The sequence below is a fragment of the Bos grunniens genome, chromosome 28 (assembly GCF_055505025.1).
Source record: "Bos grunniens cultivar Pamir isolate PY7600 chromosome 28, Bosgru_T2T1.0, whole genome shotgun sequence".
NCBI lineage: Eukaryota > Metazoa > Chordata > Mammalia > Artiodactyla > Bovidae > Bos > Bos grunniens.
The window spans coordinates 45,983,818-46,055,906 of NC_141192.1; the positions used below are offsets into that span (position 1 = coordinate 45,983,818).

The 72,089-nt window shown below is 37.5% G+C and overlaps 5 pseudogenes across 1 annotated transcript; 1 reads left to right on the forward strand and 4 right to left on the reverse strand.

Moving 5' to 3' along the window:
- Positions 1-2,869: 2,869 nt before the first annotated feature.
- Positions 2,870-3,810, reverse strand: LOC147343312 (olfactory receptor 5D18-like; annotated as a pseudogene).
- A 21,068-nt stretch (positions 3,811-24,878) lies between these two features.
- On the reverse strand, positions 24,879-25,818 carry LOC147343313 (olfactory receptor 1165-like; annotated as a pseudogene).
- A 13,098-nt stretch (positions 25,819-38,916) lies between these two features.
- LOC147343314 (olfactory receptor 5D3-like) lies at positions 38,917-39,890 on the reverse strand (annotated as a pseudogene).
- A 13,826-nt stretch (positions 39,891-53,716) lies between these two features.
- On the reverse strand, positions 53,717-55,538 carry LOC147343315 (endogenous retrovirus group K member 10 Gag polyprotein-like; annotated as a pseudogene). The gene has a single exon (XR_015156878.1). The product of XR_015156878.1 is annotated as an endogenous retrovirus group K member 10 Gag polyprotein-like (transcript).
- A 14,920-nt stretch (positions 55,539-70,458) lies between these two features.
- Positions 70,459-71,487, forward strand: LOC147343316 (olfactory receptor 4P4-like; annotated as a pseudogene).
- Positions 71,488-72,089: the final 602 nt, after the last annotated feature.

Below are 72,089 nucleotides of genomic sequence, written 5' to 3' on the forward strand. Positions count from 1 at the left end.
GTGAGCTATATATTGCTCATTATCCAATATCCTAGCCTGTGCTTGTTCACATGACAGCTATTCTAAGAGTTTGTGTAAATTCCAAGAGATTATAACATAGCTACAGGGCATTTCTTGTAACTGACACAATATGTCGCTTCAATGACCTTATATTACTCAAGTTATTCTCAAAAGTAGACTATATTAAAAAAAAATGGAGGAATTGATTTGATCATTTGATGAGAAGATAAAAGAAGAGCTGGACATGCCTTTTTAAGTGGAGAATTGGGCTCCTGCTTGCAATAAACCACATTAGGTAAAAAGTCCTTTTGAAAGAATCTCCAAAAATTTAGCCTTCACCAAAACTGGAAGAGAATTTAACTTTGTTTAATGTATTACTTGGAAAACTTTGATGAAAAATAGTTTTGAAAAACTGAATGAAAGGGTGGTGTGTCATTACTATTCCAGCACAATTTCTGACAGAATTTCTAATCCCATTTACTGTTAATAGTCCCAAATATTCTCAATATTTTCATCTAAAAAAGTGAATATTTAGGAATTTATTTAGGAACATTGAATAGAGATGGAGAAGGAAATGCAACCCATACCATTATTCTTGCCTGGAAAATCCCAAGGACAGAGCATGAGGTCGCAAAAAATTGGACATGACTGAGTAACTAACGCACACATTGAGTAGAGAAGAAAAGTGTTTAAGCTATTCAAGCAAGCCTGAGCTATTGATGTTAGAGAGATCTTATTTCTAATTTACCTTGTTAAACAGACCTTACTAATACTAATATCCAGGCTTCCCAGGTGGCTCAGTAGTGAAGAATCTGCCTGCCAATGCAGGAGACACAATTTTTTTTTTTTCTTTTTCATTTTTTTAAATTTTATTTTATTTTTAAACTTTACATAATTGTATTAGTTTTGCCAAATATCAAAATGAATCCATTACAGGAGACACAATTTTGATCCTTGGGTCTGGAAGATCTCCTAGAGAATGTAATGACTACCCACTCCAGTACTCTTGCCTTGGTAATCCTAAGGACATATGATCCTGGTGGGCTACAGTCCATGGGGTCACAAAGAGTTGGACATGACTTAGCCACTAAATTACAACAACCACAGCAAACTAATGACTACCTAGTTTGCATTTTATTTTGAATATGGTTACACAGGCAATTAGTTTTCAACTCTTTGGGAAACTGGAAGCACTTTTTTTTTTTTTTTAAGATACAAGTTTATTTGAGAAGGATACAGACATTAAGTTTGGTAAAAGAAAAAAAAATTGATAATACTTTTGATGTCTTCATAGGTAGAAAAACAGAATGAAATGTCAATTGGGCAGGCACTTTTCATGCTTCCTTTTTGCATGAAAGATGTTCTGAGAGCTCATCCTGCATTTTTAAGCCTCTGGTGGAGTCTATCATAGTTGCTCATGCTGCCACACTAGAGCTCTTTTGAAAATACATTCAGAATATAATCCGTGTCTTATCAACTTTGTGCCAAGTAACCCATATACACAATACAACACAACTATTCCAACATGGAGACAAATATATGTGTAACTTATGCACTAGTCACTCAGTTAAAAAAAAAAAAGTTTTATCATTAACACATTACTACATTCTGATTTCCTTGTTTGCTATGCTTTAGTCTCCTGGATAAAACTCCTACATTGAAATACATTTTCTAAAAGTCTGTCTCTTAAGTTATCCAAACCAGGTCAACATAATACCTATTTTGTGAAGGACTTGAACTTTTCTTTTTTTCCTCTCAAACCCATTTCCAACTTGCACAGTTATCACTTTCTTAACTACCCTACCCTTAACACCAGATTTTCAGCCTTTGAGGATGAACACCATGACTTATTTTAACTGCTATTTGTATTTTGTAAGAGAAATGCATGTGCTAATTGAAAGCCTAGTTATTTTAGGTGTAAAAGAGACAAAATTCAATTTATTAAGTTACACAAGGTATACCACATATCTATATTGTATTTTAATCTATTTAATACATTTATCTTGTCTGAATTTTTAGACAAAAACTTAGAAAATGGTGAGATTGATAATTTTTTTCTTGGTAAGTAAGAGAGAATTAAGTTTAGCTTCTTTGAGCCAAAATGCATGTTCTTTCTATTTTAAATAATTCTCTCTTTTTTAACTTTTGTGTGTGTGTGTGTGTGTGTGTGTGTTGGGATATAACACATTAACAAAACAGGCAGGAAAATTTATTTCCTAGAAGCCCCCTTTGGAGCAGGCAATGGCACCCCACTCCAGTACTCTTGTCTGGAAAATCCCATGGATGGAGGAACCTGCTAGGCTGCAGTCTATGGGGTCGCTAAGAGTCCCACATGACTGAACGACTTCACTTTCACTTTTCATGCATTGGAGAAGGAAATGGCAACCCACTCCAGTGTTCTTGCTTGGAGAATCCTAGGGACGGGGTGGGGGGGGGGACCTGGTGGGCTGCCGTCTATGGGGTCACGCAGAGTCGGACATGACTGAAGTGACTTAGCAGTGGCAGCAGCATAGCCTATTAACAAACAAGGGTCTGATAGTTTCAGGTGAATGGAGAAGGGACTCAGGCATACATATACATATATCCATTCTTTCACAAACTACCATCCCATCCAGGCTGCCACATAACATTGAGCAGAGTTCTGTGTGCTATACAGCAGATCCTTGTTGACTGTCCATTTAAATACAAGAGTGTACACGTTCATCCCAAACTCCCAAACTAACCCTTTCCCCCAAACTTCTTGCCTTTCCTGGCAACCATAAATTTTGCAGCATTAACTCTTTATTAATTTAAACTTATCTTTAAAAGCCAACCTTTGTACCTACACTTTGTTTACATATCAAGAAAAAAACTATTATTATTATAATGCTCAATAAGAAAACAGTTTAGAGCCCACTATCTTGGAGACTGTTTTGTTGACATCCTTATTTCTCAGACTGTAGATCAGGGGATTCAACATGGGATGACCACCGTGTAAAACACAGACGCCACTTTGACTGTGTGCCTGGAGGTTGTGGAGTTGGGCACACAGTAGAGGAAGACGATGGTGCTGGTGAGGATGCTGATGGCGGTCAGGCAGGAGGCACAAGTGGAGAAGGCTTTGCGGCGACCACAGGCTGAATGCATCTTGAAGATGGTGACAACAATAAAAACATAAGACAGGAGAATGATGAAGGATGTGCTGACCTCATTAAAGGTGGCAAAAATAAAAAGCAGCAACTGGTTGAGATAAGTATCAGAGCAAGAGACGGAAAGCAGGGAGGAGAACTCACAGAAGAAGTGATTGATTGTGTTGAAACCACAAAATGGTAATTTGCTAACAGAAAATGTGAATGCCAAGGAGTAGGTTGTTCCCCAGGCAAAAGATCCAACCACTAACATAGCACAGAGTCTTGGGGACATGGCGACCATGTAGAGCAGAGGGTTGCAGATGGCCACAAAGAGGTCATAGGCCATCACAGCTAATAAAAAGGACTCAGTTACCACAAAGGTACAAAAGAAAAAGACTTGTATTACACAGACTACAAATGAAATGGTTCTGTCTTCTACCATGAGGTTCACCATGGTCTTGCGAGCAATTATGGAGGAATAACAAAAATCCACAAAGGAGGGGTGGCTGAGGAAAAAGTACATGGGAGTGTGCAGTTTGGGGTTAATTTTGATGGTTACAATCATCCCAAGATTCCCTACCACAGTGACACTGTAGATGGTGAAGAATATCAAGAAGAGGGGAACTTGCAACTCTGGGTAATCAGAGAAGCCTAGGACAGTGAACGTAGCCCCACTTTTATTTCTCTCTGATAGAAACATGGTTTCTGTTTGTCGGAATCTGAATCAGCTCTGGAAACAAAATTATTAGAGAGAATGAGGATGTAAGACCCTCGGTTAACGCCTCCTTTCCAAAGCTGGAAGAAGAAGCCAAGTGTCTCTTTTAGAACCTCTCTGTGTTTCTTATGCACTATTGCTAAATGTCTAAAATGTTCAAAAGATAACCATTTAAACTTTTCTTTAAAGAGCACAGTACCATTATTGAACCTTTTAGTTCTGAATTATAATTTTAATATTTAGAGATAATATGAAATCAAAAGACTTGGGAGTTATTTTCAGTGAAATCCTTCTATAGCACTTTTAGGTCCACTTGAACATTATAAATTAATAAAAGAGTAACCTAGCCTAGTACCATAACTGATTATTTCAGTCCTAAAACTAGTAGCAAAAGTGAGAAAATTCTAAATAAATTACACTTTACATCACATATTCACAATGTGACACTGAGAATGACCCCTTTAAGTTTCCATCTGTGCCTTTACTGTTAATTCCACATGATACTTATCATTTACTTTTGTTTCTGACTCAGTAAATCTATTGTCAAAATAAACCTTAGTTACTTTTTTTCAGAGTGTTCTCAATACAGGGAGCCCTAATTATCAATCCCACCTCATTTCTTGTGGAGTAATAACACTGAACAGATAATAAGGATAACACAGTCTATGTCTTTATCAGAAACATGACAAAGCAGAAGACAGAGATCCTTGACTTTCCCTGTAACATGCAAATGAGGATCAATCTACACATATGTGACTGAACTCTTGATCCAGACTCCCACAAATTTTCCATTTGTCTAAAAGAGAATCTATGTTCAACATCTTAGTACTAAGATACTTCATTTATTCATAATCATGTTCCAACTTGTGACAAAGTAGTGATCTTAAATCTGTGGGAAATTGTCCAAAGAAAGTGTACATATCAGAGAGATATACTAGAAGGCAGCATCAGGTGAGATGAGAAAGGAAGTTGACAAAAATTTAACTAACACTACTAAAGATTCTAACATAGAAATGTCCATAAATAAAGACATTTATTCTGTCCCTATATTACCTGTAAAAGAGAAAGACCAAACATTTAAGGTAGTACTGCAGTGTGATGATATTTCATGAGAAAATGCTAATAGAAAAGTATTGTATTTCTCTAACTGGTGACAAATGACTTCTCAGGGGAATAGTGGTAAAGAATCCACCTGCCAATGTAGGAGATGCAAGAGATGCAGGTTCAGTCCCTGGATTGGAAAGATTCTCTGATGGAGGAAATGACAACCCACACCAGTATTCTTGACTGGAAAGTTATATGGACACAGTCAGGTTGGCTATATAGTCCATGGAGTCGCAAAGAATAGGACACAACTGAGTGACTCAACACACATGCATGCACAATTGGTGACCAATATCTCTTAGACCCTACCATACCAGGACTTTTCTCTATCATTTCTGATAAAGTTGTCTCTAGTCCCATAACTCAAGAAATAGATTTTATATGGCTCGGCAGTAATGTCAAATCATAGGCAAAACTGAGATACTCAAGATCCCTTTATCTTCATATATTCATAAATTTGAGTATAAACTTTAAAAAGACAACCTCAAAAGACAATCTATCACAAAGCTAGACATCCTAAATATGGCTGATTTATCTAAGCCACTTGAAAAATAAAATTAAACTAATGTTTTATTTCATGCAATGGATTTTGTGACCCAAATGTTATTTTAAATTGCTGGTGAGTTTCTTTGCATTTAGGAAATATGACAGCTAATATCTTTCCTATATCTTTCTTCTCTATTTTGTTTAATTTTTGCTTTCAAGGCTACTTTACATACATAATTAAAAATAGTGCCTTTTGCTTTTCTTTCATAACATTTGCTTAATCTCTGCTTATTTTTTAAATTAAATATTTGTCTTTATTTCAGTTTGACTACTCCTTCAAAAGTTTGTAGAAGCCAGATAATGCACCTTCCACAGATTCTCAGAGCTCTTCTAACCCTCCATTCCAGGCACTTTTCTGTGTTCAGTCACTCCATTGCTTCAGACTCTTTTGTGAACCCATGGACTGTATGTAGCTCACCAGACTCCTTTGCCAGTGGAATTTTTTCCAGGCAAGAATACTGAAGTGGGTTACCATTTCCTACTCTAGGGGATGTTCCTAACCCAGGGGTCAAACCCGAGTCTGTTGCCTCTCTTGCACTGGCAGCAGATTCTTTACCACTGATCCACCAGGGAAGCTCTGTTGTTTTAAGGGCTTAGCTGAGCCAGTTCTCACACAAAGCTCTGTAGGCTGAGTCCACTTCCTCTTCCTTTACAGTTCAGATTGGTAATTTTCACAATGGCTCAGTATTACTCAAGGACTCTCTGTGTCTAAATGGTAAATTTTCCCTCACACTTTTTTTCTAATACCCTACCTAGAAAATAATATTAATTTTTGTTTAGAATCTTATTTTTGAATTTACTTTTGGTTGGAAGGGATATATACAGATATATCCCCTCCCTCTTGAGCCTCCCCCCTCCCTCCCATGCCTCCTCCTAGGTCATCACAGAGCATCAGGCTGAGCTCCTGAGTTACACAGCAGCTTCCCATGATACCTGCTGATGGGTGAAAGTAAGATCTCTCCTGGTTGGAAGTCTTATATCTAGAGACAACCTATGAGGCATAAACCCTAGAGATTGTCTGTTGACTCATTCTCTTAAAGCCTTGAAATAATTAAAATTAATCACAATTCTCTGATGTAATTCTTTCTTGTGTCCTATAAAACCTGGAGCAGTGTTGGGGAATTTCACATGAACATTTGTAGGTTAAAATCACTTCTCTCAGACCCTTCCTCACACTGATACTTTTTTACAATTATAAAAAGTATGCAATTATAGGTGAAATCATTATTAAATATTAATTGAATGACTACAATATGCCAGGCATAACCTTGTTCCTCCATATTTTTACTCTAACATATGGAAAAAGTATGAATGTCCACCATTTAGATTACCATGATTCATTGAGAGTTAAAGCAGAGATATTTACAAAGTTAAATATTAAGTTTGGACAATGAACTGATCCCTTTAAAATAACTGTTCTGTTCGATTGCACCACCACATCCATTCCATTAATTACTTCTGTTTATTTAATTATTGAAATAACACATATTCATTGTAGAAACCAAGGACTATAAAATTTAAATAAGGAAAATGAACACAGTAGAAATAATTTTTATCAACTCAACTCCATTTCAAATCTAACAATCAAGTTTAGTAAATATGACCAACATTACCTGAAGTAAAAGATAAAGGTGAGCATCTCCAGTGGGTCAGTGTGGGCATCATTTATCCCTGGAAGCAACAGTTAGAACTGGACATGGAACAACAGACTGGTTCCAAATAGGAAAAAGAGTACGTCAAGGCCGTATATTGTCACCCTGCTTATTCAATGTATATGCAGAGTACATCATGAGAAATGCTGGACTGGAAGAAACACAACCGGGAATAAAGATTGCCAGGAAAAGTATCAATAACCTCAGATATGCAGATGACACCACCCTTATAGCAGAAAGTGAAGGGGAACTCAAAAGCCTCTTGATGAAAGTGAAAGTGGAGAGTGAAAAAGTTGGCTTAAAGCTCAACATTCAGGAAACTAAGATCATGGCATCCGGTCCCACAATCATGGGAAATAGATGGGGAAACAGTGGAAACAGTGTCAGACTTTATTTTTCTGGGCTCCAAAATCACTGCAGATGGTGACTGCAGCCATGAAACTAAAAGACGCTTACTCCTTGGAAGGAAAGTTATGCCCAATCTAGATAGCATATTCAAAAGCAGAGACATTGCTTTGCCAACAAAGGTTCGTCTAGTCATGGCTATGGTTTTTCCTGTGGTCATGTATGGATGTGAGAGTTGGACTGTGAAGAAGGCTGAGCACTGAAGAATTGATGCTTTTGAACTGTGGTGTTGGAGACGACTCTTAAGAGTCCTTTGAACGCAAGGAGATCCAACCAGTCCATTCTGAAGGAGATCAGCCCTGGGATTCCTTTGGAAGGAATGATGCTAAAGCTGAAACTCCAGTACTTTGGCCACCTCATGGGAAGAATGACTCATTGGAAAAGACTCTGATGCTGGGAGGGATTGGGAGCAGGAGGAGAAGGAGACAACAGAGGATGAGATGGCTGGATGGCATCACTGACTCGATGGACATGAGTCTGAGTGAACTCCAGGAGTTGGTGATGGACAGGGAGGCCTGGCGTGCTGCGATTCATGGGGTCGCAGAGTCAGACAGGACTGAGCGACTGAACTGAACTGAACTGAAGGCATATGATACATAGAAAATGCCAACAGAGGATAAGAATGGGCTCATTTCCTCTCCCTCCTGACCCTTGGTAATTTTAAATGCTTTAGAGGCATGACTTGGTGTATCCTAGATGAAAGAGGCTCTGGACTAAAACTCAAAATGTCATTTGTACCAGGGAAACCTGCTCTGGAGAGGCAACTGTGCTCCTCTCGTGTCTACTTCAGAGGTTGGTCTCATGTGTCTGTTCTTCCGTGAACAGTTCTGGGACTTCACTGGTGGCTCAGCAGTAAAGAATCTGCCTGCAATGCAGGAGACGTGAAGACACATGTCCAATCTCTGGGCCAGGAAAATCCCCTGGAGGAGGAAATGGCAACCCACTTCAGTATTCTAGCCTGGGGAATCCCATGGACAAAGGGGCTTGGAGAGCTACAGTCCATGGGGTCTCAAAAGGGTTGCACAAAACTGAGCCACTAAACAACAACAACAGCAGCAACAACAACAACAACAAAAACAGTCCTGAGGATCCCTCACTGACACTCTCAGCTTCTGAGTGGCTGTCCGGATAATCTCCCTGAGGTCTTTCCCAGGTTCCCTGGAGGGAGTTAATGTGACAGAGGAGGAAGTGCCCAGGTGGGAGAAATCAAGCATTCTTCCCAATTTGGTCACACTCACATTCCTCTTACACTAATAGTTATTACAAGATATTTGGTTTTGCAGATTAAATTGCTATCAGTTCTCTTTGACATTATTACTTCAAAACCTTAAATACTTTCATTAAAGAGTGTTTGTAACATGACATTTCTTAAAACACCCTCTAAGAGAGAACAACTGCATGCCCGAGGTCAGGGGAGGTGGCCGAGAGGAGCAACCCCAAGTCCAAGGAGTGGCGGCTGTGCGGGCACAGGAGGGCTGAGAGGAGCTACTCCACGTTCAAGGTCAGAAGGGGTGGCCTTGAGGTGATACCCCTTGTCCAAGGTAAGGAGCAGTGGCTGCGCTTTGCTGGAGCAGCCATGAAGACATACCCCACGTCCAAGGTAAGAGAAACCCAAGTAAGATGGTAGGTGTTGTGAGAGGGCATCAGAGGGCAGACACCCTGAAACCAAAATCACAGAAAACTAGCCAATCTGATCACATGGACCATAGCCTTGTCTAACTCAATGAAACTAAGCCATGCAGTATGGTATCACCCAAGATGGATGGGTCATGGTGGAGAGGTCTGACAGAATGTGGTCCACTGGAAAAGGGAATGGCAAACCATTTCAGTATTCTTGCCTTGAGATCCCCATGAACAGTATGAAAAGGAAAAATGATAGGATACTGAAAGGGGAACTCCCCGGGTCAGTAGGTGCCAAATATGCTACTGGGGTATATTTGTGGAGAAATAACTCCGGAAAGAATGGAACCAAAACAAAAACAATACCCAGTTGTGGATGTGACTGGTGATAGAAGCAAGGTCTGATGCTGTAAAGAGCAATATTGCATAGGAACCTGGAATGTTAGGTCCATGAATCAAGGCAAATTGGAAGTGGTCAAACAGGAGATGGCAAGAATGAACGTCGACATTCTAGGAATCAGCAAACTAAAATGGACTGGAATGGGTGAATTTAACTCAGATGATCATTTGTATCTACTACTGTGGGCAGGAATACCTTAGAAGAAATGGAGTAGCCATCATGGTCAACAAAGGAGTCCGAAATCCAGTACTTGGAAGCAATCTCAAAAACAACAGAATGATTTCTGTTCATTTCCAAGCCAAACCATTGAATGTCATGGTAATCCAAGCCTATGCCCCAATCAGTAATGCTGAAGAAATTGAAGTTGAACGGTTCTATGAAGACATACAAGACCTTTTAGAACTAACACCCCCCTCCCCCACAAATGTCCATTTCATTATAGGACACTGGAATGCAAAAGTAGGAAGTCAAGAAACACCTGGAGTAACAGGCAAATTTGGCATTGGAGTATGGAATGAAGCAGGGCAAAGGCTAATAGAATTTTGCCAAAAGAACATGCTGGTCATAGCAAACACCCTCTTCCAACAACACAAGAGAAGACTCTTCACATGGACATCACCAGATGGTCAACATCGAAATAAGATTGATTATAATCTTTGCAGCCAAAGATGGAGAAGCTTTATACAGTCAGCAAAACAAGATGGGGAGCTGACTGTGGCTCAGATCATGGACCCCTTATTGCCAAATTCAGACTTAAATTGAAGAAAGTAGGGAAAACCACTAGGCCATTCAGGTATGACCTAAATCAAATCCCTTATGATTATACAATGGAAGTGCGAAATAGATTAAAGGGACTAGATCTGATAGATAGAGTGCCTGATGAACTATGGACAGAGGTTTGTGACAGGTTTGTACAGGAGACAAGGATCAAGATCATTCCCATGGAAAAGAAATACAAAAAAGCAAAATCGCTGTTTGAGGAGGCCTTACAAATAGCTGTCAAAAGAAGAGAAGCGAAAAGTAAAGGAGAAAAGGAAAGATATACTCTGCATTTGAATGCAGAGATCCAAAGAAGATCAAGTAGAGATAAGAAAGCCTTCCTCAGCGATCAATGCAAAGAAATAGAGGAAAACAACAGAATGGGAAAGACTAGAGATCACTTCAAGAAAATTAGAGATACCAAGGGAACATTTCACGCAAAGATAGTCTCGATAAAGGACAGAAGTGGTATGGACATAACAGAAGCAGAAAATACAAAGAAGAGGTGGCAAGATACACAGAAGAACTGTACAAAAAAAGAGCTTCAAGACCCAGATAATCATGATAGTGTGATCACTCACCTAGAGCCAGACATCTTGGAACCTGAAGTCAAGTGGGCCTTAGAAAGCATCACTACGAACAAAGCTAGTGGAGGTGATGGAATTCCAGTGGAGCTATTTCAAATCCTGAAAGATGATGTTGTGAAAGTGCTGCACTCAATATGCCAGCAAATTTAGAAAACTCAGCAGTGGCCACAGGACTGGAAAAGGTCGGTTGTCATTCCAATCCCAAAGAAAGGCAATGCGAAAGAATGCTCAAACTACCACACAATTGCACTCATCTCACACGCTAGTAAAGTAATGCTCAAAATTCTCCAAGCCAGGCTTAAGCAATACGTGAACCATGAATTTCCTGATGTTCAAGCTGGTTTTAGAAAAGGCAGAGGAACCAGACATCACATTGTCAACATCCGCTGGATCATGGAAAAAGCAAGAGAGTTTCAGAAAAAACATCTATTTCTGTTTATTGACTATGCCAAAGCCTTTTACTGTATGGATCACAATAAACTGTGGACAATTCTGAAAAGATGGGAATACCAGACCACCTCACCTGCCTCTTGAGAAATTTGTATGCAGGTCAGGAAACAACAGTTAGAACTGGACATGAAACAGCAGACTCATTCCAAATAGGAAATGGAGTACGTCAAGGCTGTATATTGTCACCCTGCTTATTTAACTTATATGCAGAGTACATCATGAGAAACGCTGGGCTGGAAGAAGCACAAGCTGGAATCAAGATTGCCGGGAGAAATATCAATAACCTCAGATATGCAGATGACACCACCCTTATGGCAGAGTGAAGAGGAACTAAAAAACCTCTTAATGAAAGTTAAAGAGGAGAGTGAAAAAGGTGGTTTAAAGGTAAACATTCAGAAAACGAAGATCATGGCATCTGGTCCCATATCTTCATGGGAAATAGATGGGGAAACAGTGGAAACAGTGTCAGACTTTATTTTTCTGGGCTCCAAAATCACTGCAGATGGTGATTGTAGCCATGAAATTAAAAGACGCTTACTCCTTGGAAGGAAAGTTATGACCAACGTAGATAGCATATTCAAAAGCAGAGACATTACTTTGCCAACAAAGATCCGTCTAGTCAAGGCTGTGGTTTTTTCTGTGGTCATGTATGGATGTGAGACTTGGACTGTGAAGAAAGCTGAGCACCACAGAATTGATACTTTTGAACTGTGCTGTTGGAGAAGACTCTTGAGAGTCCCTTGGACTGCAAGGAGATCCAACCAGTCCATTCTGAAGGAGATCAGCCCTAGGATTCCTTTGGAAGGAATGATGCTAAAGCTGAAACTCCAGTACTTTGGTCACCTCATGCAAGGAGTTGACTCATTGGAAAAGACCCGGATGCTGGGACGGATTGGGGGCAGGAGGAGAAGGGGACGACAGAGGATGAGATGGCTAGATGGCATCACTGACTCAATGGATGTGAGTGTGAGTGAACTCTGGGAGTTGGTAATGGACAGGGATGCCTGGCATGCTGCAATTCATGGGATCCCAAAGAGTCGCACACTACTGAGCAACTGAACGGAACTGAACTGAACTTCTTCTGAAGTATATTTCAGTAAAGTCATCAAGAGAATTAAATTTTTTCTCATTAAAAAATAGAAACACTCTCAAGGTTAAGCCATACTTACCTAAACTAAACTTAGGGATCATGCTGTATATTTACGTTTACCTCAGTGACTTTGTGGATTCACACCCCAGAGAATTTTGATTGAGCTGTTTTCCATGAGCTACAAACAAGACAATTTAAAGAAAATCCCATATTCCTCATTTAGTATATAATTTATTTTAAATCATTAAATCATATAGGAAGCTTGAGCATGTTTATCTTCTCATCTTAGAAAAATAACACTAGCAATCAACCTGTTTATACTTATATTTATCTTGGAAAATGTGAATTCCAATATTTAGAAATAGAAAATCACTATTACTGTCCCATAGACCAAGCATAGTGTAGTTCCTGTGTTATGTTTATTTCAGTCTTTTCTCTAAGTTTTCTTATTTGGACATCTACCTTTTTGTAAAAAACACATTCAATATCACACTGAATAGATATATGATATTATGGCATTTGCAGTTTTCATTGTATCCCAATGTTTCCCTGTTTTATTAAAACTTATTGAATATACATTTTTTGATAATGCAATTGATAGGTTTGCTGAATTATGTGGTATATTAATGGTCTATTTCATCATAATCAACTGCTGCAGATTTGGTGGCTTGAAAAACACTCATTTGTATCCCCGAAGTTAGACACAATACACCTAGTCCTTCTATTCAAGTTATCACAAGGCTGAAATCAAAGTGTCATCAAGTTTCTTACCTAGAAATTAGTTGTCTTCCAAGCTCATTCATGTTGTTGGAATAATTCACTTCCTTGAAGTTGTAGGAATAAGGTCTTATTTCCTTGACATCTGTTTTGGGGTTATTCACTTATTGACTATGTCAAAGCCTTTGACTGTGTGGATCACAATAAACTGTGGAAAATCCTGAAAGAGATGGGAATACCAGACCACCTGATCTGCCTTTTGAGAAGCCTATATGCAGGTCAGGAAATAACAGTTAGAACTGGACATGGAACAACAGACTTGTTCCAAATAGGAAAAGGAGTACGTCAAGGCTGTATATTGTCACCCTGCTTATTTAACTAATATGCAGAAAACATCATGAGAAACTCTGGCCTGGAAGAAGCGCAAGCTGGAATCAAGATTGCTAGAAGAAATATCAATAACCTCAGATATGCAGATGACATCACCCTTATGGCAGAAAGTTAAAAGGAATTAAAAAGCCTCTTGATGAAAGTGAAAGTGGAGAGTGAAAAAGGTGGCTTAAAGGTCAGCATTCAGAAAACGAAGATCATGGCATCTGGTCCCATCACTTCATGGGAAATAGATGGGGAAACAGTGGAAACAGTGTCAGATTTTATTTTTCTGGGCTCCAAAATCACTACAGATGGTGACTGCAGCCATGAAATTAAAAGACGCTTACTGCTTGAAAGGAAAGTTATGGCCAATCTAGATAGCATATTCAAAAGCAGAGACATTACTTTGCCAACAAAAGTCCGTCTAGTCAAGGCTATGGTTTTTCCTGTGGTCATGTATGGATGTGAGACTTGGACTGTGAAGAAATCTGAGCACAGAAGAATTGATGCTTTTGAACTGTGGTGTTGGAGAAGACTCTTGAGAGTCCCTTGGACTGCAAGGAGATCCAACCAGTGCATTCTAAAGGAGATCAGTCCTGGGTGTTTTTTGGAAGGAATAATGCTGAAGCTAAAACTCCAGTACTTTGGCCACCTCATGCGAAGTGTTGACTCACTGGAAAAGACTCTGATGCTGGGAGGGATTGGGGGTAGCAGGAAAAGGGGACTACAGAGGATGAGATGGCTGAATGACATCATCGACTCGATGGATGTGAGTGTGAGTGAACTCTGGGAGTTGGTGATGGACAGGGAGGCCTGGCATGCTGAAATTCATGGGGTTGCAAACAGTCGGACACGACTGAGTGACTGAACCAAACTGAACAGTCCCTAGAATCCACTCCTAGGTATCAGCTTTGTTTTCTCCACTCAAGTCACTCTCACACTTCAAATTTCTCTTTCAACACCCTCTTATAATTCATACATCTCTTTAAAGAGGAATTCAAGCATTTTAAACAAATCATCGGATTATATGAGACTCACCAATCAGGATAGTCTTCTTTTCTCATGATCAACTGATTTAAAACTAGTCATAATTTATAATTATGCCAGGAGCTCCCAGATTAATGTGTAATTGAATGGCTAGTTGAAGATATGTGTGTACCAGATGGTGGGGAATCTTAAGGACTAGTTTAGACTTCTACTTGTCACTCATGAGGTCAACATTTTTTGACTCTCTCTATTAATACCTCATTCTATTTAAAATAGCACATACTTGCTTGAATGTTTCACTTAAGAGAAGAAACTTGATGATCTGTGACTCCATCTTAAGAAGATAAAAAAGCAGACATAGTTTTTAATCTCACAATAAGTAGAAGGAGGAAAAGATGAGAATGGTGATTATAAAATAGAAAATGGACAGTGAAATAGAAATAAGGGATTGAGCAAAACTAAAATTCTGATGTTTAAAATCATACATAAAATCAATCATCTGTTAGATAAATTGATTAAAAATAACAGATCATAACACAATTGCTACTCAAGAAAAAAAATGGGACTTCATTACAGATGCTGTCAATGTAGAAAAAGTAATTAGGGAGTATTATGTATGATTTTCTTCCAAACATTTAACTACTTATTTGATGTAGAAAAATCATTTGAACCATACAAATAAACTTATCAAAAATGAAATACAAAATATTAATAGCTTCTATCTTCTTATGAAATTGAATTTTCAGTTAAAAGCCTTCCCACAAGAAGAACCCCAGACCCATAATATTAAATGGTAAATTCTGTCAAGCATTTAAGTAACAAATAGCACACACACACACACACACACACACACCCTGCATTCTGAGAGAATGGCATTGAAACATGTATAATATCATATGTCAAATGAATTGCCAGTCCAGATTTGATGCATGAGACAGGGTTCTCAGGGCTGGTGCACTGGGATGACCCAGAGGGATAGTATGAGGAGGGAGGTGGGAGGGGGGTTCAGGATGGGAAGACGTGTACACCCATGGTGGATTCATGTTGATGTATGGCAAAACCAATAAAATATTGTAAAGTAATTAGGCTCCAATTAAAATAAATAAATTTATATTAAAAAACCTGCATGGATATTTGAATGAACAGAGCAATAAGAGATATATGCAACACTTTTTCTTCATCCTATTAATATAGCTCATACTCAAACTGGAAGCATTGGGATTTGAATTCAGTCAATCTGGCCCCAGAGTTTGTGCTCTTAGTTAAAAAGTTATGTCATTTGATTGCAACTGGGCCATAAAGATTCTTAAAGGATAAGCTTATGATTATGGGTTTTATAGTCTCACAGCTAGGGAGGTTTTTGTTAAAGGAAGGACTTGATTAGAATTTTGCACCAGGAGGATGATTCAGACAGGAGGGGGAGGAGGGACTAGTGGAGCAAATGAGACTGGAAATGTTATTTAAACTTGATGCTGTTACTATCTCGCCTATACCTTGTGTGAAACATGTACTTAAAGTTATGTTTATTTGTATGTGACAGCTCTCTAATTCCCAAACATCCATGTACATAAAAATATTCCAAGAGTCTTGGGTTTCTCTGCCAAATATCCGTGAGTTCAACTGATTTCCCAGGTGATTCTGACAGAGATTCTAAGAATCTCTATGATCGAAACCAAAGATTTCTGGATTTGATTTTCAGCTACAAATATCTAGAACCCAGCATAGTGCAAGTACAATGATAGAATTCTTTGGCCTGCTTCCTGACCTTCGGGAGCTCAGGATTTGGTTGAAGAGGCAAAGACAACTCAATCAATAATGTACAAAACCTGAAAATGATTAATTAGTTTAGAATGTGTGAATCATAATTCTATAGTTTAAAAACTGATAGCTGAGATGCGAGTTAATGGCAAACATCAGTATATATACATACATACATATATATGTATGTATGTATGTATATATTGGTCCCCAGTAAAAAATGCATTTCTCAAGGAGGCAAAAATTGTAAATGAAGGTACGAAGTTTATTTTTAGAAATATAGCACAACAAATGGGAGAGCAGGCAGAAAAACTGTTTAGTTAAGCAAGGCAGAGATGCACACCAGGAAAGAAAGGGTGTGGGTATCTCCAAAAGTGAGGAGGAGCCACCACCAATATTTCTGATCATTTTCTGAGTTTTTGGACTTCTCTGGTGTTTCATAGGTTTCCCTGGTGGTTCAGAGGTACAGAATCCATCTGCCAGGCAGAGGATACATGTTCTATCCCTGGATCAGGAACATCCCCTGGAGAAGGAAATGGCAATCCACTTCAGTATTCTTGCCTAGAGAATCCCATGGATAGAAGAGCTTGGCAGGCTACCATCCATGGAGTTGTAAAAGAGATATAACTTAGTAACTAACCAACAACCATCAACATCAAAAGCAGACAAAGATGTTGGAAAAAAAGATCAAAATAACTAATGTACTTCATTACAGAAATACTGAATAAAATATAAGAAAATAAAATATCAGAAAATAAGATATCACAGTATATGATAGGAAAATAAACAATGACTTGAGAGGGGAGGGGAAAAACCAAAATAATTATCTGTATAGAAGCAAACAAGATACATAAGAAAATTCCTTCAATCTGATAAAGATCATCTACAAAAATACCTATAGCTATCATTATGTTTAATGGAAAAAAAGAAAACAGAAAAAAATCCTACATAAAGCAAAATAACTTGATTTTCTCCTAACCCTGTGTATAAAAACAACCAAAAAATAATGTCCCCAACCACTTTTTTTCAACATCTTATTTTAGATTTTTGCTGAAAAAGAAAAGAAAATTATAATTACTGGAAAGTAGAAAATAAAACTGTCTTTATTTGCAAGCTAGATTCTGTATATAGAAAGTTCTATGGAATCTGCAACGAAAATATGAGAAAATAATAACAAAATGCAGTAGAGTTGCATAAATGAGTATATATAAAAATATCAATTGCATCATTGTATTCTAAATGTAATTTGCAAGACTTATTCATGCACGCATGTATGTGTGTGTGTTAGTCTCTCAGTCGTGTCTTTTTGCGACCCCATGGGCTGTAGCCTGCCAGGCTCCTCTGTCCTTGGAATTCTCCAGGCAAGAATACTGGAGTGGGTTGCCATTCCCTTCTCCAGGGGATCTTCCAGATCCAGGGATCAAACCCAGGTCTCCTACATTGCAGGTGGATTCTTCACCAACTTAGCCACCAGAGAAGCCCACACTCTTATCAGGAAGAGGTTAATTTCTATTCAACACATGGATAACAGAAACATTTGTCACAGCCATCTAGGAAGTACGAACTTTTCAAATAAAACTCTAGGGGTGTGCCTTTGGATTTGTACATTCTTGGGGAGATGTATATATATATATATATATATATATATATATATAGTATTACAGCCAAAGTATTTTAAAATTAATCACAGTCATTTCAGTAGTTAATATGAGGATTACTTGTTTCTTGTAGCTAAATGTGAGTTGAGAAAAATCATCCATGCACAGTGGAATGAGTTTTGTATTTAACCAAATTATTTTTCTAGAACTGTGAATTGCAAGAATGATATATCTTCCCTTTTGCTTTAATATGTTGATTTGTGGTTATTAATTAATGACTGTTAAACCACTTTTCAGTTTCTGGAATAAAATCCAGTGTGTCAATATTCTGTCTTGAATATTCATTACGAACCTCATGAGAAAGACTTAGCTATAAATTTATTTCTTATAATAGCTTTGTTTGAATTGATTTTTTAAAACTCAGTGAATATAATGCATTATTAAGTATTCTCTCAATCTATTTTCTAGAAAAATTTGTGCAGTATTGACAGTATTTCTTAAATGTTTGGAGAAATTCACCAACATAATAAACAGGGCATAGGATTTCTTTGTTAGAAAGTTTTTGAAAACAAATTCCATTACTTTGGGCTTCCTCAGTGACTCAGTGGTAAAGAATCCACCTGCAATAAAGAAGACACAGGAAATGGGGGTTCAATCCTGGGTCAGGGATATCTCTTGGAGAAGGGCATGGCCACCCACTCCAGTATTCTGGCCAGGAAAATTCCATGGACACAGAAGCCTGGCAGGCTAAAGTCCATGGGGTCACAAAGAATCAGACATGACCAAGCACACACAGATAAGACTTTACTTAGATTTTCTATTTTTATTGTACAAGATTGAATGCTATATTTTTTCAAAGAAGGTGTTTATTTCAATAAGATTTGTAATTTAACGATTCTTCCCAATATATTCTTTTTTAAAAATTTTATTTTATTTTTAAACTTTACAATATTGTATTAGTTTTGCCAAACGTCGAAACGAATCTTCCACAGGTATACCCGTGCTCCCCATCCTGAACCCTCCTCCCTCCTCCCTCCCCATACCCTCCCTCTGGGTCGTCCCAGTGCACCAGCCCCAAGCATCCAGTATCGTTCATCGAACCAGGACTGGTGACTCATTTCATACATGATATTACACATGTTTCAATGCCATTCTCCCAAATCTCCCCACCCTCTCCCTCTCCCACAGAGTCCGTAAAACTGACCTATACATCAGTGTCTCTTTTGCTGTCTCGTACACAGGGTTATTGTTACCATCATTCTAAACTCCATATATATGTGTTAGTATACTGTATTGGTGTTTTTCTTTCTGGCTTACTTCACTCTGTATAATAGGTTCCAGTTTCATCCACCTCATTAGGACTGATTCAAATATATTCTTTTTAATGGCTGAGTAATACTCCATTGTGTATATGTACCACTGCTTTCTTATCCATTCATCTGCTGATGGGCATCTAGGTTGCTTCCATGTCCTGGCTATTATAAACAGTGCTGTGATGAATATTGGGGTACACGTGTCTCTTTCCCTTCTGGTTTCCTCAGTGTGTATGCCCAGCAGTGGGATTGCTGGATCATAAGGCAGTTCTATTTCCAGTATTTTAAGGAATCTCCACACTGTTCTCCATAGTGGCTGTACTAGTTTGCATTCCCACCAACAGTGTAAGAGGGTTCCCTTTTCTCCACACCCTCTCCAGCATTTATTGCTTGTAGACTTTGGGATCGCAGCCATTCTGACTGGTGTGAAATGGTACCTCATAGTGGTCTTGATTTGCATTTCTCTGATAATGAGTGATGTTGAGCATCTTTTCATGTGTTTGTTAGCTATCTGTATGTCTTCTTTGGAGAAATGTCTATTTAGTTCTTTGGCCCATTTTTTAATTGGGTCATTTATTTTTCTGGAGTTGAGCTGTAGGAGTTGCTTGTATATTTTTGAGATTAGTTGTTTGTCAGTTGCTTCATTTGCTATTATTTTCTCCCATTCTGAAGGCTGCCTTTTCATCTTGCTAATAGTTTCCTTTGTTGTGCAGAAGCTTTTAAGTTTAATTAGGTCCCATTTGTTTATTTTTTCTTTTATTTCCAATATTCTGGGAGTTGGGTCATAGAGGATCCTGCTGTGATGTATGTCAGAGTGTGTTTTGCCTATGTTCTCCTCTAGGAGTTTTATAGTTTCTGGTCTTATGTTGAGATCTTTATATTTTTTTTAATTTTATTTTATTTTTAAACTTTACATAATTGTATTAGTTTTGCCAAATATCAAAATGAATCTGCCACAGGTATACATGTGTTCCCCAGATCTTTAATCCATTTTGAGTTTATTTTTGTGTATGGTGTTAGAAAGTGTTCTAGTTTCATTCTTTTACAAGTGGTTGACCAGTTTTCCCAGCACCATTTGTTAAAGAGATTGTCTTTAATCCATTGTATATTTTTGCCTCCTTTGTCAAAGATAAGGTGTCCATATGTGCGTGGATTTATCTCTGGGCTTTCTATTTTGTTCCATTGACCAATATATTCTTATCTGCCATGCCTGTAGAATTTTACCTATGCCCATTTTCCCCCTAATTAGTAAATAAATAGATAAAATTTCCATTATTTTTAACTCAGTATGTCAAACTCAATATATAACATGCGTTTGTTGTTTCTCTTTTCCCTCAGAAACCGAATCAATCATAGTAATGATAATGAGAAATAAATCAAATGGCAAAGTCACATCAATAAAAACAATGGTGGGATTTCTCTGGTGGTCCAGGGGTTAAGATTCTTTGCTTCTGCTGCAGGGATCATGGGCTTTATCCCTGGTTAGGAAGCTAAGATCTCACATGCTATGCAGTACAGCCAAAAAATAAATAAATAAATAAATTAAAACAATGGTAAAATAAAACCAGCTAATATGATCTTATCATCATGAAGGAGTATCGATGAATGAAGCAGAGAAGGCATGGCTACAGCCAAGAATGCTTTAACGTGCAGAGCTAGAGAAGAAGTGACATAAATTTTACAGCCCCTAAGTGTCTCAGGGCTTAAAAGAAGGAACAGAATAAATACTGAAGTCTGTATGAAAATGAAATGGTAAAGGATAAACAATATCCACTTAAAGGGAAGAAAAGATTTCAGAAGTTGCTTTATTGAATATTGAGATTTATTTCAAAGTTATCATAAAGAATATGTGGTAAAGGCAGGTACTTCAAAGGAATATGAGAAAGACTTATTAAACTGAATGAGGTAGATTCATGATTAGGCCCAGTTATTCACAAGCATCTCTGTTAATCTCATTATAATGTTTTCATACTTCATTATTGATGAAGAACATATCTTTTCCTTTGGGTTACAAGTGCAAACCTGAGATAAGAATGATTACATGTCAGAAGAAGAGAAAATAAAGCAGTTCTTAACTTGGGCTTTATCACTGAATAATCATTATATCTCCCTAGAAAAACATTTAACTTTTTCTCAGTATTCAGTATCATCTTAAACACCTTTTATTGAACTGTATTATACTGGTATTAAAAAAGTGAGTGATGCCTAGAGACTAGCTATTATTTTCAGTATCTTACTTAAAATCAGGTAATACTTCTATAATGAAAACTCAAAAGTCCTCATTTTACCTGGAGTAAAATAACGTTTTGAGAAAAGCTAAAAGTTGTATTTTATAGATCTGAATCAAAGGAGTTAGTTATGAGAACCTGAGTGCAAATTTACGCTGACACTAAAAAGAGTTATCATCTCTGCAGCAGTGTTACAAATCACAGCATAAACTGCAGCATAAGGAATAAGTCTCTAACAATATATTCAATATATCTCTTTTCATCACTCTGACTTCCATAATGCATTATTTATATATTAACTGAGAAATAATTGTAGCTCATCCTGACTATCAAAAAAAAATGTAAAATGCAACATACAATTTATTTGAAACATAATCATCAGTTCATTTCAGTTCAGTTGCTCAGTCCTGTCCGATTCTTTGCCACCCCATGATTTGCAGCACACCAAGCCACCCTGTCTATCACCAAGTCCGGGAGTTCACTCAAACCCACGTCCATCGAGTTGGTGATGCCGTCCAGCCATTTCATCCTCTGTTGTCTCCTTTTCCTCCTGCCCCCAGTCCCTCCCAGCATCAGACTCTTTTCCAATAAGTCAACACTTCGCATGAGGTGGCCAAATTACTGGAGTTTCAGGTTTAGCATCAATCCTTCCAAAAAACACCCAGGACCGATCTCCTTTAGAATGGACTGGTTGGATCCCCTTGCAGTCCAAGGGACTCTCAAGAGTCTTCTCCAACAACACAGTTAAAAAGCATCAGTTTTTTTTTTACTTTATTTTTAAACTTTACAATATTGTATTAGTTTTGCCAAATATCGAAATGAATCCACCAGAGGTATACCTGTGTTCCCCATCCTGAACCCTCCTCCCTCCTCCCTCCCCATTCAGCGCTCAGCTTTCTTCACAGTCCAACTCTCACATCCATTCATGACTACTGGAAAAACCATAGCCTTGACTAGACTGATATTTTTTTGGCAAAGTAATGTCTCTGCTTTTGAATATGATGTCTAGGTTGGTCATAACTTTCCTTCCAAGGAGTAAAGGTCTTTTAATTTCATGGCTGCAATCACCATCTGCAGTGATTTTGGAGCCCCCAAAAATAAAGTCTGACACTGTTTCCACTGTTTCCCCATCTATTTGCCATGATGTGATGGGACCAGATGCCATGATCTTCATTTTCTGAATGTTGAGCTTTAAGCCAACTTTTTCACTCTCCTCTTTAACTTTCATCAAGAGGCTTTTTAGTTCCTCTTCACTTTCTGCCATAAGGGTGGTGTCATCTGCGTATCTGAGGTTATTCATATTTCTCATGGCAATCTGATTCCAGCTTGCACGTCTTCCAGCCCAGCATTTCTCCTGATGTATTCTGCATATAAGTTAAATAAGTAGGGTGACAATATACAGCCTTGACGTACTCCTTTTCTTATTTGGGACCAGTATATTGTTCCATGTCCAGTTCTAACTTTTGCTTCCTCACCTGCCTATACGTTTCTCAAGAGGCAGGTCAGGTGGTCTGGTAATCCCATCTCTTTCAGAGTTGTCCACAGTTTATTGTGATCCACACAGTGAAAGGCTTTGGCATAGTCAGTAAAGCAGAAAGAGATGTTTTTCTGGAACTCTCTTGCTTTTTCCATGATCCAGCAGATGTTGGCAATTTGATCTCTGGTTCTTCTGCCTTTTCCAAAACCAGCTTGAGCATCAGGAAGTTTATGGTTCATGTTTTGCTGAAGCCTGGCCTGGAGAATTTTGAGCATTACTTTACTAGCGTGTGATGAGTGCAATTTTGTGGTAGTTTGGGCATTCTTTGGCATTGTCTTTCTTTGGGATTGGAATGAAAACTGACCTTTTCCAGTCCTTTGGCCACTGCTGAGTTTTCCAAATTTGCTGGCATATTGAGTACAGCAGTTTCACAGCATCATCTTTCAGGATTTGAAATAGCTTAACTTGAATTCCATCACCTCCACTAGCTTTGTTCGTAGAGATGCTTCCTAAGGCCCACTTGACTTCACATTCCAAGATGTCTGGCTCTAGGTGAGTGATCACGCCATCATGATTATCTGGGTCATGAAAATATTTTTTTGTATAGTTCTTCTGTGTATTCTTGCCACCTGTTCTTAATATCTTCTGCTTCTGTTAGGTCCATACCATTTCTTTCTTTCTTTCTTTCTTTTTTTTGAATGTATATATTTTAATTGGAGGCTAATTACTTTAAAATATTGTATTGGTTTTGCCATACATAAACATAAATCCGCCACGGGTGTTGCGTGAAATATTCCCTTGGTATCTCTAATTTTCTTGAAGAGATCTCTAGTCTTTAGCATTCTGTTGTTTTCCTCTATTTCTTTGCATTGATCACTGAGGAAGGCTTTCTTTTCTCTTCTTGCTTTTCTTTGGAACTCTGCATTCAGATGCTTATATCTTTCCCTTTCTCCTTTTCTTTTCACTTCTTTTCATACCTATTTGTATGGCCTCCCCAAACAGTCATTTTGCTTTTTTGCATTTCTTTTCCACGGGGATGGTCTTGATCCCTGTCTCCTGTACAATGTCACGAACCTCTGTCCATAGTTCATCAGCCACTCTATCTGTCAGATCTAGTCCCTTAAATCTATTTCTCACTTCCACTGTATAATCATAAGGAATTTGATTTATGTCATACCTGAATAGTCTGGCAGTTTTCCCTACTTTCTTCAATTTAAGTCTGAATTTGGCAATAAGGATTTTAGTCAGCTCCCGGTCTTGTTTGTGCTGACTGTATAGAGGTTCTCCGTCTTTGGCTGCAAAGAATATAATCAATCTGATTTCAGTGTTGACCATCTGGTGATGTCCATATGTAGAGTCTTCTCTTGTGCTGTTGGAAGAGGGTATTTGCTATGAGCAGTGCATTCTATTGGCAAAACTCTATTAGCCTTTGCCCTGCTTCATTCTGTATTCCAAGGCCAAATTTGCCTGTTATGCCAGGTGTTTCTTGACTTCCTACATTTGCATTCCAGTCCCCTATAATGAAAAGGACATTTGAGGCTGAGGTGTTAGTTCTAAAAGGTATTGTAGGTCTTCATAGAACCGTTCAACTCCAGCTTCTTCAGAGTTACTGGTTGGGACATAGACTTGGATTACTGTGATATTGAATGTTTTGCCTTGGAAATGAACAGAGATAATTCTGTCATTTTTGAGACTGCATCCAAGTGCTTCATTCTGGACTCTTTTTGACCATGATGGCTACTCCATTTCTTCTAAGGGATTCCTGCCTGCAGTAGTAGATATAATGGTCATCTGAGTTAAATTCACCCATTCCAGTCCATTTTAGTTTGTTGATTCCTAGAATCATATATTTACTTAAAATACAGGTAAACTAGCATCACAAATATATGTGAAAATTATTAAGCATAATATGAACACAAGCATATTTATTTGGCTTATACACAGGTTGACTTTAATTCAAGTGGTTTTTCAGTCCCATTGGACTTTTGAATTATATTGAAGGAGAAAGCAGCTTCATAGTTATCAAACTCCTGACTGTCTTTTTCACATTCCTAAGGCTATAGATAAGGGGGTTAAGCATAGGAATCATGCCAGTAAAACACACAGTGGCTACTTTGACCAGAAGCCATGAGCTTTTGGAGTTGGGTACACAATAAAGGAACAGGACAGTCCCATGGAAAATGGTGACAGTGCTCAGGTGGGAGGCACAGGTGGAGAAGGCTTTTTGGAGTTCACCAGCTGAAGGCATCTTGATGATTGTGAGAATTATGAAAACATAGGAGGTGAGTATAATCAGGAGGCTGCACACACTTCATTGAGTGTAGAATGATGAAACATGTGAGTTGACTGAAATGGGTGTCAGAACAGGAAGGAGAGACAGTGCAGAATACTCACAGCCAAAGTGATATATGATGTTAGAACTGCAGGAGGACAACTCCAAAAGAGAACATGTTATTGTCAACACATTCCACCCCATGTGTAGATTCCAGAGACCAGGAGGCTGCAGAGCCTAGGAGACACAGCAACTGTGTAGAGGAGGGGGTTACAAACAGCCACAAACTGGTCATAGGCCATGACTGCTAGAATGGACATTTCTGGAATCACAAATGCACAGCCAAAGAAAACTGTGCTATGCATCCTTTGAAAGAGATAACTCTGTCTTCCACAACCAAGATGTCTAGGAGTTTGGGTGTAAATACACTGGAAGAACAAATATACCAAAAGGATAGATGACTAAGGAAAAAGTACACCGGTGTGTGGTATTTGGGATTGATCCTTATGACCACAGTTATGCCAAGGTTCCCCACCAGAGTGACTGTGTAAATGGTCAAGAACACCAGGAAAAAGGGTGCCTGGAGGCACAGGTGTTTTGAGAAGCCCAAGAGGATGAACATGGTCACAGGGCTCTGATTTCCTTAGTTCAGTACCATGGATCTTGATTTAAAAGATAAAAGTAAACAAGAATTAAAATTGATCAGTGAAACATGAGAAGGTGGAGTGAAAGAAACTAAAGATAGCCCAAACTAAGCTATTGAAGGCAATGTGATCAGTGTATACCCAGGAATGTTCTGAAGTGTCAGATTGGTCTTTACTTGACAAATTAAGTGAATTTGATTATGGTAAATTAGCTTTATCCATAAGAACTTCAGTTTCCTTACCTAGAAAACAAGAGAGAATAGTGTTTATCAATAGTAGTACTTTATATAAATGATTCCTAAATAAATATGATGCATTAAATATCCTCAAGATAGAATATAATTATATGAGAACACAGGCTACATAGAAGGAAATCAGAAAAAAAATAACTAAACAAATCATTGATTGGATTATGGCAGACATATGATAACAGTACAATTGCCCTGGGAAAGATTAAACAATTTTAATACATAAAGAAAAATATAATAGCAAATTTCACTGGGGTTAAACATATAACTGCACATGCACAATGGTCCTGGGATTAATAAAAGTAGAATTTAGCCTGTATATTGCTATTTTCAGTTCATATAGATTCCTCTGCCAAAAATCTTCTGGATCCCATATCCCTCAGATTAGAGTGAAAGGATGATCCTAGGTTAAATCAACTCATCAAATGCCAGATATCCTTGGTGTATTTTTATGATGTATTCCTTGCTAACACTAATATGCTGCATATACATTTTGTATCAAAATGGAAATTTTGTTTAAATGTTTCCAGTCCTTTAATCAGAAAGTTGATGATTCCTGCAAAATATAGTTAATAAAGATAGCAAGAGATATCGTTATTTTTGCAACAGTCAAGAAATTGCAGAATGAGAATGAACACATCTTGAGTAATAGGAAGACCTAGAAATTATACTACAGGATGGTGTTTTAATTTGCCTTATATCTAATCACCTAACCCTAGGGACTCAAACCCTGAAGAATTCTTACAGAGTTTATTGTCATGAGCTATAGACAGAATAATGGAGAAGGAAATGGCAACCCACTCCAGTACTCTTGCCTGGAGAATCCCATGGACAGAAGAGCCTGGCAGGCTACAATCCATGGGGTCGCAAAGAGTCAGACACAACTGAACATACACATTCACACACACACACACATGCACACACATGCATAGTTTCCTGTGTAGGAAATCTTGATATACACATATGCAGGGGCATTGGAAAACAAAGATTACACAAATTATTCAGTGATTGACAATTCTGGTGCAGCTAATTTTGGAAAATTTAGCCAAATGTGTAACCTACAACTCAGCAGCTAATTGAAGTTCCCATTTACAAGTGTAAGCTATTTTTAATATGTGAGGGTGAAGAAATAAAGAAAATATCTGCTTACTTGTTTGAGAATTTATTGTCAACCACATCAATACAGTTGGCCTGGTATTTTAACTGAAGATTTGTCAGGGATTGAATTGCCAAATATGCTGGTAAATCCAACCAAAGGAACATTTTAAAAGGGAATCACTTGTACACCCATGCTGATACATGTGAATGTATGGCAAAAAACCACTACTATATTGTAAAATAATTAGCCTCCAGTTAAAATAAATTAATTAATTTACAAAAAAAAAAAAACAAAAAAAAAAAAACAGAATCCCTTGAAATATAAGGTTTTTAGTTTTTTACTTTTTTGCTATTTTACAGATTTATTAGTATGCTTTTTATAAGTAAGTCAAATATAAATGATAAAGATAGCTGGAAGAAACACAAGCTGGAATCAAGATTGCCGGGAGAAATATCAATAACCTCAGATACGCAGATGACACCACCCTTATGGCAGAAAGTGAAGAGGAACTAAAAAGCCTCTTGATGAAAGTGAAAGTGGAGAGTGAAAAAGGTGGCTTAAAGCTCAACATTCAGAAAACAAAGATCATGGCATCTGGTCCCATCACTTCATGGGAAATAGATGGGGAAACAGTGGAAACAGTGTCAGACTTTATTTTTTCTGGGCTCCAAAATCACTACAGATGGTGACTGCAGCCATGAAATTAAAAGACGCTTACTCCTCAGAAGGAAAGTTATGGCCAATCTAGATAGCATATTCAAAAGCAGAGACATTACTTTGCCAACAAAGGTCCGTCTAGTCAAGGCCATGTTTTTTCCTGTGGTCATGTATGGATGTGAGAGTTGGACTGTGAAGAAGGCTGAGAGCCGAAGAACTGATGCTTTTGAACTGTGGTGTTGGAGAAGACTCTTGAGAGTCCCTTGGACTGCAAGGAGATCCAACCAGTCCATTCTGAAGGAGATCAGCCCTGAGATTTCTTTGGAGGGAATGATGCTGAAGCTGAAACTCCAGTACTTTGGCCACCTCATGTGAAGAGTTGACTCATTGGAAAGACTCTGATGCTGGGAGAGATTAGGGGCAGGAGGAGAAGGGGGCGACAGAGGATGAGATGGCTGGATGGCTTCACTGACTCGATGGACGTTGGTCTGGGTGAACTCCAGGAGTTGGTGATGGACAGGGAGGCCTGGTGTGCTGCGATTCATGGAGTCGTCGAGTCGGACATGACTGAGAGACTCAACTGAACTCAACTGAACTGAACTGAAAGACAGCTGAAGTCCATGTAGACCAAAGATAATTAGTGCAACAAGTTTATTAATTCTATAAAGTATTACTCTGTAATTTTAAATTCCTTTCTACCAAATTGTGTTCAGAATTTCATGCTAGTTTTAGTTAAAGCAAGCACTGTGTATATGATACGAATTTGTTTCTTTTTAAAAATATTTATTTATTTATTTTTGGCTCATGGCTCCAGAACACAGGCTCGGTAGTCATGGTGCACAGGCTTAGTTGCCGTGTGACATATGGGATCTTCCCAGACCAGGCATGGAAACAGTGTTTTTATCCTCCAATATGTAGTTTAGTTAAAGCTTGAAGACTTTAATTTCATAAGCTTTGACAGTGCTTCTAGATAGAGAAGCCCAGATTGTGCATGCTCCCACAGAAAGGTTGGGATTGCATTATGTAAACACATTTTAAAAAATATATGTCTTACTTATTTGTGATGTGGCATCTTTTTTGTTAAAAAACAGAAATTTCAAATTCAGGTTTAAAGATTTGTGAGTGAGGTAAGTGCCAAATACTCATTAAATAATAAATGACTAAATGATTTTACTTTCAGAATTTGTTATATTTTAAATAACTAAAACAAGTACAGTGAGAAAGAAAAAAGAAAAATTAGAAGAAAGACAAGTTAAATTAAGGAAAATATTCATCAGGAGATATGCTGAGGTTCAAGAGTCTAGGCTAGAGAGATATTAAAATAAATTGTTAGTGGAACCAGATAGATTGTTGAAAAACGTTTTTGAAAGGAAGAACTATTTCATTTGTCTGACACAAAATCAGACTGTATCCTAACAGACACCAACCAACAGGAAAATGGGGGGAAATATCAAAATAGACTGGAATGCCAACGATATTGCAGAATGCCACAGATCATGTGATAAAATTATTTTATAATGTTGAGGACTATTATAGTCTCTGACACACAGTTTTCCCACTGAGAAATTTAGGGAACTTTCTTTGTGGCTTAATAAAAAATAAGAGGCTTTTAGGACTACCATAACATATTTCAACTTCTTTCAAAGTAATTTTGTCAGAGTGTTGATGCCCCAAATTTGCCCCAAATTTTGTAGTTTCCTACAAAATTTGTAAGTTCCCAAGGACAATCAAAAGAACCCATACCTCATTTTCTCCCATTTCCTGTGGTCAGAAGAACTTTCATGACAGACACCCAATTTTCAAGACATTTGATTCAGTGAACACTATATATATTACAGTCATCCACAAAGGATAATTTATAAACCATAATATTACTACAGATCATTGATTATTGGATTCCAATTTTCTATTCATATGATGCTTGGCCTGTTTTTAAGGTTAGATATTGTCCAAGTACCCATCTTTGAAAGTCTTCCAAAAAATTACCACTGCTAGCTTGAATTTCTTTGGGAAAACATAAACCTCACTACAGGGTTATGAAAGGGAATTATTATTTTTTAATATTTAAGAATTGATTAAAAATAAAAAAGAAGATATTGCACAGTAATGATCACCCTGGAAGAGTACCATCTTTAAGACTGGAGGATGCCATGTTAGTAGAATATGGAAGAATGGAGACAGGTATCACAGATCAATAAGCTATTTTTTTTAATAAACTTGAATCATTTTATATTTTCAAACTTTTTACATTTTTTGATTCTGAATTTCCCTTATGTAAGGCCTTCCCTGGTGGCTCAGATGGTAAAGAATCTACCTATAATGCAGGAGACATAGGTTTGATCCCTGGATGGGGAAAGATCACCTGGAGAAAATAATGGCTATCCATTCCAGTGCACTAGCCTGGAGAATCCCATGGACAGAGGAACCCCGTGGACTACAGTCCATGTGTGCATGCTCAGTCACTTCATTATATCTAACTCTGCATACATGTGGACTGTAGCCCGCCAGGTTTCTTTGTCCATGGGGTTCTCCAGGCAAGAATACTGGAGTGGATTGCCATGACCTCCTCCAGGGGATCTTCCCCATTCAGGGATCGAACCCAGGTCTCCTGTGTCCTCTGCGTAGCAGGCAGATTCTTTACCACTAGGCCACCAGGGGAAACCTGGGCTACAGTCTATGGACTCACAAACAGTTGGACATGACTGAGCCACCACACTTTGACTTTAGTTATGTAAGGAAAATGTCTTGTAACATAATAATATAATAAAATATGTGCCAAGCATCAGTCAGTATATTGACTGATGCCTTCTTTACTTAGTCAACATATTAATATTGGCATGTATACATCATGGACCAGATCAGGTTTTGTAATTGTTGCTCCACAAAGAAGTGAACATTGAACTGTACAATTCTTAGCAGTACTACGTGTATCTTCAGCAATCATTTAGTCATAGTCTTTCAAGGAAGAAAATTTATACGTATACTTGTTACATCCAAAAGTTTTAAAGATCAGTAGTATCTAAATCAATCTGTAGAAACAGTGGTTCTTAAATGTTACTTAATATAACCATTAGTGAACCAAACTATATTATCTAACATATTAATGCATTTAGCTTTGTAGTTCAAATGTTTACTCTTAGATTGAAAGTGCAATCTGAGAATTTTTGGAAAAGAGTTTTCATTGCATTTGTATAAATGAACTGCCTATTCAAAAGTATTTATCAAGCAAAAATAATCTGTGATAAAAAGATTTTGCAACTATTCAATCCTTTTCTCTTTTGTTTTATATTCTACTTAAGATAAAAATCTAATGAGAACCAAATTACAAGTTACATAACTTCAAATTTTATATTTAAAACAGTATATTTTAATTACTATCTTAAAACATTACTGAATATGTCAGACATTACATGATGCATTTTCAAATTTTCTAAATCACTTTTCTGTTAGTAACAGATCTTTATTAAACTACACACAGCACACTATTTTTGTTTCTTTTTTTTTTTTTTTAATTTTTGTGATGCTGTGTTGGTTTCTGCCATCAGTTCAGTTCAGTTTAGTCGTGTCTGACTCTTGGTGACCCCATGAATCACAGCACACCAGGTCTCCCTGACCATCACCAACTCCCAGAGTTCACTCAAAACTCATGTGCATGGAGATGGTGATGCCATCCAGCCATTTCATCCTCTGTCGTCACCTTCTCTTCCTGCCTCCAATCCCTCCCAGCACCAGGGTCTTTTCCAATGAATCAATTCTTTGCATGAGATGGTCAAAGTATTGGAGTTTCAGCTTTAGTGTCAGTCCTTCCAATGAACACCCAGGACTGGTCTCCTTTAGGATGGACTGGTTGGATCTCCTTGCAGTCCAAGGAACTCTCAAGAGTCTTCTCCAACACCACAATTCAAAAGCATCACTTCTTCAGTGCTCAGCTTTTTTCACAGTCCAACTCTCACATCCATACATGATCACTGGAAAAACTATAGTCTTGACTAGATGGACCTTTGTTGGCAAATTAATGTCTCTGCTTTTTAATATGTTATATTGGTTAGTCATAACTTTCCTTCCAAGGAGTAAGTGTCTTTTAATTTCATGGCTGAAGTTACCATCTGCAGTGATTTTGGAGCCCCAAGAAATAAGGTCTGACACTGTTTCCACATCTATTTCCCATGAAGTGATGGGACCAGATGCCATGATCTTCGTTTTCTGAATGTTGAGCTTTAAGCCAACTTTTTCACTCTCCTCTTTCAGCAACAAAATAACTGCTATACCTGCTATGATGATAGCTGAAACTATCTTGGACAAAAAGCTTTTCTTTTTCCATCAGAGCACATTGTGGAATTTTGTTGACAAAAATAAGGACTATGAAGCTACTGGACAAAGTATATAAATTTCAAGATGCAATAAAACCATGTATTACTGCATTTTGAGTTTTTAGCTTTTTCAAAGAAAAGTGTCAGAGAAAACTTATTTCAAATGGGACATCAGAACATTTCTTGATTATTACTGTCATCACAAGACATATCCTGATTAATAAGATGAGAATATTAGTATAAACTTTGAATCACCATAATGGAACTAGATATTTCAATAATGAATCCAAGACAAGGTGTGATGCATAGTAGATATTTAGCCTTCTTATTTATTGGAATTATGAATAACAGCTGTGATTTTAAAAAACTTATACGTTGTGAAAAACAGGCAGAAACACAGACAGCTGTCAATTGGTGCACACATTTGGGAAGACAGTGTAGACATCCTTTCTTCTAGAGACCACATAATAGAAACACTACAGGATTTCATTTAAACACATAGTCTACAATGCATAATTATATTTTGTATGTCCTGTAGGTTTCCTTACCATGTTACAGCTTTCTCTGATCTCCACATTCTGAGCTTGTGGGAAAGATATCTTCCAAACACCATTCCCACACTAGATCATCTGTAACAATACTGTAAGCTCTCAGTACTCCTTCGTTTAATATATCCTGTACAAGATCATGAGAATAATTCTCCATGATTATTTTAACCTGACATTCAGTGACTTTAAGATTCCAAACAAATCATATTAGTGAATCCATGACAGTTCTATTATTCAGTTTGACTTTTTCAAAACTGCTTGGATCTATAAAAATGCTTATATCACTTAATGCATTCTTGTTTAGAAAAGTGAGTCTATCAAACATAGTACATACCCATTTCCTTATATTAATACTTTATTTCTCCACTTTATTCTCTCACTTTTAATGTTTTATTTTACCACCTACTATTATAGACAGTACTCCTTGTTTTGTCCCCTTTGTATAAATATAGACGTTCATGTTTATAACTCATAAGTATGAAATGCTGTATAATTTTATTTATAAATATGATTGTTACCGTCACTTTGTTTCTTAAAGATTACAGGAAAAACTGAAGATAGTGTCCACTTTTTTATTATTCTTCGAAAATTATTTGCCAAAATATTTATTTCATTTCTGGCTATATAGTGGAAACCCAATGAGAAAACCAGGATGAATATTACTTGAAAGAAAGTATCAGAATACAATACAACAACATTAATAGATTTGTGGGTACTTTGTTCTAAACATATGTGTGTCTCATGCAAAGATTGTTGTAACTCTGTATTTTCTTTTTAAAATAAAACAAGAGTCATGAGTCAACTCACCTAAATACAGACGCCCTTGAATGAATCATTTACAAAAGAGCTCCTTGCTAAGAATTAAACACCTGGAATGCTGCTGCTTAGTACTTAATAGAAACAGAGCTGAAAAGGGTAGTGCAGCCCACCAGTATATTTATCAGCTATTTCATATATTAGTATTGTCATATATATTTTACATATATCACTACTATTTTACATATATTACTTTTGAGAAAACTCCCAGATACCAAAGGTAAGATCAAACTAAATCCTGACACCAAACTGCATCACAAATATATGCCATCAAGACCTTAGGGATGTGGAGACAGACAATATAACTGAAGTGTTGCCTTGATTACTGCAATTCAAGTAATTAGATGTTAACACTGTCCCATGTGGTATCTTGATTCATATTATTTCCCTAAAGCCTTTGGGTATTTGAATTATTGGCTTGTTTAATCTTAAAACATAAACAAAATTGTATCTGTTTCTTGATTTTATATGGATGCAAAATATAAAAATATTCAAGAGAAAAATAATCTATTTGACAGTATTATAGAAATAGCTTTGATTAAACCTTGTTTAATTATTTTTCTATTTTCTTATGACAGTATACTCTTCATGTTTTCTTATGTTTTAAAAAATAGAGTTGCCTAAACAGTAAGCCATACCGTTTATTTTGTACATTACACCATTTATATTGTAAACTTCATATTATATTTACACTATTGATTTTATCAAGAGGAAACAACTTTCACTGGCTTTTCAAATGTAAATAAAGTGTTCTCAGATGTTTATATTTACTATCAAATCTTGAAAATCAAGTCAATGGACATGGATTTGAGCAAACTCTGGAAGATAGTGGAGGACAGTGAAGCCTGGTGTGCTACATTCCATGGGGTAGCAAAGAGTTGGACAGGACATAGCGACTGAAAAACAACAGCATACCAAATCCACATTTTTGTGTGTGTTAAATCCCTCTTAGATATGATGTATTATATTATTTTATGTATCAATGAACTGATTTGCTATTTGAACTAGTTTCCCATGTTTATTTATGATATATTATTCTGTACATTTATTATCTGGTGATACTGCCATCATACAATAAGCTATAAAACATTCCCTTCTTATTTTACAGAGAGGCAAAGTTTATGCAAGCTTGAGAATGATATCTTCTTAATGTGGAATCTTCCTTGAGGATAAGACTATAACATTTATAAAGACTTTTCTGGAGTTTAGATAATAACAGTAGGAAATAAACACCAAATGTAACTAGAAAATTACTCCTAGATGTTTCTTCTTTCAGGCTCTTCTTTCAAACACAGGGTTATTTTTATCTATTTTCTGTCAAGTATTATCTTTGTGCTTATAATAAAACTATTTTTCATCTACAAAACTGTCCTTGAACTTGAATGAACTATGTATCTAGGCAGCAAGATCCAGGGAAAATAGCATTGAAAAAGTGCTCCACAATCTGTTTCCCTATTAGCCCATCTAAGTTTTTCTTGATCTCTTTCAGGGAAAATATTTTTTTAAGATGATGAATAGTAGTGAAGACCAGTAGTGCAATAAAGAATGTAACCTACTGTCTATGGAGTATATGTATCATATGAGAGCTACCCAGCATCAACAAATTTGCTGAAATCTTATTTATTAACATACATGATATGAAAATTAGTATTACCTAATGAGGGTTATGGGCTTTACTAGAAGCTCAGGCAGTAAAGATTCTGCCTGCAATGCAGGAGAACAGGTTCCCCTGGAGAAGGGAATGGCTACCCATTCCAGTATTTTTGCCTGGAGAAGTCCCTGGACAGAGGAGCTTGTGGGCTATATCCATGGGGTTGCAAAGAGTCAGACAAGACTGAGCAAGTAACACAATGAGGTTTATATTGAACTTATAGCATGTTCTCCATTGGGAGACTATTCTGTACATTCTTTGTTTATCTTGTGAATAATTTCATTAAAAATATTGCCCCAACTTTTTAGAAATAAAGCAAAAAAAGCTGCACCTATGCAAACCACCAAGAAGAATTTAAAGTTAAAAGAGTATAATTCATTTGTGGAAATGAAGAGTTCATCATTAGGACTTTGTAGAACAGACTATAAAATCATTTATATTAACAGATTTCAATCTTAAAATCTTTACATTCAGAGTAAAATTTTACTGTCAAAATTTATGGAGAATTTCTGGATTAAATTTGTGTAAATAAATGTCCATTCAAAGAATTTTCCAAAATAACAAACATTCTATTCTACAGGATTCTGCAGCCATCCAGACTTTTTTTTTCCCCCCTTTATAATTTGTTCTGGTTTCTCTTAAAAGACAGAAACCTAGTTAAAGTTTCAAAATTATACTTTACCTAAAATCTATCATCTATTTTTTTCTAAGATTAGGATCTTTTTTTAAAATTTTATTTTATTTTTAAACTTTACAATATTGTATTAGTTTTGCCAAACATCGAAATGAATCTGCCACAGGTATACCCGTGCTCCCCATCCTGAACCCTCCTCCCTCCTCCCTCCCCATACCATCCCTCTGGGTCGACCCAGTGCACCAGCCCCAAGCATCCAGTATCGTGCATTGAACCTGGACTGGCGACTCATTTCATACATGATATTATACATGTTTCAATGCCATTCTCCCAAATCTCCCAATGTTCATTGCAGCACTGTTTATAATAGCCAGGACATGGAAGCAACCTAGATGCCCATCAGCAGATGAATGGATAAGAAAGCTGTGGTACATATACAAAATGGAGTATTACTCAGCCATTAAAAAGAATACATTTGAATCAGTTCTAATGAGGTGGATGAAACTGGAACCTATTATACAGACTGAAGTAAGCCAGAAAGAAAAACACCAATACAGTATACTAACGCATATATATGGAATTTAGAAAGATGGTAACAATAACCCTGTGTACAAGACAGCAATAGAGACACTGAGGTATAGATCAGTCTTATGGACTCTGTAGGATCTTTTTTTTAATTTATTTTATTTTTTAACTTTACAATATTGTATTGGTTTTGACATATATCAAAATGAATCCATCACAGGTATACATGTGTTCCCCATCCTGAACCTTCCTCCCTCCTCCCTTCCCATACCATCCCTCTGGGTCGACCTAGTGCTCTAGCCCCAAGCATCCAGTATCGTGCATCGAACCTGGACTGGCATCTCGTTTCATACATGATATTTTACATGTTTCAATGCCATTCTCCCAAATCTTCCCACCCTCTCCCTCTCCCATAGAGTCCATAAGACTGTTCTATACATCAGTGTCTCTTTTGCTGTCTCGTACACCGGGTTATTGTTACCATCTTTCTAAATTCCATATATATGCGTTAGTATACTGTATTGGTGTTTTTTCTTCTGGCTTACTTCACTCTGTATAATAGGCTCCAGTTTCATCCACCTCATTTGAATGTGTTCAAATGTATTCTTTTTAATGGCTGAGTAATACTCCATTGTGTATATGTACTATAGCTTTCTTATCCATTCATCTGCTGATGGACATGTAGGTTGCTTCCATGTCCTGGCTATTATAAACAGTGCTGCGGTGAACATTGGGATACATGTGTCTCTTTCCCTTCTGGTTTCCTCAGTGTGTATGCCCAGCAGTGGGATTGCTGGATCATAAGGCAGTTCTATTTCGAGTTTTTTAAGGAATCTCCACACTGTTCTCCATAGTGGCTGTACTAGTTTGCATTCCCACCAACAGTGTAAGAGGGTTCCCTTTTCTCCACACCCTCTCCAGCATTTATAATTTGTAGACTTTTGGATCACAGCCATTCTGACTGGTGTGAAATGGTACCTCATAGTGGTTTTGATTTGCATTTCTCTGATAATGAGTGATGTTGAGCATCTTTTCATGTGTTTGTTAGCCATCTGTATGTCTTCTTTGGAGAAATGTATATTTAGTTCTTTGGCCCATTTTTTGATTGGCTCATTTATTTTTCTGGAGTTGAGCTGTATGAGTTGCTTGTATATTTTTGAGATTAGTTGTTTGTCAGTTGCTTCATTTGCTATTATTTTCTCCCATTCTGAAGGCTGTCTTTTCACCTTGCTTATAGTTTCCTTTGTTGTGCAGAAGCTTTTAAGTTTAATTAGGTCCCATTTGTTTATTTTTGCTTTTATTTCCAATATTCTGGGAGGTGGGTCATAGAGGATCCTGCTGTGATGTATGTCGGAGAGTGTTTTGCCTATGTTCTCCTCTAGGAGTTTTATAGTTTCTGGTCTTACGTTGAGATCTTTAATCCATTTTGAGTTTATTTTTGTGTATGGTATTAGAAAGTGTTCTAGTTTTATTCTTTTAACAATTGGTGCTGGGAAAACTGGTCAACCATTTTAAAAAGATTAGGATCTTAAATACAAGGTTGTGTAACATATATCAAGCATAGTTCATTCTGTAAAATGCAGGTAAGTTTTGCAAAATTAAATCAGGTTAACCAAGGTGCTCTAGCTGATAATAGCAGGGCTTCCTTTCAGTCCATCAATAATGTTACTTACCAATGAAGTTCTCTGTTATTGTATCATTATATACCAACAGAATATTATACTCAATTTAAGATTGACATGAAAGACTGCTTTAGATTTTGCTGAAAGTATTTCTGAAGTGTGCAGTTCTTAATTTTATTTTTGATGTTTTATATACAAAAAGCAAATAAATTTTATATTAACAAGTACAATTTGACCACATCATATTCACAACTTTGCGGGGATAGAGATATGACTTGTTTGAACTTATAATGTCCTGATGTTTCTTGTGTGGGTATAAATAAATATGTCTTTTAAATTTAGTATATTAGTGTTGAACAATTCTCAGTTTACTATATTTCGGTTGATGCAACTCTCATACATTTTCTATAAATTTAGCTATAAATTAGCTTTACATTTTAGCTATACTTTTTCAGGCTGCTGCTGCTAAGTGTCAGACTCTGTGAGACCCCGTGGATGGCAGCCCACCAGGCTCCCCCATCCCTGGGATTCTCCAGGCAGGAACACTGGAGTGGGTTGCCATTTCTTTTCCAATGCATGAAAGTGAAAAGTGAAAATGAAGTCGCTCAGTTGTGTCCTACTCTTCGAGACTCCATGGGCTGCAGCCTACCAGGCTCCTCCATCCATGGGATTTTCCAGACGTTTTCAGGACAACTCTATAAATCCATTGTTCAATGACTGTGCTTTGGCAGACAAATGGTAAAGTGCACTTACTCAGAAATCTTTATATGACAAACCAACTAGAGACTAAAATGATCCAGGCTTTATTTTGTTGTTGTTGTTGTTGTTGTTGTTATTTTATAGGTAATTCTCTGAGGTTTACTAAAGTTGTTGAATGTTGTATTAACTAGGGCCTAACACACTTCAAAAGTGTGTACTGTTTTCTTTTCTGAAAAAAAAATTGAGAGTACTATAAATTCTGGAAAACTTGGACAACTATGCTTTGAAAGGGCACACTAAATTTTAGTCATTGAACATTAATTGAGATATTAAGTTGTTATTGATTAACTTCCTGACAGCTGCCTTCACATCTTTCTTCCTGAGGCTGTAGATCAATGGGTTCAGCATGGGGAAGACCACTGCTTAAAACACAGAGCCCACCTTGAGCATAAGCCATGAGCTTCTGGAGTTAGGAACACAGTAGAGGAAAAGGACGCTCCCATGTAAGACAGTAATGGCGGTCAGGTGGGAGGCAAAGGTGGAGAAGACTTTGTGGTGCCCCCAGTTGAAGGAACCTTCAGGAAAGTGATACAAATGCAAACATAGGAGGTGAGAATAATCATCAGGCTGCTTACTTCATTGAATGTGGCAGAGACTAAAATGATCTCCTGGCTGATGTAGGGGTCAGAGCAGGAAACAGCAACTATGGCAGCATGCTCACAGACAAAGTTATTTATGAACTTACTCCCACAAAGGGAAAAAGTCAAAAAAAGTAATGTGAATATTAGGGAACAGGCTATACCCCAAGGGTATGTAGCAATCACCAACACAAAACTAAACCTCTGGGACATGACAATTGTGTAGAGAAGAAGGTTGCAAATAGCCACAAATCGGTCATATGCCATCACTGCCAAGAAGAATGTCTCTGTCATCACAAATATGCAGGCAAAGAAGAATTGCATGAGGCATCCTGTGAAGGAGATTGTTCTGTCTTACACAACCAAGTTTTCTAGTAGCTTGGGTGTAACTACTGTCGAGTAACAGAAATCAACAAAGGATAAGTGGCTGAGAAAGAAGTACATGGGTGTGTGGAGCCTGGAACTGGACTTGATGATCAGGATCATGCCTAGGTTCCCCAGCACAGTGACTGAGTAGATGGTCAGGAAGACTAGGAACAGGGGCAGCTGGAGCTGAGGATATTTTGAGAAGCCCAAGAGAATGAAAGTGACCTCAGCACAATGGTTTGCTTGGTTCCTGTGGACAAAATATCAATGTTGATCCAGAAGAGTAAAAACTAAACTTTGAAATAGGTAAGAGAATAGAAAATGTGTTGAGAAGCTCACTGGGTCTCTGTTTACAGTATTTCTGTAAATGCTATACTTCTGCTTTATTTAAAATGCTAATGCTCATATGTCAATTATACAGCCAATAATAATTTTCATTGTGTATGATCTTCAGAAACAAAGAACCAAAACAGATTAGATCTTGCTTTATTTCAAATAATAAAATTCATTATTATCAGCTGCTTTCAAGAGACATTGTCTTTGCATGATTCTGAGCTTTGTGAAAACACCTGATATGACAATCCAATTACATGTATTGGAGAAAAATATGTCATTAGTTTCCACAGTTTCTTACCTGCCTCGCCTGCTGAGCTATGAGACAATTAACTTATATGCTAATTTGAATAATGGTAACATCTCTGCAAAACAGTTAATACAATATTTTCTTGGTTGTCCTATCTCCTTTCAATTCCTTTCTTATTCCTAGTTATTCCAAATCCTCAACCCATTCTGGAGCTATGCTATAAAACATACTAAACTTTTTCACTTATGTTGCATTAATTTTGAAAATATTTAAATGTATTCTTCATAGCCAATTGTATTATTCATCAGAAGATTCAAAACAAAATAAGTGCTATGCTTTCTGTCATAATAGTTGAAAAAATATTGAACAGAAAACTTTTTTTTTTTCCATTGTAGCAGATTTTGGAATTTGGGTGACAAAAATAAGGACTGTGAAAGTACTGGAGAAAACATATAGACTTCAGAATGGATCAAATATATACTCTGCCATTTTGAATTAAGTTTTTATTTATTCCAAAGAAAAATGGCTAGAAAACACCTATTTCAAATGCGACACCAGAATATTTCTTGATTATTACTGATTTCAGAAGGCATTTTTTCAATAATAAGATAAGAATATTAATATAAAGTTTAAATCACTAGAATGGCACTAGATACTTCAATAATGAATTTAAATTCTGTAAGACATGATAGAGCAGATATTTACCTTTTTATATATCAGAATTATGAATAATTGTATAATTTCAAACACCTGATATGTTTGTGAAAATCAGGCACAAATATGGACATCTATCAACTGGTGGAGACATTAGGGAAGACAATGCAGAAATCCCTTATTCTAGAAGCCACACAATAGAAACACTGTAGGATTTCATTAGAACACTTGGTTTAAGATGCGTGTTTCCTTATTTTCCTCTAGGTTTTGTCACCACACTATAGCTGTCTCTGATTCCCACATGATAAGCTTGTAGAAAAGATACCTTTCAAAGACCATGTCCACAACAGATCTTCTGTAACAATACTTTGTAAAGTCTCAGCACTGCAAAGATTGATTATGACTATATTATTCCAGCCACACTCCTTAAATTTAAAATACTCTACAGAGGGCAGACACACTGAAACCATAATCACAGAAAACTAGCCAATCTGATCACATAGACCACAGCTTTGTCTAACTCAGTGAAACTAAGCCATGCAGTGTGGGGCCACCCAAGACAGACGGGTCATGGTGGAGAGGTCTGACATAATGTGGTCCACTGGAAAAGGGAATGGCAAACCACTTCAGTATTCTTGCCTTGAGAATCCCATGAACAATATGAAAAGGCAAAATGATAGGATACTGAAAGAGGAACTCCCCAGGTCAGTAGGTGCCCAATATACTACAGGAGGTCAGTGGAGAAATAACTCCAGAAAAAATGAAGGTATGGAGCCAAAGCAAAAACAATACCCAGTTGTGGATGTGACTGGTGATAGAAGCAAGGTCCGATGCTGTAAAGAGCAATATTGCATAGAAACCTAGAATGTTAGGTCCATGAATCAAGGCAAATTGGAAGTGGTCAAACAGAGATGGCAAGAGTGAACGTCAACATGCTAGGAATCAGTGAACTAAAATGGACTGGAATGGGTGAATTTAACTCAGATGACCATTATATCTACTACTGTGGGCAGGAATCCCTTAGAAGAAATGGAGTAGCCATCATGGTCAACAAAAGAGTCCAAAATGCAGTACTTGGATGCAATCTCAAAAACGACAGAATGATGTTCTGTCAATGAAAATGTTCTGAAAATGTTCGTTTCCAAGTCAAACCATTCAATATCACGGTTATCCAAGTCTATGCCCCAACCATTAACGCTGAAGAAGCTGAAGTTGATCGGTTCTCTGAAGACCTATAAGACCTTTTAGAACAAATGCCTGGGCGGCATTAGTTCTATGACCTAAGTCTTATAGGTCTTCAGAGAACCAATCAACTTCAGCTTCTTCAGTGATACTGGTTGGGCATAGGCTGTCATCATGACCTTAGGAATATGAAAACTAGAGAACTTAACTGAAGTACTGCCTTGATGACTGCAATTCAACTAATTACATTTTAACTCTTTCCCAGGTGGTATATTGATTGTATATTATTTCCCTAAAGCCTTAGGGCATTTGTGTTAGCAACTTTACTCATTTAATCTTATAAAAATAAACAACATCATTTTTAAAATTTTTGTATGCATATAAAATACATAAATCCACAAGAGAAAATTATACAGCAATAGATTTGTCTTTTATTAATCCATATTTAATTTTTAAAATTTTCTTATGAAGGTATATATATATTTTTTCCTATGTTTCTAAACATATGCCTGCTAAGCTGCCATTGTATGGTTTATTTTGTACATTACATTATTTATATTATAAACTTTATTTTATTTTTACACTATTGATTCTATTGATAGAAAGCTTGCATTGGCTTTTCAAATATAGTGTTCTCAGATGTTTATATTTATTATGGAATCTAAAAAACAATTTTGGATGATATGTTTTCTAAAAATATCTGTTTATGAAAAGGATGGTATTTTCACTAATTTTGGTAACTACCTGTCTTGGCTTTAAGGACACAGGTTAAGAATAATAATAACTTTATGCAGAAGGAGCTAAAAAGTGGAAGCAGTGAAATATCTTATTTTCTGGGGCTCAAAAACCATTGCTTCATGGTGACTGCAGCCATGAAATTAAAGTACACTTGCTCCTTGGGAGGAAAGTTATGACAAAACTAGACAGCATATTCAAAAACAGAGACATCACTTTGCCAACAAAAGTGCATATAGTCAAAGCCATGGTTTTTCTAGTAGTCAGGCATGGATGTGAGTTGGACCCTAAAGAAGGCTGAATGCCGAAAAATTGATGCTTCAAATTGTGGTTCTGGGGAAGACTTGAGAGTCCTTTGGGCAGCAAGATCAAACCAGTCCATCCTAAAGGAAGTCATCCCTAAGTATTCATTGGAAGGACTGATGCTGAAACAAGCTCCAGTGCTTTGGCCATCTGACATGAAGAGCTGACTCATTGGAAAAGACCCTGATGTTGGGAAAGCTTGAAGGCTAATGGAGAAGAAGGAAGCAGAGGATGAGGTTGTTGGGTGACATCACTGACTCAATAGACATGAGTTTGAGCAAACTCCAGGAGACAGTGAAGGGCAGGGAAATCTGGCATGCTGCAGTCCATGGAGTGGCAAAGACTCAGGCACGACTTAGTGACTGAACAACAATAACAAGCTTATTTCTCGCTAGTGGAAGATTCAAAATACATTTTGACTGGGCAGCTGTGCTCTGTAGGGGCTCTGATTTCTCCCAGCTTGTACTTCACCATCATCATGGTGCTTCTGAGGTTATGATTCTCTTAATATTCATTGGTAAAAGAATACTTTCTTCTTCAAATAAATGATGCCAGGACAACTGGACATTCACAAGTAAAATCATGAGATTGGACACTTGCCTCATATTATATACAACAGTTAACTCAGAAACTGAACAAGGACCTGAATGAAAGAGCATAAACTATAAAACTCTTACAAGAAAAACACATGCCTTAAATTTCACGGCCTTGAATTTGTCAGTAGATTCTTAGATAGGGAAACAAAAGCATAAGCAACAAAAATAAATAAATAAATTGATAAATTGAACTTCCTCAAAATTTAAAATATTTGTATATTAAAAACATTATCAATAAACTGAAAAGAAAAAGTACAGAAAAGACACAATAAAGACAAAAAGTCAAATCAGATACAACACAAAATTTACAAATGTCCAACAAGCATGTGAAAGCATTGTCAATATATTTAGTTATTAGGAAAATGCAAATCAATATCATGATGTGATATCAAGTTTTACCCACTGAAAGTGAAGGTGAAGTTTCTCAGTCATGTCCAACTCTTAGCGACGACCCCATGGACTATAGCCCATCAGGCTCCTCTGTCCATGGGATTTTCCAGGCAAGACTACTGGAATGGGTTGCCATTTCCTTCTCCAGGAGATCTTTCCGACCCAAGGATTGACCCCAGGTCTCCCACATTGTAGGCAGACACTTTACTGTCTGAACCACCAGGGAAGTCCAGTACCCACTGGATTTACTATAATAAATATATATAATAGCAATGATTAACACGGATGTGCTAGGATGTGCAAGGATGTGAAGCAACCAGAAGTGTTATATATTGTGCCTGGGAATATAAAATGCTACAGACATTGTAGAAATAAGTTTTATGGTTCCTCTCATATGGATGAACATAGAATTACTACTAGACAAAATGCTTAGCAGGAAAAAAAAGTAGTCTTTCACAAAGAAAGGTTAGGCTTTTCTCCCAATTTCTGGCAGGTGATATGTGTCTTATGTGATAATAGAGTCTGTTTAGGGAGGAGGGGCTGGGTACACCTGATATCAAGGTGTGAGCATGCTAATTTGCTAGGCTCCACTGTCTATGGGATTCTCCAGGCAAGAATACTGGAATGGGTTGCCCTGAAATCCTCCACGGGATCTTTACAACCCAGGGATTGAAGCTGTATCTGTTATATCTCTTGCATTGGCAGGTGGGTTCTTTACCACTAGTGCCACCTGGGAAGCACCACAGCATATGTCAAATAGAATTCACTCTATAGACTGTATATGAGTTTACTGTGAAGTGTGTTATTTGCTCAGTCATGTCTGAATCTTTGTGACCCCATGGACTGTAGCCTGCCAGCTTCCTCTCTCCATGAGATTCTCCAGACAAGAACCCTGGAGTGGGTGTCATGCCCTCCTCCAGGGGATCTTCCTGACCCGGGCATTGAACCTGCATCTCCTGTGGCTCCTGCATTGCAGGCAGATTCTTTAACCACTGAGCCACTGGGGAACCCCATAATAAAGACAGTGGAGTGGCTCAGTCGGTAAGTGTCCATCTACAATGCGGGAGACCTGGGTTCAATCCCTGGGTTGGGATGATCTCCTGGAGAAGGGAATGGCAACCCACTGCAGTATTATTGCCCTCCCCCCGCCCCAGAAAGGGGCTCAAAGAAAAGAAGTTATGCTTCCCTATTAAATTAGGACCACTCTGTAGACTCTGGGCACTGAGGCACAACTTGAGTCCTATGAAGCAAGTAGCCAGAGTGAAATCTAGGGACTTACACTCCCTGAATTAGCATAGAATGAGAGTACTTATGGGGAAAAAAAGTGCAATTATGCATTTATTTACTTATGTTTTAGTTAGCCTCTGTTCCTCCAAAATGCCTCTACTGTCTTTTTCTGACAGTAAAATTAATTATTTTCAAAGCTACTTCCTAACTTCTTACCAAAACCTGAAATTATGCTCAGTATAAAAATAAGTTCATTCCACATAGAATTCTCTATAAATTTTACCTCTTATTAGGAGCTGAAATTAAAACTCCATTATTTTCAGTTTTTATGACTTCATACTCCAAAAACACATACAGCAGATTAAAGGTTTCCTGTACATGTGCATCATTCACATATTCTCCCACTCTTTCTTCAACTGTTCCTTTAGATTCCTTTGATTTGATACATGTGATTAATTCCTTCATATTTATGACTTCCTGAAAGTCTTTTTCAATTTAACATACAAATCATAGAGCATATATTCTCTAACCAAAGACACTTTTTTTTCAAAAATCAGGATCCATTCCCTATGTCTATGGTAACAAAGTTTGAATAGCCCAGGGTTGAAAGGGAAACCTTCACCAAAGATGAATACGATTTCTGATGCACACTTCTTTCTTCTTCCCCACACACCTTCTCCACACCTGTAGCTTTTTACCCCATCTCCCACACTCTGTATTTGTCAACAGCCTTGGGGCCAACATTTCCAATTGCTCATTTAGACCCAGGAAGTGCCAGCCATGCTCAGCTGTGAGCACAGGTGCTATGTATAGTATTCATCTTCTTTCCTGTGCAACTACCCTGGAATAATTTTCCCATTGCAGACCTACTATGTACTCAGTCCTGTAACAGGAATTTTACAAACTATAAAATTATAAAACATGAGCCTCAGCCTCAATTTGTTTCTTAGAGCATTATTCCAGGAAATAATCCATATAAGAACGAATGACAACTTATAATTCTTGTTTATTATTAAAGTTTGTATGTATAAAGGGAATGAAAATATTGTGATCCAGAAAAAACAAAAAATAGTTTCTCATGATGTAGCCTGGTTAACAAAAGTAAATGTGGTGAAAGATAAATAATCAAACACTTCTAATCAACTAAACAAGTAACCTGGCAGTTAGACTTACGCATGTGCTTGTTTGCCTCCTGCAAAGATTAATGGAACATATTAGGACCATATTATTTTCCTTTTAAAGTAAAATAAAAATCAACTCACCTGAGTGTAGAATTTGACTGGTTCATTTAATAAAGCTTCTTTTCTAAGTTTAATGGATTCAAGGAAAATTTCTGCTGAGAAGTCAATTTTTTTAAATATAGTAATAAGCCTGAAAAATAGTAACAGGAATCTAGAATATATTGCAATGAATATTTCAGAACAATTAATTTCTCTTAAAATGTATTAAAAATATATTCGGGCATGACAAAGAGAAAAGGAGACCAAAAAGCTGAACCCTGACATCAAACTGTCACATATATGCCACCAAAACCCTAAGGAGGTTAACCTTAGATAATATTATTTAACTTTTGCCTTGAGACCACAAATGGGGCAATTAGATGAAATAATGTCCTTGTGATACTTTGGTTGCATGTGCATTTTTTCCCAAAGTTTGGGGAACAATTTCATCATGCATTCAGGTCCACTAATCTTTTAAAAATGTTGAACTAGACAGTATATTTTTGTCTTTAACTACTTGCAGAAGGCAGAAATATACACAATCAAAATCAACTATTGGGTAACAATACAAAGATTCTTAATTTTTGTTGAATTTCTGGTTTTCCCTCTGTATCTGTTGGCTTCCCTCATAGCTCAGTCGGTAAAGAATCCTCCTGAAATGCAGGAGACCCTGGTTTGATTCCTGGGTCAGGAAGATCCCCTGGAGAAGGGATAGGCTACCCACTCCAGTATTCTTGGGCTTCCCTGGTGACTCAGCTGGTAAAGAATCTTCCTGCAATGCAGGAGACCTGGGTTCAATCCCTGGATTGGGAAGATCCCCTGGAGAAGGGAAAGGCACCCACTCCAGTATTCTGGCCTGGAGAATTCCAGGGACTGTATAGTCCATGGGGTCACAAAGAGTCAGACACAACTGAGCGACTTGCACTTTCTCTGTATCTGAGGGACATATTGATGTGTTTGGATGTAAAATTTATACAATATGAATCATATTATAATGTTTTTTATCCTTTCTTTAACATTGTATTGTGTTTCATTTTCTATAAAAACCATTGATTTTCTTAAGGTAATACAATTCACATTACTACTACAAATACGAGCATAATTCTTTTTCATTATTACATTTATTATTGAAATTGCAAAAAAGCTGATATTCTATTTTTCAATTTGTAGTCTAGGTTTATGGGAAGTATAGTATATTTATTACTTAGGAAGCTGCCATATCTCAACATATAAACATCTCAACTCCAGTGACTTAATTTAATAGAACACGGAGTAGCAATTTTTTTCTGGAAAAAGTTGCACAGTAAATACTTTAGCCTTTGTGGGCTGCATAGTCTCAATTTCAGCTATGCATGTCTGCATCTTGCAGCCTGGATTCACCCACAGGCAATACGTAAATCAATAGGCATGGCTCTGTTTCAATAAAATTTTATTTATAAAAGACAGTAGGCCAGATTTGGTTTGCAGATCACATCTTGTCAACCTATGCAATAGAATGCATTTCTTGGTTGTTCAAAGTCTAAAATTATTTCCAGAGCAGTAGGCAGACGTCTTCTGAGTGGCAATGCAGAGACTTAAGCTTGTTCTCAATATGGCTTATGATAATGTGATAGTGTGCGTGCATGTTAAGTCACTTTAGTAGTGTCAGACTTTTTGAGAGCATATGGACTGAAGCCTGCAAGGGTCCTCTGTCCATGGGATTCTCCAGGCAGAATCCTGGAGTGGGTTGCAATGCTCCCCTCCAGGGTATCTTCCCAGCCCAGGGATCAAATCTGTCTCTCTTGCATTGGCAGTTGGGTTGTTTACCACTAGCAGCACCTGGGAAGTTCAACAATGTGATTATTATAGTAAAATATAATGTAGTAAGAGAAACAATAATGTGCTTTAAAAAACACTGCACTTTTCTGCACTGCCACTGTTCATAATATTTTTGTTTTTTGCTTATTTATTTTTCATTAAGGTTTTGTCAAGCAATAGTACTCTTCACATGTAGAGATACTTGAATAATGACCAAGATATTTCCTGATCAATAAAATCACAAACGGACTTTGAACTTTGAGTTGAACTACAGTGTTAAGATAAAGTGAAAGGATAAGAAAGAAAAACAAAAGACATTTTAAGCAGAGAAGACTGCCTGAGCCAAGGTAGGAATTTGAATGTTCATTTTCAATGAGAAGTAGAGTTAATGCAGGGCAAACTTTGGGAGATGGTGAGGGACAGAAGGCATGCTGCAGTCCATGGGAGTACAAAGAGTCTTACATGACTGCGAGATTGAACAACAACAAAAAGTATGATACAAGATCAGAGTACTAGAGGATCTGAATTGTGGAAATGCAATTCAGATTAATACCGATTGCTGAATAGAGTTGTAACAGAGTTTCATGCCCACAGAACAAGTATGTAGTAATGAAGAGGTTGTGGTTGTAAAACGATCTGGATGATGGCAATGAAACTAACTTAGTTTCAATATTATAATCATGGCATTCAGTGTGGTTGTGTTAGTAGTTGATGTAAAGTAATTGATGTAAACAGAAAGAAGTAACTCCCATTTTCATTTTAGTTCAGAAACAAACATTATGTTCTTGACAGCATCTCAGTGAAGACAAGTCTATGATTCTTGGAAACTAGCAATAATTATATAGGCACCTGCAGTGTGAAATAATAAACAGTGAGGTGTAATATGGGAGCTAGAGTGTCTGATAAACCAGTCCAGGGCCTGAAGACATCTGGAACACAGAAGGAAAATAAAAGGAGACTCTTACAGTGTCTTCAAATATTTCAAGGCTAAAGTATGAAAAAAAAAAAAAAAAAGAAAAACATTGATGTTTTTTATGTGTCTTCAGGAGAGAAATTTAACATTAAATGAATTAATCTTTAAAAGCCACCGGAAACTAATTTCAGAACAACAATAACATTTTTTTTTTCTCCAAAGTGTCCAAAAAAAAAAAAAAAAATAGTGTGACTGACTCAGAGTCTCTAGGTTGTCCAGTTGCACTAAAAGTATACAAGAAGGAGCTCTAGATACACAAGCTTTAAAGTATATTAAAGGAAGGGGGTGACTCTTCAGGGAGAATTCAGACAAGATATAAAACTTCACAAGCTTTCTCTACATTTTCCTACTGTGTGACTGGTCCTCACCTTGACCTAGAGCTTTCACTAAGATCACTTTATGCTTGGTGTTCTCAAAGTACTGTTTCAAAATTATCTGTATTTTTATACATCTCTAGCAGGTTGATTTAACTTCTCTGTCCAATAAAATATCTATTACTGTAATTAAACAGTACAGTCTAACCACCTTAACATGTTCAATGCAAGCTTTATCGACCCTTCTCTATAACTGAGGAGGGGCTTCCCAGGTGGCTCAGATGGTAAAGAATCCTGCTACAATGTAGGAGACCCAGGTTCAGTCCCTGGGTTGGGAAGATCCCCTGGAGGAGGGCATGGCAACTCACTCCAGTATTTTTGCCTGGAGAATTCCATGGACAGGGAAGCCTGGAGGGCTACAGTATGGGGAGTTGCAAAGAGTCGAACACCACTGAGTGACTGAGCACAGCACATAACTGAGATCACTCCTGTAAGAGTATGCAGATAAAGCATACTTTTAAAAAATAAGAAATCAAATTCAAAATAGCCTCTTAAATTCAGTATTATGTGTAAACACATAGTTTTAGATAGATCCCTGGTGGCTCAGGTGGTGAAGATTTGACCTGCAATGCAGGAGACCTGGCTTCTATCCCTGGATTGGGAAGATCCTCTGGAGAAGGGAATGGCTACTCACTCCAGTATTCTTGCATGGAGAATTCCATGAATGAAGGAACCTGGTGGGCTATAGTCCATGGGGTCATGAAGAATCAGACATGATAGAGAAACTAACACTTTCACTTTTTTTCCTACATGTATTTATGTGTAGATACCCGAAGTGCAGGCCATCACGGGCACCCTAGTGTCTAGGGTTACTCAGTGTGCTCACAGGCAGTTTTATTTATCTTTCTTTGATCTGGTCTGGGGCTCCAGTCTGGCACCTATTCAGAAAAGATTAAAGAAAATCTGATAATCTCAGTCAAGTATTATTTATTTCACAACAGATTATTTTTCCCCCTCAAGTTTATATACCAGTTTAAATACTAGTTTGATATAATGGGAAAGAAATGTTGATTTTATTTTCCCCCAATATTCCCAATTTGACCCTACATTGTCTATTTGTATTCTCATTCTCAGCAAAACTGCATAGTAATTGGAAGAATATTTTTCAAAGGATCGAAGAGTATAAAGTGCTAATTTCTCTGTCATCATTGACTCTTTGCAACCCTGTGGATTGTAGCCCACTAGGCTCCTCTATGCCTGGAATGCTCCTGACAAGTATACTGGAGTGGGTTACCATTCCCTTCTCCAGGGTATCTTCCCGATCCAGGAATCCAACCCAGAATCTCTCACATTCTAGACAGATTCTTTACCTTCTGAGCTACATGTAGCATAAAATCCCTCTGCAAATTAGTAGCAAAGAACAACCCACTCCAGTACCCTTGCCTGGAAAATCCGATGGAGGGAGAAGCCTGATAGGCTACAGTCCATGGGGTCGCAAAGAGTCCGACACGACTGAGCAACTTCACTTTCATTTTCAACAAGTGATGCAAATAGCATATCCACTAGATGGCAGAGTGACACAGTAATTTAAAACAAGGCACAAATAATGGGCATTGATTGCTTTAGAGAAAGCAGCAGAAACTATTCCGTGAAGGAAAAATGTGACCTGTCATGTCGACGAACGGAGGATGCTGAGGCCACCAAGCCATCAGCATGGCTTCTGCACCCCCACCTCCCGCTCAGGCTCGTGAGCCCTGAGGAATTCTGGATCGAAACAGAGCTGCACCCTGAGGGAACACAGGATAGAAAAGAATAGCGTCCTGGTCCTAAGTAGTTAAGGTGCAGCTCGAAGCGATGGTTTCAAGGAGCCCAGACTGTTCCCTCTTTAGGTGCAGAAAAAGCCTAAATTCATTGACATGAGCTTTCTGGTTTTCTTTAATTTCCAATAATCTTCTGATGGTCTGATGCCGGTGCCAGCCGGCAAGGTCTATCAGATCCCGAGAACGTGCGCTGTGCGGCTGAGAAAGAAAACTACAGCAAAAGAATTCTACAACAAAGATGGGGTCGAGAGGATCAGACATGTCTCCACGAAGGGACGCAGTCTGACCACGACTTTATTCAGCATCTTATATTTATACAGGGGAGTGTGAGAAAGACAAGACAGTTAGCATTTTTCTTAGTTGACCTATACATCTTACAAAAACTCACAAGAAATTTTGAGAGCATGGGAATGGCATCCTGTTATTATTTCTTACACCAGATAACATTTCCCTGTGCGTGAGGAGTTTGTCCAGAACTCCAGGTGTCTGCAGTAAATAGTCGCCTAATCTCTGGGGTGGCGGGACAGAGAGCTATGTTTGCAAGCAAACCCTCAAGGACTGAGGAAGCTCCCAGAGCTGTGTCCTTTGGATAAAGGACCCCGTTCTCATGGGCAGCTCCCTGCATCTCCCCCTTTCCTTTTATATAGGCGCACGCTTATGTTCCTTTAACTTCAGACCATTTTCATAGATGGAAGCCTTTATCTCCATAGATCATCAATCACTTTTTTAATTAAACAAGGTGCAAGAAATAAAACAGTTTCATTAGTGTATATGGGAATAGACTGACCCTCCCAGCTCACCAGTTGGAGAAGGGGAGGGTTGGGAAAATAAGTCCAGTAAGCACTTGAATATTCTTCAGAATGTGCAGTATTAATCTGATTTAAGATAATTAATAAGGTTATCAGGAAGCTTAAAGGTGATATTGGATCGCCCTGCACAGCAACACGATTCTGTGTCTCTCGCATCAATGCCTGAAGTTGTTGCTGAGATAGTAATTCATCATGCTCTTGAATCGTCAGTCTCTTCATCTGGTTTACTAGAAATCATCTCCGCTGTGCATACCAACCTTTCCGGCAGCCAGCGCGGCGCTTCAGCATCCTGTGGGAAAACACAAACATGCCCTCGTCCCCAAATTATTACAGGATCTGGTCCATACCATTTTCCCACAAATGGGTCTTTCCAAAAGACTTTAGGTCTTATTGTTTGTGCATCAAAGTTCCAAAATCGCTGTGCTGCTGAACGGCCACATATATCCAATTGTAAAAAATTTAGAACAAATAAAGCATGGTTTAGAGAGTTGGAGGGGGTACTGACATACAATTTCCCCTTCTTTAGTTTTTGCAATTGATGTTTGAGAGTTTGATGTGCCCATTCAATGATTCCTTGACCTTGAGGATTATAAGGGATACCTGTTTTATGTGAGATAGACAATTGTGTACAAAATAGTTGAAATTTTTTTCCAGTGTATCCTGGACCATTGTCTGTTTTTATGGTTTTAGGGATTCCCATAACAGCAAAACATTTAATGCAATGAGCTATACAATGTTTGCTAGCTTCTCTGGATTGTAGAGAGGCATGTAAAAAGCCGGAGAAGGTGTCAATAGTAACATGAACAAATTTTTGTTTACCAAATTCAGGAATATGGGTAACATCCATTTGCCATATGTCATTTGGCAACAATCCTCGGGGATTAACTCCATAATGGGGGATGCTAAAAAATTGAGGACATGTTTGACACTGCTGAACAATCTGTCTGGCAGCTTCTCGAGTAATGCCAAATTGAAGTCTCAAGCTATGGCTGTTTTGATGGTGCAAGCTGTGGGATGTTTTTGCCATTTGTTGCAATGAAGGAAATATCATACGTGTAGCTTCGTCAGCCAAAGCATTGCCTCGTGCTAAAGGTCTAGGAAGTCCAGAGTGAGCACGAATATGACTGAAATAGCATTTATTAACTCTGGAACAAATTAAATGTTGTATATCACGAAAAAGAGTTTGGATAGTAGAATTCAGGATACCAATAAATGGAACAATCTCAATAGTGTTTAAGGCTCTTGTGATATATTGACTGTCAGAATATAAATTAAATGGAGCAGAGATTTGTAATAAAGCCTGAAGAATGGCAAATAGTTCTACTTCTTGAGCAGACTTATAATTAGTACGCCAGGCGGCAGTATTGTCTTGTATAATCAGACTAGCTATTCCATTAGAAGAGCCATCAGTAAATACAGTTAGGGCGTTGGCAAGGGGCTGAGAAACAACGATTTTTGGAAAGAGAAATTGGTGATAGTGAACAAATTGCAAAATTTTATCCCTTATCCCGCTTTTGTTGCTGATACAGTACTTCTTTGACTGTCTTTCCCTGTAATGCCACGGCCAAAGTTATGCCTTGAACGTATGAAGGGCCGATATTGGCACAAATCCGTACATAATCGGATAAGCCTCCCTTTTTTCTGTAAGGTCTCAGGGCAGCTTGACAAGCCAAATTGGCATTCTCATAAGCAAGCTGTTTAGCCAACACCATTCCCGCCTGCTCATCCCCTATCATTTTACTAATTGCCTCAAGCAGGCGGGCAACAAAATCCTGATATGGTTCATCTGGCCCCTGGAGAATTTTAGATAAATCTTCAGTCTTTTTATCAGAATTTGGAAGTTTTTTCCATGCTTGTAGAGCCGCAGCACTAATCTGAGGGTAGGCTCCGGGCAAATAATTAAGTTGATTATTAGTGTCTCGATAATCCCCCTCTCCCACCATCATTTCATAAGTGGTGTTCAGTCCCTGTCACCGACTGATATCGGCTGTGATCCCACACTGCTCAGCAAACTCAGATTTCCATAGTAAATAATCTCTTCCAGATAAACAAGCCCGAGCAACCTGTTTCCAATCATTAGGTGGCAGATTTTGATTTCCTAAAGCCTCTATAATAGCCTGAGTAAATGGTGCAGTCGGGCCGTATTGTGCACAAGCCATTTTTAACTCTTTTACTTGCTTAAAGGGCAGCGGTTCATAATACCTCTGCTGTTGAGCATTTTCAAATACTGGATAGATTCCTGAAAACCCGGGAATATATTCTCCTTCTTCATTAGCTCACTTAATCGCTTGTTGAAGAGGAGATAATAATATCTCACTTCTAATTTTTATGTTTTCACCGGGCAAAGAAGCAGGGATAGATATAAGCTCCTGCAGTTCTATGAAAGGCGGAGGTGGGTTGAGCCCAGCAAGAACCGAGGGAGGATATCCTGGAGGCAAAGGCTGGCTGGAGTGGGAGTCTCCCTGTGCATCCTTTTTACTGCTATAACAATCTTCTGAATTAAATTCTCCAGCTGTTCTTCGGAAAGCCCTGAATGCTTTAATTCCCCTTTTCCTGAGGGGGGTTGCATGTTAACCATCATCTCCCAAGGCATATCCTCTCTATGGTACTGAGCTGCTTGTTCATTTAACTCTTCCTGTTCATCAGAGCTTAACACATCATCATTCCCTCCAGCCTTACAAGCTGTTCCCTCAGACACAGCATAAAGCGACTCAGGCGGAGGGGTGGAAGGCTCTGCAACTTCGGGTTCTGTGGAATCCCTGAGGGCTGTTTGAGTCTTATGTCCCTCATGTTCAGGATCCAGACAGTCTCTTATGAGAGTCCACAAAGAGAAAGCATCCACAGGGACACGATTGGGACCATGTAAGGAATAATATGTCTGTAATTGTTTTCCTACTTTCTTCCAAGTTTCCAGACTAACTGTTCCTTCTTCTGGAAACCAAGGACAAACATCTTCTATAAAAAGTAAAAACTTCTCTAGGTGTAACTTATTTACATGAATTCCCCTACCTTTTAACATAGTTTTCAACATATGTACAAATAACTGGCAGCTATTGCCTTGTCCCATGATTTATTACTCTCAACAATAACACTCCCTGCCCTTTACTTTAATTAATTAGGAATTCCTCTTTACTTACTTCAATCTTGGCAGGCAGCGGCCGTCGTCGCACTCCGATTCTCGAGTCCCTGTTTGGGCGCCACCTGCCGGTGCCAGCCGGCAAAGTCGATCAGGTCCTGAGAACGTGCATGGCGCAGCTGAGAAAGAAAACTACAGCAAAAGAATTCTACAACAAAGATGGGGTCAAGAGGATCAGACATGTCTCCACGAAGGGACGCAGTCTGACCACGACTTTATTCAGCATCTTATATGTATACAGGGGAGTGTGAGAAAGACAAGACAGTTAGCATTTTTCTTAGTTGACCTATACATCTTACAAAAACTCACAAGAAATTTTGAGAGCATGGGAATGGCATCCTGTTATTATTTCTTACACCAGATAAACAGATTATTTCCCTGTGCACGAGGAGTTTGTCCAGAACTCCAGGTGTCTGCAGTAAATAGTCGCCTAACCTCTGGGGTGGCGGGACAGAGAGCTATGTTTGCAAGCAAACCCTCAAGGACTGAGGCAGCTCCCAGAGCTGTGTCCTTTAGATAAAGGACCCCGTTCTCACAGGCAGCTCCCCGCAGTCTGACTACCTGGTTTTTGTTGCAAAATGCATATACATTCTGACTCCTCCTTTCCCTTTTCAGAGCAGTTTCTCTGATCTAACTGAGACGTTGTCTTTCAGGTTTGTGTTGTGCGTAGTCTCTCAGTCATGTCCCACACTTTTGTGACCCCATGGGCTGTAGCCCACCAGGCTCCTCTGTCCACTGGATTCTCCAGGCAAGAATATTGGAGTGGGTAGCCATTTCCTCCTCCAAGGGATCTTCCTGACATAGGGATAGAACCCAGGTCTCCTGCATTACAAGTGAATTCTTTACTATCTGAGCCACCAGGGAAGCCCCTTATTTTCTAGGTTTAAGTCCATAGAATAAAAAAATAATAATAATTCTCAACTTTTAGTTTGTGCTTTTTTTTTGGTCAATTAGTAATTTCATCTCTCTTTCAGAAATAAGGAAACAAATGTTCAAAGATGATAATTTACTTGATCACATTCAAGCATCAACTCACCTTTGATTTTTATCTTTGTTGTTCTAATTTTAGATTTTGAGATGTGTTGGCTCTTGGTTACTTACATAATCACATAGTTTGGGTAATGAAAAATGTTAACACTTAATTTTGATTTTATAAGTAAATAAACAAGAATTTGGTGAATATATATCCTGATATTAATATAAACATTAAAATCCTACAGAAAAAAATACTATTAATATATTACACAACAAGAATGCATAATGAAGTTATAACTGTTATTAACATATATATATGTGTGTATATATATGTATGTGTATATATATATATATATATATATATAATTCAATGACAAAGCAAGCATATTCATAAGCCAAAAACTGTAGGAGATGAGAGGAGCAATAAACAGACCTTAAACTGAATATATGATATTATATATACATATATATGTGTGATTGTATTGCTGTTATAATCCCAAATAACACAATTACATATATATCACAGAAATCTACTAGTAAGGAATATAATTTTTCCAATTTTTCCTAAGCAATTTTAAAAATTGACTATATTTTAACCCATAAGTAAAACACAACAATTTTATCAATAATCAAATTATCATTTATTGGTTGCTAGCAAACATATAAGTAGATAAGACAGTCCATTTAAAACTGTAAAATCATGCCTTTAAAAATTACAAAGGGATAATATAGACTATCATATCAAAAAAAACTATATGAGATATAATCTAGGTGATAATCAAAATAAATTATATGGTATTGCATACTGATAACAAAAAAATTGAAATAGTAAACCATTCTTCTGTAAAGGTCTAGAAAAATACCTTAAGACACTGTTAGGACCTAAAATTTAATCTTCCCACTCATCCTTGCAAAAACTTTTCAGACCAGGGAAATCAAATGAACAACCCATAATTTTTGCATCACTGTGAGAAAGATAACCCCATGAAGTGAAATTTTCCTGTATTCATTTTCCTGTATGTATGCTTGTATTTATTTAAGTAAATAAATACTCATGAGGAGTACGAAGACCTCTGGGTCTCAAATTACCATAAGTCTAAGTGTGTAGAGTGACGAAATCTGAAGACACCCGTGGTGGATTCATGTTGATGTATGGCAAAAGCAATACAATATTGTGAAGTAATTAGCCTCTAATTAAAATAAATAAATTAAAATTAAAAACAGTTTAGAAAAGAGAAAAGGAAAGTGGAGATCTTATTAGTGGGACATAACAGGTAAAATCAATAATGAAGTTCTACTCACATAACCAGTAGTTGAAAGCAGGTCAAAAGTCTGATAGGAAACAGCACAGGCTGCGAGAAAAAGGTTAGGAATTGTATAGGATTTTAGGTGAAAACTTCAGGTAGGGAAATTTCTTTCTAAGACAAAGGGGGAAAGGGAAAGGATGACAATAGAGTTATAAATGTCAAGAGAAGCAAGATGAGTAAATTGTGTTAAGGATTTCCAGAAACAAGATAAAAGAAACATACATACAAAAATGATCATCAAAATCTCTCAACAACCATGCATTTTACATAGTGAGGGATATATATATATATATATATAGGTATATGCTGATGATGCAGCTGAAACTCAGGTACCCTGGCCACATGGTGTGAAGAACTGACGCATTGGAAAAGACCCTGATGCTGCGAAAGATTGAAAGCAAAAGAATAAGACAGTGGCTGAGGATGAGATGGCTGGATAGCATCACTGACTCACCGGACATGACTTTGAGCAAATTCTGAGGGAGAGTGAAGAACAGGGAAGCCTGGCATGCTGCAGTCCATGTGGTCTCAAACAGTCAAACACGGCTTAACAACTGAAAAACAAAAAATACATATAGGGATACATATTGTGTATGTATGTGTGAATATATGTATGTCTGTATGTGTATTCAAATATACTTCATTTCACTACACTACAGAAGAAAACAGCACTAAACTAGAATTCTTGTAAGCCACACAAAACCCAAGCTTACTCCACTCAGTTATTAAAAAAAAAAAATCTGTATCCATACATTGCTACTATAAAGGGAGGTGGGAAAAAGCATAAAATGTGTCAAAACATTCCAAACAATGAATATGTTCCCATAAAAACATCACATGCACTCAAAGACACACACAGAAAGAAGAAAATGATAACACTCTGAACTGAATTAAATATCCTTAAATAATTATAGGAAAATATTAAAAGTACAGAATAAATATAAAATAAAACATGAATAGGAAAAAGAGACTATGCCAAACAAGAATTTGTTGGACTCAAGAAAATGGTGAACCACTTTAGTACTTTTGCCTTGAGAACCCCATGAACAGTATGAAAAGGCAAAAAGATATAGCACTGAAAGATGAACTCCCAGGTCAGTAGGTGTCCGATATGCTACAGGAGATCAGTGGAGAAATAACTCCAGAAAGAATGAAGAGACAGAGCCAAAGCAAAAACAACACCCAATTGTGGATGTGACTGGTGATGGAAGTAAAGTCCAATGCTGTAAAGAACAATATTGTGTAGGAACCTGGAATGTTAGGTCCATGAATCAAGGCAAGTTAGAAGTGGTCAAACAGAAGATCACAAGAGTGAACATCAACATTTTAGGAATCAGTGAACAAAAATGGACTAGAATGGGCGAATTTATTTCAGTTGATCATCATATCTACTACTATGGGCAGTAATCCCTTAGAAGAAATGCAGTAGCCCTCATAGTCAACAAAAGAGTACAGAAAGCAGTACTTGGGTGCAACCTGAAAAATGACAGAATGATCTCTGTTTGTTTCCAAGGTAAACCATTCAATATCACAGTAATCCAAGTCTATGTCCCAACCAGTAATGCTGAAGAAGCTGAAGTTGAATGGTTCTATGAAGACTTATAACACCTTCTAGGACAAACACCCAAAAAATATGTACTTTTCATCATAGGGGACTAGAATGCAAAAAGTAGGAGGTCAAGAGGTATTAGGAGTAACAGGCAAATTTGGCCTTGAAGTAAAACATGAAGCAGGGCAAAGACTAACAGGATTTGGCCAAGAGAACACACTGGTCATAGCAAACACCCTCTTCCAACAACAGAAGAGAAGACTGTACACATGGATATCACCAGATGTCCAAAACCAAAAACAGATTGATTATATTCTTTGCAGCCAAAGATGGAAAAGCTTTATATAGTCAGCAAAAACAAGACTGGGAGCTGACTATGGCTCAGATCATGAAATCCTTATTGATAAATTTAGACTTAAGTTGAAGAAAGTAGGGAAAACCACTAGGCCACTCAGGTATGACCTAAATCAAATCCCTTAAGATTATACAGTGGAAGTGGGAAACAGATTCAAGGGATTAGATCTGATAGACAGAGTGCCTGATGAACTATGGATGCAGATTCATGACATTGTGTAGGAGGCAGAAATCAAGACTGTCCCCAAGAAAAAGAAATGCAAGAAGGCGAAATGGTTGTCTGATGAAGCCTTACAAGTAACTGAAAAAGAAGAGAAGCAAAAGATGAAGGAGAAAAGGAAATCAATGCCCATTTGAATGGAGAGTTCCAAAGAATAACAATGAGTGATAAGAAAGCCTTCCTCAGTGATCAATGCAAAGAAATAGAGGAGAACCATAGAATGAGAAAGACTAGAGATCTCTTCAAGACAATTAGAGATACCAAGGGAACATTTCATGCAAAATTGGGCTCCATAAAGGACAGAAATGGTACGGACATAACAGAAGAAGAAGAGATTAAGAAGATGTGGCAAGAATACACAGAAAGACTATATAAAAAATATATTCATGGCAAAGATAATCATGATGGTGTGATCACTCACCTAGAGCCAGACATCCTGGAATGTGAGGTCAAGTGGGCCTTAGGAAGCATCACTATGAACAAAGCTAGTGGAGGAGGTGTAATTCCAGTTGAGCTATTTCAAATCCTAAAAGATGATACTATGAAGTGTTGCATTCAATATGCCAGCAAATTTGGAATTCTCAGCAGGATTGGAAAAAGTTAGTTTTCATTCCAATCCCAAAGAAGGGAAATGCCAAAGAAAGTTCAAACTGCCATACAATTGCACTCATCTCACACACTAGCAAAGTAATGTTAAAAATTCTTGACACCAGGCTTCAACAGTACATATACGATGTACTTCCAGATGTTCAAAATCCCAACATCTGTTGGATCATAGAAAAGGCAAAAGAATTCCATAAAAACATCTGCTTCTGCTTTACTGACTATGCCAAAGCCTTTGACTGTGTAGATCACAAAAAAACTGAGGAAAATGTTTCAAGAGATGGGAATACCAGACCATGTTTTCTGCCTCGTGAGTAATCTGTATTCAGGTCAAGAAGCAACAGTCAGAATCAGAGATGGAACAACAGACTGGTTCCAAATAGGAAAAGGAGTATGTCAAGATTGTATATCGTCACCCTGCTTATTTAATCTATATGCAGAGTACATCATGGGAAATGTTGGGCTGGCTGAAGCACAAGCTGAAATCAAGGTTGCTGTGAGGAATATCAATAACCTCAGATGTGCAGATGACACCACCCTTATGGCAGAAAGTGAAGAGGAGCTAAAGAGCCTTTTGATTAAAATGAAAGAGGTGAGTGAAAAAGCTGGCTTGAGACTCAACATTAAAAAGACTAATATCATGGCATCCAGTCCCATCACTTCATGGCAAATAGATGGGGAAACAATGGAAATAGTGAGACACTTTTATTTTGGGGGGCTCCCAAATCTCTGTAGATAAAGACTGCAGCCATGAAATTAAAAGATGCCTGCTCCTTGGAAGAAAAGCTATGACCAACCTTGACATTATACTAAAAATAAGAGACATTATTTTACTGACAATTGTCCATCTAGTCAAATCTATGTTTTTTCCAGTTGTCATGTAGGGATGTGAGAGTTGGACTATAAAGACAACTGAGCACCAAAGAACTGATGCTTTTATACTGTGGTGTTGGAGAAGATTCTTGAGAGTCCCTTGAACTGCAAGGAGATCCAACCAGTCAATCCTAAAAGAAATCAGTCTTGAATATTCATTGGAAAGGCTGCTGCTGAAACTGAAACTGCAATAGTTTGGCCACCTGATATGAAGAACTGGCTTATCAAATGTACCCTGATGCTGGGAAAGAGTGAGGGCAGGAGGAGAAGGGGATGGCATCTTAAACTTAAAGGACATGAGTTTGAGCAAGGTCAGGGAGTTGATGGACAGGGAACCCTGGCATGCTGCTGTACATGAGGTCACAAAGAGTTGGGCATTACTGAGTGCCTGAACTGAGTTGAACTGAAGATTAAGTTGCTAGGTAGAAAAAAAGGATAGGGGACTTCCTTCGTGGTCCAGTGGTTAACAATCCACCTTGCAATGCAGGGGACGCTGGTTCAATCCCTGACTGGGGACTAACATCCCACATGCAGAGGAGCAACTGAGACCCCACACTGCATTGAAGAGCAGAGGCAGTGCAATGAGAGATCCCTGTGCTACAACTAAGACTCAACACAGCAAAATTAACTAATTAATTAAAAAAAAAGGATTGGAGAAACAAACATTGTGTGATTCCACTTGTATAAAATGTAAGAAGCAGATTTACAGAGGCAGACTATATTACAGGATATCAGCGGCAGAGGGAAAGGAGGCTGAGGAGTTATTGCTTCTTAATGACTGCAGCCATGAAATTAAAAGACGCTTACTCTTTGGAAGGAAAGTTATGACCAACCTAAATAGCATATTCAAAAGCAGAGACATTACTTTGCCAACAAAGGTCCGTCTAGTCAAGGCTATGGTTTTTCCTGTGGTCATGTATGGATGTGAGAGTTGGACTGTGAAGAAGGCTGAGTGCCGAAGAATTGATGCCTTTGAACTGTGGTGTTGGAGAAGACTGTGAGAGTCCCGTGGACTGCAAGGAGATCCAACCAGTACATTCTGAAGGATATCAGCCCTGGGATTTCTTTGGAAGAAATGATTCTAAAGCTGAAACTCCAGTACTTTGGCCACCTCATGCGAAAAGTTGACTCATTGGAAAAGACTCTGATGCTGGGAGGGACTGGGGGCAGGAGGAGAAGGGGACGACAGAGGATGAGATGGCTGGATGGTATCACCGACTCGATGGACGTGAGTCTGAGTGAACTCCTGGAGCTGGTGATGGACAGGGAGGCCTGGCGTGCTGTGATTCATGGGGTCGGAAAGAGTCGGACATGACTGAGTGACTGATCTGATCTGATCTGATCTGAATGGGTGCAAAGTTTCTGTTTGGAGTGACGAAAATGTTTTGGAACTATACAACAGTTGCACAATATTTTAAATATAATTAATGCCACTGAGTTGTGTACTTAAAATTGTTAAAGTGCCTTTTTTTTTTTTTAAATGTAAACACATTTCAGGAATACGGTCTCTGGAGCTTGAATAAAATGCTGTCAGATAAGAGAAAATACTGTCTCAAAATGTTACTGAGAAATAAGAAAAACATAAATAATCACAAAAAGACTTGGTATTGTCTTCCATTACAGGTATGAGGTAAATAAAGGAGCTGTTTGTGTGAATTGTTGACAGAAAAAATCAACAGTAAAGGACATTGAGGAAGAAAGGACAACAGATCATGGTAACTTTTCAAAGTGGTTTTATTATTAATAATCTATAGGAGATGCATGCTGAAACAGCCAGCACCCTCCACAAATGGAATTGAGGCAGCATCAATATTTTCCTTTTACCTGCAACTCAGAGTTTCCTTCTTTTTCTTCACCTCTTCTTTCTGAGGTGTGGGTATTATGAGCTTTCTTTCCAGCTCATTAGAGTTTTCTCACAATTGTCCCTGGATTAAAATAGAAGATGACTTGTACTTTGTTTCCATATGTGCATAGGGAAAATATGACTTGATCAATATAATTATTTTTATGTCTTTGAATAATGTTAAAAAAATTTCAGCTTCACTTTGGTCAAATTATTCCAAAGGGGATTTCCAAACTCACCAAGATATTGCAGTAAATGTCTGCAAGTTAAATATCTCCCTGGTAAAGTTGTTTAGAAATCAGTTAGGAACCATGTTTTGTCTTTGTTTTTACATTCGGCATAGAATATAAGTGTTATTTAAAGAGAAATAAAGAATAGTTGCCAAAATAAATGCTGATGGTATCATTTTATTCTCTGAAATATTAAAATAAAACTCAGAAAAGCCTTTTGAATTTGCTTAAGAAAAAAGCTGGACACCTTACCTTAAAGAGTAGGTAAGTTCTATTTTCAGATTTCTTCAAAATTATTTGTGTAATGAGACATATTATTACATAGTCATAGAATTTACTGGTTAACTTAAGGTATGGTACTCTGAAATATTACATGTACCTTAGATTTAAGCCAAATATCTGGTGAGTTGGACATGAGTTAACTTTTCTTTAATCAACCCACAATTAATCACTATTGCTAGATCAATATTATTTTAAAATTTATTATTTAAATATAATTTAATGATCATTTGCCCTCCGGCTAATGTTTGTTAGAAAACTTTAGCCATGTTTACATACAGCCAATACTTGAAACTATTGCTCTATCTACCTGGTTACATAGAGCATCTCTTTCATGGTTACATATTTTTATACAACTCATGTGTGATAACTTACCCTTCCTATGTCAATTGCATAAAGCAATAAACAATGACAGTGATAAACGTTTTTTCATAACTTGGGGAATATTAAAGGGAACCAAGTAATGCAGAAAGTTGGTGACTTATATTTCAATTAAAGATACAGAAAATCTGTTAAGGAAGTACTCAAGAAGTACAGAGTATGTTAAATCACTCTGCTCTTACTTTCTATTAATTGCCTGAATGTGCCATATTTGTAGCTTGAGTTTCTCATTCCGGTATTAACACCACTTGTTCTATTACATTTCAGCCAAGACAGAGCTTTTATTAAAATAGAAAGTTAATGAAGTTGATCTGAATAATTATTCAGAATAAATGAAAGAGTGGTGAATAGAGCATGGTCAGATTTAGTTCTGTATATTTTGGAGATCACCCAGGCTGGAGACACCCAGGGTGTTAGGGCAAGTGACTTGAGTTTTAATGTATAAGACTACTCTTAAGGGTCTAGTCTCCATAGTAAGCCAAGGGAGTGAGAAATGGGGGAAGGTTACAGGGATGGGTTTATGTGACCTTCAAATGATTTTTGCTAATACACAGAAAACTAGTAAACATTAGAAGAGCAATTCTAAGTTGATCTTTCCGAGATATCATTCTGAAGTAAATATGATTATAAGATTCTGTGTTTCTATGTGTCTTAAATACATGACAAAACAATTATATTGACAATGAAATAATTAAAATGAATTTTCATTTCATTCTATCAAATATTGAAATAAAATTATTTCTTTGACAAATACATACTGAACACTTAAAATAATCAAAATATAGAGTGAGGATATAATGAGAAAACTAATATAATTAATAATTTAATTCATGATGAGACAAACTGCACTATAATTGATTAAATGAGGAATGCATTGTATAATCTAATACATCAAATCCTTCATAAGTCATCATTTAATTATCCAGTCACAATCTTATTATAGAAGAACTAGGTAACTAACTTACTAAATGATAATTTCAGTAAAGTCTCCTAGGTGATTTTAGTCTTTTTTCCACCTAGTACAACTCCTGGCACATTGTAATTGATAACTAATTAATAATTTGAGTTTTATTTTCCTTTATTCAGAGATTAAACAAGTAAGGTGGCTCAGAAAGTTTACATAATCTGTTCCAAATTCAAGCATTCACTATTCAACATAGATCTGAATGGCATAAATTGTGTTTGGTGTTGTTTTTCATTATGTCCAAATCAGGGAGAAAATGAGGCACTGGCCCTAACTCTCACCAAGATAAGATTTTTTTACAGAGATAAGCTAAAGCATTCAACAGTATCTGACAATAATTAGATAAAAATATGAAGCAAAGTAGGCAGTTCTAAGAACCACGAGACAGAATATTTGAGTAACCATAGCATGGTGGGCTGTAGTTAGTGAGCTCTGTCTGGAAGTAGCAGTTTAATACACTGATAGAACTGAACAAAGATTGATTTGGAACTGCTGGTCCAGCTTCACTACTTCACGGAATCATTAGGAATTTCAGAGAAGACTATTTAAGATTGAACTATAGATGATAGAGATTTCCATATACCTGGATTGGATAAAGGGAACTTAAAATAGCAGGCTCTAAAGGATCCAAAGTAAAGGAGAGCTTGAGGAGTTGTGCTTCCTTCTGAGATTGGATCACTTAATCTTATAAGAGACAAGAGAGACAATGGCCTGGAGGGGAGTTGTAAATTTATTCTGATTTGTTTGGAAAGTAATAGTCATCAACATCTAGCTGCAGACTCCTCAAAATTTATGTCAGAACCATGTACAAAAAGTTCAGGTCCAGCAGAGATCCTTAAAAATTTAGTTTAACTCCCATTGCTTATTGATGTCTAAACTGAAATACAAAATAGGGGTGTGGCATACTCATGGCAACAAGTTAGAAAATAGTACAATGAGATGAAGGAGACAACATTTTGTTTAAATTTCCAAATACTTCAGTATTTTATATAATATCTTCTGCTAAGATGATATAATATTTATTTTTTTTAATATGAAAATACAAAATGATGTTTGTAGACATATGAATCATATTTTTATTTCTATACAAATAATTGAAAATAGGGAAAATGCTTTCAAGTTGTTTAGGAATATAGGTTATAGTTTTTGAGTCATGGATTATACAATTTTTATATTTTAAAAAGTAAATTTTTATAGGTATTTTTCACATCTCTTTCACCTTTTCACATCTCTTTCTAATTGAGTAGATTGAGTGCATTTACATGACAACAATTTAAAAAATAATTATCAATTTTCCCTGAAATGTTCAAGTATTGGTAAGAAAAAAGAATCTTCATTTTAAAAGCTTCTGTTTACTTTCTCAATACTTCATAATCATTTCATTGATTTTCCATTTTAGTCTGCAAACACACTTACCAAAATGGCATTTACATTGTCTTTTTCAAATATGATTTGGCCTGTTATCTGATAAAGAATCTCACAGAGGCAGGGTTTTAGACATAGACTTCAGCAATAAGTGAACAGTGAACTTCCAAATGTTCAAGCTGGTTTTAGAAAAGGCAGAGGAACCAGAGATCAAACTGCCAACATCCTCTGGATCATTGAAAAAGCAAGAGAGTTCCAGAAAAACATATATTTCTGCTTTATTGACTATTCCAAAGCCTTTGACTGTGTGGATCACAATAAACTGTGGACAATTCTGAAAGAGATGGGAATACCAGGCCACCGGACCTGCCTCTTGAGAAACCTATTTGCAGGTCAGGAAGCAACAGTTAGAACTGGACATGGAACAACAGACTGGTTCCAAATAGGAAAAGGAGAACAGCAAGGCTGTATACTGTCACCCTGCTTATTTAACTTCTATGCAGAGTACATCATGAGAAATGCTGGGCTGGAAGAAGCACAAGCTAGAATCAACTTTGCCAGGAGAAATATCAATAACCTCAGATATGCAGATGACACCACCCTTATGGCAGAAAGTAGAGGAACTAAAAAGCCTCTTGATGAAAGTGAAAGTGAAGAGTCAAAAAGTTGGCTTAAAGCTCAACATTCAGAAAACTAATATCATGGGATCTGGTCCCATCACTTCATGGGATATAGATGGAAAAACAGTGGAAACAGTGTCAGACTTTCTTTTTCTGGCTCCAAAATCACTGCAGATTGTGATTGCAGCCATGAAATTAAAAGATGCTTACTCCTTGGAAGAAAAGTTATGACCAACCTACATAGCATATTCAAAAGCAGAGACATTACTTTGCCAACAAAGGTCCATGTAGTCAAGGCTATGGTTTTTCGAGTGGTCATGTACGGATGTGAGAGTTAGACAGTGAAGAAAGCTGAATGCCGAAGAAGTGATGCTTTTGAACTGTGGTGTTGGAGAAAACTCTTGAGAGTCCCTTGGACTGCAAGGAGACCCAACCAGTCCATTCTGAAGGATATTAGCCCTGGAATTTCTTTGGAAGGAATGAGGTTAAACCTGAAACTCCAGTACTTTGGCCACCTCATGCAAAGAGTTGACTCATTGGAAAAGACTCTGATTCTGGGAGGGATTGGGGGCAGGAGGAGAAGGGGACAACAGAGGATGAGATGGCTGGATGGCATTACTGACTCAATGGACGTGAATCTGTGTGAATTCCGGGAGTTGGTGATGGATAGGGAGGCCTGGCTTGCTGCGATTCATGGGGTCACAAAGAGTCGGACATGACTGACTGACTGAACTGAACTGACTGAAGGGAAAAAAGGTTGAGAAAATGAAAGTTAACTGATCAGTTCATGCAGCAAGTCAAGAATTATATAAAGAATAATCTGTGATTGAATATTGAATTTACATTGTTTCCCACCAAATCAGAAGAATATAATTTATGGGATAAGTTAAAATGGAGCATTCAGTTCAGTTCAGTTCAGTTCAGTCGCTCAGTAGTGTCTAACTTTGTGGTCCCATGAATTGCAGCACATCAGGCCTCCTTGTCCATCACCAACTCCTGGGGTTCACCCAAACCCATGTCCATCGAGTCAGTGATGCCATCCAGCCATCTCATCCTCTGTCATCCCCTTCTCCTCCTGCCCCCAATCCCTCCCAGCATCAGAGTCTTTTCCAGTGAGTCGATTCTTCGCAGGAAGTGGCCAAACTATTGGAGTTTCAGCTTTGGCATCAGTCCTTCCAAAGAACACCCAAGACTGATCTCCTCTAGAATGGACTGGTTGGATCTCCTTGCAGTTCAAGGGACTCTCAAGAGTCTTCTCCAACACCACAGTTCAAAAGCATCAATCCTTCTGCTCTCAGCTTTCTTCACTGTCTAACTCTCACATCCGTACATGACCACTCGAAAAACCATAGCCTTGACTAGATGGACCTTTGTTGACAAAGTAATGTTTCTGCTTTTCAATATGCTATCTAGGTTGGTCATAACTTTCCTTCCAAGGAGTAAGCATCTTTTGATTTCATGGCTGCAGTCACCATCTGCAGTGATTTTGGAGCCCCAAAAAAGAGTCTGACACTGTTTCCTCATCTATTTCCCATGAAGTGATGGGACCAGATGCCATGATCTTCATTTTCTGAATGTTGAGCTTTAAGCCAAATTTTTGACTCTCCTCTTTCACTTTCATCAAGAGACTTTTTAGTTCTTCTTCACTTTCTGCCATAAGGGTGGCGTCATCTGCATATCAGAGGTTATTGATAATTCTCCTGGAAATCTTGATTCCAGCTTGTGCTTAAATTATTAAGAATAATTTTAAAAGCCTAAAACGCAATTGTCAGTTGAATGGGATGGCTTATTTGATAACTACAAATATCCCCTCTTCTTTATTCAGGATGATACATATTTAAATGTCATTTTGTGGCTGTTGATGATGACTCTAATACACTAGATAGATTTGCAGTTTTACTCTTCCAAACCCCATTTTATGTACACAGGTTTGAATGGTAATTTCTCTGTAAATGAAAAAGAAGGAGAGGAGCATTACAGGTTTGAAAATAAGTTGTGAATATAATGGTTCTGAAGTCTGAAGTAAATTAAATACAATATTTTAAATACTAAAGTCCTGTGTTTTATATAGCTGAAGTAAATTTTAGTGTGATTTAGTGGAATAATTAGTTCTCAGTAGTTTTCCCTAGTCTATCCTTCTTGAACTTCTACCAGTAGAAAGATATTGCTTTATTCAAAGGATTAATAGTTATAAACACATTATTAGAGCTGGTCTTACATTACTTTATAGCAGTGACTTGGAGGTGAAGGAGGTAAAAAATAACAGAAATGAAAGAGAGAAAAGCCAGTCTGAGATACTAAGACATGTGATATAGGAACAGAAAGAATTAAACATTTTCAGGATGATTGATTATTAGAAAGAGTAGAACAGTCTGCGTACATCAGTTAGAAAGAAAACAATTTATGCTAGTGAATAAAACACTGTGGGAGACTAAAATTCAAGTGAAACTTATTAGTATCCTCAAATGCCTTACTGAATATCTAAAACATATATTTTTAAAGTGTGAGATGATATATTTTGAAAAAATAGAGGTAATTAACCAGTCCATTCTGAAGGAGATCAGCCCTGGGGTTTCTTTGGAAGGAATGAGGCTAAAGCTGAAACTCCAGTACTTTGGCCACCTCATGTGAAGAGTTGACTCATTGGAAAAGACTCTGATGCTGGGAGGGATTGGGGGCAGGAGGAGAAGGCGACGACAGAGGTTGAGATGGCTGGATGGCATCACTGACTCGATGGATGTGAGTCTGAGTGAACTTTAGGAGTTGGTAATGGACAGGGAGGCCTAGAGTGCTGCAATTCATGGGGTTGCAAAGAGTCGGACACAACTGAGTGACTGAACTGAACTGACTGATACTTTGCTTGTTATCCTTTTAACTATAAAATATAATATTTTATCTGTAAATTAAGCACACTTTTAAATTAGGCACAAGATAAATATAGATGATTTTGGCCGTGTATATATACCTCATGATTCCAAATGTGTTGATTTTTTTTTTCTATTTATCACATTTCCAGCTAGAATGGATGGAAGGAAATTTCTCACATATAAGATTATCCACATATTATCTCTTATTTTCTCTTAGGGTTTCATTTCTGTGTCTATTTTCTCAATAACTAATAGTGAGAATAGGAAAGTGATGACTGACTTTTTTCCCTACAGTACCATTTCTTGAATTCTACCAGGGCATAATATCCAGTTATGGTTGATAATACATGCTAATAGAATGGTTATGTAAATATACTGCATTCCACAGTGTTAGTTTTCAAATCAGGTATCAAAGTTGTTTATGAGAAATTAATATTTTCCTCATAAACAAAAAGAACTTAAGGAAAGCTTTTCAAAATAAAAATCAAATATTTTTCTTCAAGTTTTGAAACCTTTTCTGTTATAAAATGCCCCATGCTGCAGTCCATGGGGTCGCAAAGAGTTGGATCAGACACAAACTGAGTGACTGAACTGAGCTGAACCGATGACAAGGAATGATATATTTATAAAGATTGATAACTGATTGCAGATGGCTACAAACCACTCTGAGTCATGGAAAATAGGAATAACATCACAGAATTTTTTCTCTTAGGACTTTCTCAGAAAAAAGGAAATTGACATTCTCTCTCTTTTTTTTTTTTTTTTTTACTGTTCTTACTTTGTTACATTGCAATTCTGATCGGAAACCTACTTGTCATGAGTTCTATTGCCTCCAGTCAACTTATGAAGCAGCCCATGTATTTCTTCCTGAGTCACCTCTTCCTCACAGACCTTTGTTACACCTCCACTGTCACCCCCAAGTTGATCGCTGACTTACTGGCAGCAAAGAAGACCATTTTCTACCATGGCTGCATGACACAGGTCCTCACCATGCACTTCTTTGGGGGGATTGAGGTCTTCATCCTTGCGGGGATGGTCTATGATCGCTATGTGGCCATCTGCAAGCCTCTGTGCTGCACTCTGATCATGACTAGACAGAAGTGCGTTGCCATGATCTCTGCTTCCTGCGCTGGGGAATTCCTGTATTCCTTCAATCAGTTTCTCCTGGCCATCTTTTTACCCTACTGTGGGCCAAACGAAATAGTTCATTACTTCTGTGGTGTGTATCCTCTGTTGAAACTGGCCTGCACTGACACCACCAGAATCGGTCTCTTGTCATCGCCAATTCGGGCCTCATGGGCCTGGACTTTTGTGGTCTTGTTGATATCCTACTCTGTGATGTTTTACACTGTCAGGTCCTACTCTGTAGAGAATTGCCACAAAGCTCTCTCCACCTGCAGTTCCCACATCACTGTGGTAGTCCTCTTTTTCGCTCCTTTATTCTTCATTTACATTGGACCAGCAACTACTTTCAGTTCAGTTCAGTTCAGTCGCTCAGTCGTGTCCGACTCTTTGCAACCCCATGAATTGCAGCACATCAGGCCAGCAACTACTTTACCAGAAGACAAAGTGTTTGCTCTTTTTTATACTATCATTTCTCCCATGTTCAACCCTCTAATCTACACACTGATAAACATGGAGATGAAGAATTCCATAAAGAAACTCTGGTGCCATATCACAGTAAGAAAAGAAATGAACTAAAACATACCTCTGATTTTCACCACTGAACTTGTTGAATATATGAATTTTATACACTGAAAACTTTAAAATGTATAATGCTTGCCTATGTTTTTTGTTTTGTTTTAGCAACATATAGATTCAAATATGAGCAAAATCTTACAACTCCCTGGATTTATCCAGACTCTCTGCTGTACTCTTTTCTAGTTTTCTTATTTATAGCTCCTCTTCCCCTCTGATCTTTTGGCTGTGTAATCAATTTAGATATTTAGCAGTAGACTATCAAAGGTATCATGTAATACAAATCAACACTGAGAACCCATAGAGCCCATTCTTGTATGTGACTTTAATCAATAAAGCCAATTCCAGGTAGCAATGATTTAGAAGATAATTCCAACATTTACTTGCATAATTTAAAGAATATTCTAAATGACCAAATTTTGGACAAACTTTTGAGACAAACCCTCAGATGATTGTCTTTGAAGCCCTTCCCATACAGGCATATTGGGACCTGCCACTGTCACATATTGTAAGTTGAACCCACAACCCTCAACCATTGGCCCCAGACTTTTTATGAAGATCAGTCATTCTCTAGTAGCCCTGCCCTCAAAGGAAGAGTTGTAATG